Source organism: Peromyscus leucopus, chromosome 5, assembly GCF_004664715.2.
Source record: "Peromyscus leucopus breed LL Stock chromosome 5, UCI_PerLeu_2.1, whole genome shotgun sequence".
Taxonomy (NCBI): Eukaryota; Metazoa; Chordata; class Mammalia; order Rodentia; family Cricetidae; genus Peromyscus; species Peromyscus leucopus.
The window spans coordinates 921,955-986,723 of NC_051067.1; the positions used below are offsets into that span (position 1 = coordinate 921,955).

Genomic DNA, 64,769 nt, shown 5'->3' on the forward strand with positions numbered 1-64,769 from the left:
CCCAGCATACCACATTTTCTTGATTCATTCTTCGGTTGAGGGGTATCTAGGTTGTTTCTAGGTTCAGACTATTATGAATAATGCTGCTATGAACTGTGGGAGCTGCTGGAGTCCAGCTCTGACCTGTCGAAGGGTTCTGTGGGGAGGAGAGAGGAATGCGGAAATGATAGAAAGAGACGATAAGAAAGAGTTACAGGATAGCTTCGGGAGGGCCCTGGGTCAATACCCAGTCACCCCGAGGTTTATTCCAAAGTACTTTTTATATAATGCCAAGGGGCAAAGCAAAAGACCTCCCCTTTTCAAGATCAAAGCACAACATACAGCCAAGTGTAGACTTCCAAACATCTGATAACCACACCCGTGGCCAAATCATCCCCTTATGCAGCCCTGCTGGGTAAAGCAAGCTCAGATTCTCTGACCCTGAGTAATTTGGGTTCCCACAATGAACATAGTTGAGCAAGTGTCGATAAGGCAGATATTAACAGAACATCAAAGCTTCACAAAGGCACACCATGGTCAGCCTGTGCCCTTGTACATCTTTAGCACATTTCAGAGTCTTCCCAGAGCTGAAGAAGCTGGGATTATTTGAAATTCTTTGAACTGCAGAAAATAATGCACTTAGGCTTCGAGTAGAAAAACCAATTCAAACCCAGCTTTTCCTACTGTAGTCTCACTACATAGGTCAGTCACTTCTGCAGCTGAGGAAGCCCTAGGGATTTCCCCCCACAAGCATGTAAGTTGTTTTGCCAAGGATATTCAGCTGGTGTCTTTCAGTTCAGTTCTGACACATCCACCTGGAGGTAGTGCCAGATCCTGGCCCACCTTAGGACCACTTGGAGTCCAGAACATCTCTCTCTCCCTCTCTCCCTCTCCTCCTCCCTACCTCTCTTTCTCCTCTCTCTCCCTCTCTCATCCCACTCTCTCTTCTGTCTCTCTCTCCCCCTCCTTGTCTCTCTGGTCCCTTCCACTCCCCCTGCCCCCTGCCAGTACCAAAACACAGAGGTCAAAACAATTCTGGGGTGTAAATTCTTCAAAGTTCTCTGCCTTGTTTTTTAGAGACAGGGTCTCTTACTGGCCTGAAGTCGCTGACTCGGCTGGATTGGTTGGCCATCAAGCCCTAGGGATCCACCTATCACAGTGCTGGGGTTATAAGTATGCCCAGCTCCCCCACCCCCATGAGTCTTAGAGATAGAACTCAGGTCCTTATGTACTATACCAGCTGAGTTATCTCCCCAGCCCACAAGTCCAGAACTTCCAGAGCATTAACTAAAACTGGGGTTCTCATAACACCTTCCTCAAGTCCAAACCATTTTCTAGAGCAGCTTGCAAAACTCATAAAAAAACAAAAAAAAAACACCAGATACCCTGAATCTTGTTATAAAGGGTAGATAGTTTAAAGGATACAGATGAGCAGCTAGAGGGAAAAAATGCAGAGAGTCTTGGGAGGGTCAACCTTGGAGGTGGGGTACACTGCTCTCCTGGTGAATGCAAGGTTCATCTTGGTTTCCCTTTTTTAAAAAAATCTCCAAGTGCTCAGTTGTCATGGCATAGACAGGATTGAAATGTGAACTGTGGTGTGGAGATGCAATTGGACAGACAGTGTGTGTTCTCACCTTGATGGACAGTGTGGGGCAAGCCTGGAAAAGAAAGGAAAGCCTCTGTTTAGATGTTTCCCATTCTCTCTCTGTAGTTTCCTTTCTTCTAGATGTGGGATACCACCCTTCAGAAATGGGGTTCTTATGATCATTTGCCAGATGAGATAAGTCAGAGAGTTTCTTTTGGCCAACTCCAAGACAGAAGGAGGAGAAAGACAGAAATATAAACCTCTTCCAAGGAGAGGAGGAGAGATTCTTGCTTCTATGACCTACCTGTGACTGTGGGTATGAGCCTGGAGTCAAAGATGAAAGCAACCTTTTCTCTTGCTGTGACTCACTGTTGGGGAGTACAGTCCATCTTGGCAGAGCAGGACGGTGGCAGGAGAGTGAGACGCTGTCACAGTGCATCTGTGGTAAAGCAGAGAGAGATGAATCCTGATGTCAGCTCAAGTGCTCCTTTATATTCAGTTTGGGACTGAACCCCCGGAGTTGTGCTGCCCACATTTGGGGTGGGTTTTCCCTCCAGTTAAAGTTAAACCTTCCTGGAAATTCCCTCACAGAAGTGCCAGGTAGTGCTTTTCTGTGCCGATCCTAAGTCTACTCATATTGACAAGAGTGAGCACCATGGCACCGTTACAGTATGTAGCAGGCATGTAAATTGGCTTTTATTGTCTAAACATATGCACTACACTTGTGCATATGCTGGCTTGTGTTGTACGGAACTAAAAAATAAGTAAATAAATAAATAAATAAATACGAACAGAAACCAAGTGATGTGATTTCCTATGTGTGCTGGAGAGTTTTATCCAACTTGACACGAGCTACAGTTGGGAACCTCAATTGAGAAAATGCCTCCATAAGGTCTGGCTGTGATTAGTGATTGATGCGGGAGGGCCCACTTCACTGTGGGTGGTGTCATTCCTGGGCTGCTGGTCCTAGGTTTTAGAAGAAAGCAGGCTGGGCAAGCCAGTGAGCAGCACTCCTCCATGGCTTCTGTATCAGCTCCTGCCTCTGAGTTCCTGCCCTGTTTGAGTTCCTGTCCCGACTTCCTTCAGTGATGAACGGTGTTGTGGAAGTGTAAGTTGAATAAACCCTTCCTCTTCAAGTATCTTTGTCATGGTATTTCATCACAGCAATAGTAACCCTAAGTAAAACACCATGTAAGGAATTAATGAAGGCTTTTTTTTTTTTTTTTTTTTTTTTTTTTTTTATCAAGGTCTTGGTCTTATCCAGTGCCCTTGCATGTAGAAATGTTTCTTTAAAAATAATTTATTTCCTTAAAAATAATTTATAGTGTGTGTGTGTGTGTGTGTGTGTGTGTGTGTCTAGTTGTGTAGACATGCCCATGTGTGTACATGTGTCTGAAGGCCAGTGGTTGACATCAGGTATCTCCTCTATCGCTCTCCACCTTGGTTTTTGATAAAGGGTCTCCCACTGAACATAGAGCTCCCTGATTTGGCTATACTGGGTGACCAGCTAGCCCAAAGACCTTCTCTCCTCTTTCTGTCTCCTAGTCCTGGGATTGCATGTGTTCACCATCCCACCTGGCTTTTTCTAAAAACAAAACAAAAACAAACAAACAACAAACAAACAAAAACACCTGTGAACTCAGGATCTAAACACAAGTCCCCATCCTTGCCTACTGAACATATTACAAGCTGAGCCTCATTTAAAAATAATTTCTAAAACAAACAAAAAACCAAAACTGGGTGATGGTAGTACACACCTTCTATCCCAGCACCTGGGAGGCAGAGGCAGGTGGATCTCTGTGAGTTCAAGGCCACCCTGGTCTACAGATCGAGTTCCAGGACAGCTAGTGCTATACACAGAAACCTGTCTTGAAAAACAAAAAAACAACAACAAAAATTTCCTTTATTTACCTTCTCTGAGGACATCTAGTGGGCATATGGAGGAGTGCAGCCTCTCTATCTTTAAACCCTCTGTTAGGAAGGACTGGGGTTCATTCCCAGCAACTCCAGTTTGTTAGCCCGTGATCCCTGCCTCTAGCCCAGTGCAGTGGGAAGTAAATGTCCTGGCTGCCCACACTCTGGCACATGGGTAATGGGATCTGGCCCCCAGCTACTGAGTCTGCAGGCAGGCCAAGGTGTTTTCCAGAGTGGCCTGACACAACTAATAACATTTCTATCAAAACAAGGACATTTTGACAGGCATGGTGTTGTATGCCCTTAATCCAAGCACTTGGAAAACAGGCAGGTGGATCTCTCTGAATTCAAGGCCAGCCTTGTCTACACAGTGAGTTCCAGGCCAGCCAGGGCTACATAGAGAGACCCACTCTGTCTCAAACAAAAACAAACAAAAAAAATGTGCTGGGTCACAAAAAACAAAGACAAAAGACTTCCCCCAACAAAAACAAAAGTCTCTTGAAAATAGAAAGGGGAATAATTGACAAGGGGGTAGTAGGAGTTGGATGTGATCAAAATATACTCTATACTGTATGAAGATGTCATAATGAAACTTGTGGAATTCATACATGTTGATAAGAAATCCTTTTCTTTCCCTCACTTTGTGGACACACTGATGAGAAAGGCAGGACACCTAATCAGGTTTGGCTTATGCACAGCTGAACCTATGTCTTGTAGAAAGCCAAATGATAAATGTCTAGATCCAGGTTCTAGAACTTTCATGACACCCAGAGTAGGGCGGTGCTCATGCTCTCTTTGTCTCCCACCCGCAGGTTTCTGCTGATGTACTCCACAGTTCTTTGCAGCTATTACAACTCGGCTCTGACCACAGCAGTGGTTGGAGCTATCAAGGTAAGCTTTGGAAACTTGCACTAAACATCTAGGTGGGAGCCAGATGGAAATTGTGTGCCAAAAGCTGCTTTTGCTGTGGACAGAGATGCAGTGTGTGTGGAGGCTTGTGACTCCCTCAGGGTCTGTGTGATCCCTCTGCTTATCTAGTGTATGAGTGAGGTTGCTAACTCAAAAAGGAAAAAGATTATTACTTTAAAATTGGAGGCAGGTGAGGGCATAATTTGGGAAAACAAGTATCATCTGGAAAGAAAAATAATCCAACTATCTGTGATCACTTTGTAGTCTGGAATTTGGCTTGCTGGGAGAACCTGTCCTCCAAGAGGACAAACTCTTCTGAAGGAAGTTTTCAGTGACATTTATGCTCTGATAAAGCAATGAACTTTGATTGGTAGATTGGCACAGAGGTGTTTGTGTATGCTTGTGGGCATTTGAAAACACATACATTTGAATAGAGAGTGGTCTGAATGCCAGTCTACACTTTTCTATTCACATAGGCTCCTAGAGTGAGTGAGCAAATCTTACCTACTCCACCCAGTGGCTTCCTCAAGTAGCTTGTATAGAGTTCTGCTTAGAACTTAGCTGGCTGCTCTGTTCAGGCTGGGGGTGACAGGGACAAAATGTGCAGTGATGGTATAAAGATAGGAGCTGGCAAGCACATTACAAGACAGCTCTCCCACCGTTTGCCTGGAATGCAGGAGGAGTAAACAGTGCAGTTTTCTGTTCCTCCGTTTGAGTTGACGTCATTTATTTATAAAGCCACATGCCATTAGGTATTCCATGCAAGCCTCTATGCATAGTAACCCTATGTCTGGCTTCAGGTTTCACATGTCTGCATTTTCCTTCAAGTTCCTTTCAGTGATGTGCCCCCTCTCTTTGCAGAATGTATCGGTTGCCTACATTGGGATGTTGGTTGGTGGCGACTACATTTTCTCTCTCTTAAACTTTATAGGGTTAAATATTTGGTAAGTGAACTCATAGTAAAGTAAGGGATGTAACATGATTACTAGATATATAATAAGTAAAAAGGCGAAGAGAAATGTTCTGTTTGTCATACTGGGGATGGAACCAGGGCCATGTGCATGCCAAGCAAGTAAGTGCTCTACCCACAAGCCACATCCCCTGCTCCAGGCCCTTTGTGTTTGTAGACGTCATTTTCACATGCTCTCTGGGGACATGTGTCATAAAGAATCTCAGGGCTGAGGTCTAAATTCAATTCACACGTCTTTCTCCTGCCAGGAGGCTCTCATTACCTTGCAGCCTTTTGAAGTGCTGTGTCCTGAGGATGCTGTTGGGACTGTGATGCTTTTGAACACATTTTTGGGTTCCAGGCCTGGGTATCATTTGTTAGAATCATTGCATATACTTTATTCAATAAAAACTGAGCACTCATTTTCTTTTCCTGTCCCAAACATTTGTAGAGAATAAATTCTCAATCCACAACCCTGTGAGGAAAAAACCCCAGAGATCTTAATAGTTGTATCCAAATTAAGCTGACTGCAATTATAAAACATTAACAGTGCCTGTGGGATGTTCATTTTTCCCCCTTTCTTTTCAGCATGGCAGGTGGTTTAAGATACTCCTTTTTAACATTGAACAGCCAGTTAAAACCTAAACAACCCATGGATGAAGAAAGCATCCCTCTGGATATGAAGAGCTAGACTGGAAGATGGAGTTACAGGCCTAGGCTGGAGAGGACAGTCCCAAGATCCCACACCTGCGACAGTCACCTGCTTGGTCAGAGCAGGAACAGGAATGTCTGTGAAATACGAAGAAAGCTACCTCACATATCACTGCACGTGAGCCACAAAGGGACCCAAGACACACAGCACAGAACCTTCCCTGACTAAGTGAATTTGCTCAAAGTCAGCCTTGGGGCCTTACACTGTGTGCTGAGGGGATGTTTCAAGGGTGATTACTTATCAGCACCTTGGCCTTAATTTCAAAGGTCCCAGCCAAAGCAAGTGCCAGGGAGAACTTTTTGTTGTTGAAACATCTCTTTATTTTCATAAAAATCAGTCTGTTTTGATTTAAACTGTGTTGGTATGTTGTTTTCCAACTCATCAAAGTGAAATAAAAAGCCATTTCTGTATATGCCTCACAGCATGGTATTGCAGTATGGTAGAAAATAGAGTCAGGTATTCAGTGTTGAAGAATACTCCTGGGGCAGAGTGCTCACTATGGACATGAGGCCCCAAGTTTGATCTCTTACACCCATATAAAAAGCCAGGCATGGTGCATGTCTATGTCTGCCTTAGCTCTGGGCAGAGATATGCGTATCCTGAGACTCTCTGGCCAGCCAGTCTAGCTGAAACGGTAAGTACCAGGTTCAGTGGGAGACACCGTCTCAAAATATAAGGTGGAGAATGAATGAGGAAGACACCCATCATCAGCCTCTGGCCTCTACACACACATGTACACACACATTTATTTCTCCCCACATATGCATTACTCCATCTTGAAGGAACAAGTACATTTCACAAACGTTGGAAAAACTTGGCAACCCCCCAAATCCTCAGTACACCCCCATATTCTTGGGCATTTGAATGTATGGTCCCCGGTGGGGTGGCCTTGCTGGAGGAAGCGGGTTGCTAGGGTGGACTTTGAGGTCTCAAGGCCTCCGGCCATTTCAGGTTTGCTCTCTGAGCTTTCTGTCTGTGGTGTGGTGAACTCTCAGCTGTTCCTGCCACTGCGTCTGCTGCCTGCTGCCATGATGCTCTGCCATGATGACCTCTCTGGAACGGTAGGCCCAAATAAACGTTTTCTTCTATTAGTTGCTGTTACTCGAATCCTAAATGGTTTTATGATTAAAAAAACAAACAAACCAGAGCCAGGTATTGGGGTAAATGCTGAAAGATCAGAGAGACAAAGGAACACTACAGCTACTTCTCACCTCGCCAACTCCGTGAATCCTCTGACTGAATGTCTCCCAGTCCTCAGCCAAAAGCTCTCCAGCGAAAAGCCTTCAACCAAAAAGGGCTGTAGCTGAAAAGGCTTCAGCCACAAAGGGCTTCGGCCGAAAGTCCCTTTAGTTCCTGTCTCCTCACCCCTTATATACTTTTCTCAGCCATATGACTTCCTTCTTAGTACTGGAATTAAAGGTGTGTGTGTTCTTCCCAAATGCTGGTAGCAAAGGCATGAGATTTCATGTGCTGGGATTAAAGGTGTGCGCCACCACTGCCTGGCTCTGTTTCTGTCCTAGACTGAGTCAATCTCATGTAGTCCAGGGTGGCTTTGAACTCACAGAGATCCAGATGGATCTCTGCCTCCCGAGTGCTAGGCCACTGCCTGGCCTCTATGCTTAATCTAGTGGCTTGTTCTGTCCTCTGATCTTCAGGCAAATTTTATTAGGATACACAATATGTCACCACAAGTTGCCTTGGTCATGTTTCTGTTATTTGGGTTTTTTTTGTTTTGTTTTCTTAATCACAGAATAGAGAAGTAACTAATGCAAGTGGCTAATCTGTCTGGTTCTGCCCAGCTCCCCTTGGGTTTGTTCAAGGGAATTTGAAAGTTACAATTTGTATGACATGCACTTGACTGAGTTAACTCCCCAGCCCCACCAGCAACAACTAAGCTTTTTTTATATATACATTTTTAAAAAGATTTATTTATTATATATAGTGTTCTGCCTGCATGTATCCCTGCAGGCCAGAAGAGGGCACCATATCTCATTACAGGTGGTCGTGGGTCACCATGTGGGTGCTGGGAATTGAACTCAGGACCTCTGGAAGAGCAGTCAGTGCTCTTAACTACTGAGCTATCTCTCCAGCCCAACAACTAAGCTTATAGAAGCAGAGCCAGAGGTAGTAGCAACTGAAGGAATTTGCTTCCAACTACTTAATTATTGCATGTATGTGTGTATGTATATACATGTGCCATGGCTGTGGCAGTCAGAAGACAACTTGGTGGAATTAGCTTTAAAATCTCTTCACTTTTCTGTGGGTTCTAAAGATTGAACTTGGGTCAAGTGCCTCCTCCTACTGCCTTCTTGTCAGCCGAATGACAGGACCTCACTGTGTAGTTTGGCTTCATTGGAGCGATAAAACACCCTGACAAAAGCACCTTAGTGGAGAAAGGGTTTGTTTTGGCTCACAGGTGTAGGTACAGTCCACCGTGATGACAAGAGTTGAGCTGGTCACATACCCACAGTCAAGGATGGAGGTGCTCAGCTGGCTTTCTCTTTTTCACAAAGTCTGGCACTCCAGTCCATGGAATGGTGCCACCCACATTCAGAGAGGGTCTTCCCATCTTAATTAACCTAATTTAGATGACCCCTCACAGGCATGCTCAGAGGCTTGTCTCCCAGATGGTTCTAGATCTTGTCAAGTGGACAATGTTAACTGTCATGGTACCCAGTTTTGCCTATTCACTCACCCATTGATCCCCTTGGGGTGTTTCTATCTTCACACTTTTGTGAATGATGACACTATAAATACAGAAGTACAAATATGTCTTCAAAACTCTGATCTCAGGTGCATATCTATAACCATAGTGCTCAGGAGGTTGAGGCCAGCCTGGGCTGCACAGCAATACCCTGTCTCAGACAGCAGAAGACCTTGTTTTCAATTATTTTTGGATTTATACACTGTAGTAGAATTCTAATTAAAATTTGTTTTCAAGACAGGGTTTCTCTGTGTAGCCTTGGCTGTCCTGGAACTCATACTGTAGCCCAGGCTGGCCTCAAGCTCAGAGATCTGCCTGCCTCTACCTCCTGAGTCCTGGGATTAAAGGTGTGTGTCACCATACCCAGCTCTAGTTTTAAGTTTTTTGAGGACCTGATACACTACGTTTTTCATAGCTTCTGTCTCTTCATCTTTCACAACACAAATTTGGCTTTGTTTTTTGGTAGTAACCATCCTGACGGGTCTTTTGGCTTGAACTTTTATTGCCCTAATTCATGGAGAACATTTGTCTTCATGTGCTGGCTGGTCATTTGTGCATCTTTATGTGTATGTGTGTGTACATGTTCATGTGTGTGCCGTGTGTAGGCATGCACATGTGAGTATGTGGATGACAAAGGTTGATGTCTGATGTCTTCCTCAATTGTTTTCCATCATCTCTTTTGAGACTGGCTCTCTCACTGAGCCTGAAGCTCCCTCTCCAACCTTTTCCTCCTGTACTTCCCCTCTGCCCCACCCTTCCTAATCCACTCCTCTTCTGTTTCTGATCAGAAAGGGGCAAGCCTCCCATGGGTATCAATAAAGCATGACATATCAAGTTGAGGTAGCACTGAGCTCTTCCCCTTCTATCAAGGCTGGGCAAGGCAACCCAGTATGAGGAATAGGTTCCCAAAAGCCAGCCAAAGCTTAAGGACAGCCCCTGCTTCCACTGTTAGGAGTTCTACAAGTAGACCAAGCCACACAACAGTTACATACATGTAGAGAGCCTAGGTCAGTCCCATGCAGGCTCCCTGGTTATTGATTCAGACTCTGTGAGCTCCTATGAGTCCAGGTTAGTTGTTTCTGTGGGTTTTCTTGTGATGTCCTTGAAACCTCTGATTTGTACAGTCATTTCTCCCTCTCTTCATCAGGCTTCTCCCAGCTCAGCCTAATGTTTGGCTGTGGGTGTCTGCATGTGTTTCCATCAGTTACTGGATGAAGGCTCTCTGATGACAATTGGGGTAGTCACCAATCTATAAGTACAGCAGAATATTGTTAGGCATCATTATGTTGGTACTTTTTTCTCCAGTTGTCTTTGGTTCTGTCCTAGGTCTCTGGGCCATCCAGCCTCTGGGTCCTAGCACTGCAGGCAGTGTCAGGGCTGGGTTTACTCTCATGACCTGGGTCTCAGGCTGGACCAGTCATTGTTTGGCCACTCCCACAATCTCTGTACTGTCCTTACCCCAGCACATCCCATAGGCAGGACAAACTGTAGGCCAAAGATTGGGTGGCTGGTTGGTGTCTCAGTACTTCTACTGGAAGTCGTGCCTGGTTACAGGAGACAGTCAGTTCAGGCTCTGTGTCCACTGTTGTTAGGAGTCTTAGCTGGGGTCATCCTTGTAGATTCCTGGGAGTTTTCATTGCACTAAGTTTCCACATTACCCCAGAAATGCTGCCCCCCTTTTCTAGTTGTCTCTTTCAGTACTCTCTCTCAACCTGATCCCTCATGTTCCCATTCCCATCCACCCCCAGTCCACCAATGGGTCTGTGGATTATAGCATGTCCACCCTTCACTTTACAACTAATATCCACTTATAAGTGAGTACATACCATGTTTGTCTTCCTGGGTCTGGGTTACCTCACTCAGGATGATTTTTTCTAGTTCCATCCATTTGCCTTCAAATTTCAGGATGTCATTGTATTTTAACAGCTGAGGAATGCTCCATTGTGTGAATGTACCACATTTTCTTTATCCATTCTTCAATTGAGGGACATCTAGGTTGTCTTCAGGTTCTGGCTATTATGAATAAACTGATATGAATATAGTTGAGCAAGTGTGCTTGTGGTATGATTGAACATTCTTTGGGTATATGCCCAAAAGTGGTGTAGCTGGGTCTTGAGGTAGATTGATTCCCAATTTTCTGAGAAACCACCATGTTGATTTCCAAAGTGGCTGTACAAGTTTCCACTCACACCAGTAATGGAGGAGTGTTCCCCTTGCTCTACATACTCCCCAGCATGAGCTGTCACTTGTGTTTTTGATCTTAGCCATTCTGACAGGTATAAGATGGAATCTCAGAATCATTTTGATTTGCATTTCCCTGATGGCTAAGAATTTTTCTTTAAGTGTTTCTTGGCCATTCTTCTGTTGAGAATTCTCTGTTTAGATCTGTACCTCATTTTTAAATTGGATTATTTGTTTTTTTTAATGTCTAGTTTCTTTAGTTCTTTATATATTTTGAAATTAGTCCTTTGTCAGATAAGGGGTTGGTGAAGATTTTTTCCCATTCTGTAGGCTGCTGTTTTGTCCTATTGATGGTATCCTTTGCCTTACAGAAGCTTTTCAGTTTCATGAGGTCCCATTTATTAATTGTAGATCTTAGTGTCTACGCTACTAATGTTCTATTCTGGAAGTTGTCTCCTGTGCCAATGCAGTCAAGGCTATTTCCCACTTTCTCGCCTATCAGGTTCAGTGTAACTAGATTTATGTTGAAGTCTTTGATCCATTTGGACTTCAGTTTTGTGCAGGGAAATAGATATGGATCTATTTGCATTCTTCTACAGGCTGACATCCAGTTATTCCAGCATCATTTGTTGAATATGCTTTGTTCTATTGTATAGTTTTGGCTTCCTTGTAAAAAATCAGGTGTCCATAGGTGTGTGGATTTATATGTGGGTCTTTGATTCAATTCCATTGATCAACTTGTCTGTTTTTATGCCAATACTATGCTGTTTTTATCACTATAGTTTATAGTAGAGCTTGAAATCAGGGATGATGATACCTCCCAAAGTTCTTTTATTGTACAGAATTGTTTTAGCTATCCTGGCCTTTTTGTTTTCCCATATGAAGTTGAGTATTGCTTTTTCAAGGTCTGTAAAGAGTTGTGTTGTAATTTTGATGGGGATTGCATTGAATCTATAGATTGCTTTTGATAAGACTGCCATTTTTTCTATGTTAATGAACATGGGAAATATTTCCATTTCTAGTATTTTCTTCAGTTTCTTTCTTGTCATACAGGTCTTTTGTTTGATTAGAGATACTCCAAGATATTTTATATTATTTGTAGCTATTGTGAAGGGTGTTGTTTCCTTGATTTATTTCTCAGCCTATTAATCATTTGTATATAAGAGAGCTATCATTTTTTTAGTTAATCTTATACCCAGCTACATCACTGATGGTGTTTATCAGCTATATGAGTTCCCTGGTAGAATTTTTGGGGTCACTTATGTATACTATAATATTATCTGCAAATAGTGATACTTTGACTTCTTTCTTTCCAATTTGTATTTCCTTGATCTCCTTTTGTTGTCTTACTGCTCTAGCTAGAACTTCAAATACTACAATGACTAGGTATGGAGAGAGTGGAGAGCCTTGTCTTATTTCTGATTATAATAGAATTGCTTTGAATTTCTCTCCATTTAATTTGATATTGGCTGTCAGCTTGCTGTTTTATTGCTTTTATTATGTTTAGGTATGTTCTATAGATGTAATTCTGAATGGTTTTATTAAATAAGAGACACAGAGCCAAATGCAGAGTTAAAAGCCCCTGAGGTCAGAGAGCAGTAGCTAAGAGCTGAGACCAAGACCGCTTTCTTACCACCCGCTGCCACTGCTGTCCTTCCCCTGAGAAAGAGACCTACTTCCTGTGTGTCTGTCTTTTTATTAACTTTCTGTTCTGCCTGCTCATTGGTTGTAAACCCAACCACATGACCTCCTTGTCACTGCCTGTCTATACAGACCTCCAGGTCTCTATGGTTGGTATTGAGATTAAAGGCGCGTGTCTCCAAGCTGGTTATGTCCTTGAACACACAGACTCTGCCTGCCATGTGATCGGATTAAGGGCATGTGCTAACACTGCCAGACTTCTGCTATGCCTTGCTATTAGCTCTGACCTCCCAACTTTATTTATTAACATACAAATAAAATCACATTTTAGCACCAATAAAATATCACCATAATGTTTCTTGTATCCCTAATCTTTCCAAGACTTACCATGAAGGGATATTGGGTTTTGTCAAGGCTTTTTCAGCATCTAATGAGATGATCTTGTGGTTTTTTTTTTCTTTCATTTTGTTTCTATGGTTGATTACATTGGCAGATTTTCATATGTTGAACCATCCCTACATCTCTGGGATGAAGCCTACTTGATCATGATGGATGATCTTTTTGATGTGTTCTTGGATTCAGTTTGCCAGTATTTTTTATTGAGTATTTTTGCATCAATATTAATGTGGGAAATTAGTCTATAATTCTCTTTCTTTGTTGAGTCTTTGTGTGGTTTGGTTGTCAGGGAGACTGTAGCCTCATAAAAAGAATTTGGAAATGTTCCTTCTGTTTCTATTGTACGGAACAATTTGAGGAGTATTGGTATTAGCTCTTCTTTGAAATTCTGGTGTAATTCTGCCCTGAAACCATCTGGCCCTGGGTTTCTTGTTTGTTTTTTGTTTTGTTTTGTTTCTTTGTTTTTTTTTCCCCTTTGGCTGGGAGATTTAATGACTGCTTTTCTTTCCTTAGTGGTTATAGGTCTATTTAAATTGTTTAGCTGATCTTGATTTAATTTTGTTATGTGGTATCTATCAAGAAAATTGTCCACTTCTTTTAGATTTTTTCAATTTTGTGAAGTACAGGTTTTTGAAGTGTGACCTAATGATTCTCTAGATTTCCTCAGTGTCTGTTGTTATGTACCCCTTTTCATTTCTGATTTTGTTAATTTGGATATTCTCTCTCTGCCTTTTGGATAAAGGTTTGTCTATCTTGTTGATTTTCTCAAAGAACTATATCTTTGCTTCACTGATACTTTGTATTGTTCTCTTTGTTTCTATTTTATTGATTTCAGCCCCCAGTTTGATTATTTCCTGCTATCTCTCTCTTGGGTGTGTCTGCTTCTTTTTGCTCTAGAGCTTTCAGGTGTGCTGTTAAGTCACTAATGTGAGATTTCTCCAACTTCTTTATGTGGGCACTTACTGCTATGAACTTTCCTCTTAGCACTGCTTTCATTGTGTCCCATAAGTTTGGGTATGTGGTGCATTCATTTTCATTGAATTCTAGGAAGTTTTTAATTTCCTTCTTTATTTCTTCCTTGACCCAGTGGTAATTCAGGTGAGAGTTATTCAGTTTCCATGAGTTTGTAGGCTTTCTGTAGTTTGTGTTGTTGTTGAACTCTAACTTTAATCCATCATGATCTAATAAGATATAGGGGGTTATTCCAAATTTTTTGTATCTGTTGAGACTTGCTTTGTGACCAAGTATATGGTCAGTTTTGGAGAAGGTTCCATGAGGTGCTGAGAAGGTAAATTCTTTTGTGCTTGGGTGAAATGTTCTGTAGATATCTGTTAGGTCCATTTGGCTCATAAAGTCTGTTAGTTCTGTTATTTTTCTGTTTAGTTTCTGTCTGAACAACCTGTCCATGTGTGGGGTTTGATGTGTGATTTAAACTCTAGTAATGTTTCTTTTACAAATGTGGGTGCCCTTCCATTTGGGGCATAGATGTTCAGAATTGAGATGTCATCTTGATGGATTTTTTCTTTGATGAGTATGAAGTGTCTTTCTCCATCTCTTTTGATATTTTGGTTTGAAGTTTATTTTGTTGGATATTAGGATAGCAATACTAGCTTACTTCTTAGGTCCATTTGATTGGAAAATGTTTTTCCAACCTTTTACTCTGAGGTAATGTCTATGTTTGATGTTGAGGTGTGTTTCTTGTATGCAGCAGAAGGATGGATCCTGTTTTTGTATCCATTCTGTTAGCCCGTCTTTTTCTATTGGTGAATTGAGTTCATTGAGATTGAGAGATTTTAATGACCAGTGATTGTTAATTCCTGTTAGTTTGTTGTTTGTTGTTGTTGTTGGTGGTGGTTGTGTGTGTTTTTTTTTTGTGTGTGTGTGTTTCCCTTTTTTTGTTTTTGCTGGTGTGAGATTATCTATTGTCTATGTTTTCATGGGTGTAGTTAACTTCCTTGATTTGGAGTTTTCCTTCTAGTACCTTCTGTAGGGCTGGATTTGTGATAGATATTGTTTAAATTTGACTTTGTCATGAAATATCTTGTTTTCACTATCTATAGTGATTGAAAGTTTTGCTGGGTATCAGAGTCTGGGCTGGCATCTGTGGTCTCTTAGAGTCTGCAAGACACCTGTCCAATATTTTCTGGCTTTTAGAGTCTCCATTGGAAGTCGGGTGTAATTCTGATAGGTCTGCCTTTATATGTTACTTGGTCTTTTTCCTTTGCAGCTTTTAATATTCTTTCTTTATTCTGTGTTTAATATTTTGATTATTATGCAACAGAGGACTTATTTATTTATCATTTTTGTTCAGTCTATTTGGTTCTGTAAGCTTCTTGTACCTTCATAGGCATATCCTTCTTTAGGTTGCAAAGTTTTCTTCTATGATTTTGTTGAATATATTTTCTGTGCCTTTGAACTGGGAATCTTCTCCTTCTTCTATCCCTATTATTCTTAGGTTTGGTCTTTTCATGGTGTCCCAGATTTCCTGAATGTTTTGTGTTATGACTTTGTTGACTTTAATGTTTTCTTTGACCGATGAATCTATTTCCTCAATCGTATCCTCAACACCTGATATTCTCTCTTCCATCCCTTGTATTCTGTTGGTTATGTGTAGCTAGAGTTTTTCTGCCTTGCCCACAGTCAGGACAAATCTTTGTCACCCGCCAGTCCCACAGCCGCTCAGACCCAACCAAGTAAACACAGAGACTTATATTGCTTACAAACTGTATGGCCGTGGCAGGCTTCTTGCTAACTGTTCTTATATCTTAAATTAACCCATTTCTATAAATCTATACCTTGCCACGTGGCTGGTGGCTTACCGGCGTCTTAACATGCTGCTTGTCCTGGTGGTGGCTGCAGTGTCTCTCCTCTTTCTTCCTGTTTCCCCAATTTTCCTTTCTCTTTGTCCTGCCTATACTTCCTGCCTGGTCACTGGTCATCAGTGTTTTATTTATATAGAGTAATATCCACAGCAGTTATGCTTGCATCTGTAGTTCCTGTTTGATTGCTCAGATTTTCTATTTCCAGAATTTCCTCAGTTTGTGTTTTCTTTATTGCTTCTATTTCAATTTTCCAGTCTTGAACTGTTCCCTTCACCTGTTTGTTTTTTCCTTGGCTTTCTTTAAGGGATTTATTGATCTCTTCCAATTTTTTGTTTGTCTTTTCCTTGATTTCTTTAAGAAAAATCTTCATTTCCTCTTTAAGGGCCTTTATCATCTTCATAAAGTTATTTTTAAGGTTGTTTCTTGTGCTTTAGCTATGTTGGAATATTCAGGTCTTGCTGTTGTCAGATCACTGGGTTCTGGTGGTGCCATATTGCCCATTTTGTTGTTGAATGTATTCTTACATTGGCATTTACCAGTCTGGGTTTGGAATGATTATAGGTATAGGTGTTGATTCTTGTGTTGTCTTTGTTGGATGGGTGCTTTGTTCCTTTATTATCTGTTTCCTTTATTGTCTTCTGGCCAGAATGGCCAAGGGTTCTGGTGATTTGCAGGTCTTCAGGTCCAGTAGGGTTGTCTCAGCTGAGGCTTGTACTGGATTGGGTGCCTTGCTACAGTGTATGCTCTTGTTTTTCTGACTGGTGGGGCCTGTACCTGTGCCTATGGAGTCTGCTGGAGTTGTTGCGGAAGGCTGGCCTTGGGAAGGATGATGAAGTGGGTGGGATTGCGCAGTGGAGTGAGTCTTGGGGGAACAGAATCCAGTGTGTGGTGGCAGTGGTGGTGCAGCCTTCAGGCAGGTCTCTCACCTACTGGCCAGCTGCTGCGGACTGCACCAGAGCAGTAGAGTTCCACCAGAGTTGGGGGCAGGGCCCAGCTGTCTTTCTGGGGCTGAGATGAGGGAGGGGCATGGGATGTGCCTTGGGGCTTAGGGTCTGGAGGTTGGCAGTTCATCTGGGAGGTCAGTCACTCACCTGTTCTTCCAGCTGGCGTGGGTTGTGCCTGTGCCTACAGTCTACTGAAGTTTTGGAGGAGAGCTGGCCACAGGGAGGATGAGATTGGTGGGATTGGGTGGCTGAATGGGTTTTGGGGCAACAGAATCCAGTGGGTGACAGTGGTGGTGTAGCCTGCAGGCAGGCCTCTCACCTGCTGGTAGGCTGCTGGGGATTGCCTTCCTATGTATGTGTGTATGTGTGTATGTATTTGTTTATTTATTGAGACAGGCTCTGCCTATCTAGTCCTGGCTGGCCTGAAACTCCCTATGTGGGCCAGGATGGTCTCAAACTCAAGAGATCTGTCTGTCTCTGACTCCCTAGTGCTGAGATTAAAGGCATGCACCACCAGGCATAATTTCCATTCCCTAATAATGTTGTTTGTTGTTGTTATTGTTTTTGTTTGTTTTTTTCGAGACAGGGTTTCTCTGTGTAGCTTTGCGCCTTTCCTGGAACTCACTTTGTAGCCCAGGCGGGCCTTGAACTCACAGAGATCCGCCTGGCTCTGCCTCCTGAGTGCTGGGATTAAAAGCGTACATCACCACTGCCCAGCTAATGTTTCTTTTATTACTATTGGGTTCAAGCTGTTTTGTTTTTTGTTTTTTGTTTTTGTTTTTGTTTTTGAGACAAGGTCTCCTATAATCAAGGATGGTTGAATTTATGATCCTCCTGTTTTCATCACTCAAGTGCTGGTATTATAGTTATGTGCCACTACGCCTGGCTTATGTGGTGCTGCCTATCAAAACCAGACCCCATGTGTGTTAGCCAGGCGCTCCTCCAACTGAACTGAACTCACAGCCCTGCTTCTGCTTACTTTTTAAGGCTTTGAGAACATGACATTGGGGCTTCCAAACTATTGTTAGAGCAACCTCTGGCATCTCTCCGAAAACCCAGAGACCAGAAGTCACTCACTCAGCCAAACAAGTGAAGACAGTTTTTGCTGTGTTTCAAAGCTGTTTTCCTTATCTCTAAGTTTTATTTTTGGATTTTTTTTCAGAAACGATTTTAAGACTTTTCTTCCTTTTCCATATATGGCCAGCAGAGGGCACCCTAAAACAGCATTTGTATCTGGATGGACCGTAGACCTTTTCACTCTAGGAAGGCCTGTAGCAGATGGGATCTGAATTAAGGTTAGGCTGGGTTGCTGTGTGCATGAGGTGCTACTAATTTGACGCACCTGTGAAGATGAACCTCAGTTTGAGGAATTGCCTCTATCGGACTGACCTGTGGCCACTTCTGGAGGCATTTCTTAACTTTGGGTAAAGGTGCTGAATTTGATCCCCAGAACCCATAGTAGAAGGAGCGAATGACTCCTGAAAGTGGTCTTCTGACCTCTGTGTGGGCATGTGGATATCTCACTAGCCTCAGAGACACTTGGGCCCTTTCATTTGGCTATCAGGCTACTAAAACAATGGTCTCCAAGGAATTGGAATTTCCCTAAGAATCACATGTTGGGGAAGGAAAAGGCTGAGGCCTAAGGCCAGCCACAGAGGAATTTGTTTCCCAGGAAGATTTCAAACATATACGATGCAGACTGCCTTGCCTGGGCAAGCTCTCTGAGAGATTATTCTGAGTGCTGGGTGGTGTGGTGGCCTCTGACACTTAGCCTATCTTGCAGGAAAGACTAGGGCCCAGACAAGATGGCTTGAGGATGAGCAGGACCACAGCTTGATCAGGGCTTCTTTCTTATATGTAACTCTCGCTCTCTAAAATTAAACCTGCGGGGACTGAAGTCAGCCCGAGGACAGTCAGTGAAACCTGGTGTTGGACTCCAAAGGTACTGAGCACTGAGGCTGGGGTCAGTTCCTGTCACTGGTGCCATGTGTTGTCCCCGACTCCACATTGGGAAGACAACGGGTGATTTACATCTGGTGTTTTTCTAGAGTTCATTTTTTGCCCTCCTCCCTGTAGCCGACTTTAATTTGTCTCCTTTTACCTGTGATGTAACCACATATCCTGTGATGGACCACATATCCTGTGATGGACCACATATCCTGTGATGGACCACATATCCTGTGATGGACCACATATCCTGTGATGGACCACATATCCTGTGATACGAGCACAAGTATAATAGCTCCCTGTGAAGTTTATAAGTTCTCCTAGCAAACTGTCAACTAAGATTGGTTTAGGGATACTCCTTAAGCTTACAGCTGATAGAAATGAGGGCAGCCTTGTGATTTGAATGAGAAATGTCTCCTGTAGTCTCGTGCATTTGAATACTTGTAGCAGAAATTATCCTATGTCCTGCAGCTGCTCGGTTCCAAGTAAACACACAGAGGCTTGCATTCATTACAAACTGTGTGGCCTATGGCTCAGGCTTCTTGCTAGCCAGCTCTTACAACTTTAACTCAACCCTTTCCTATTAATCTATGTCTTGCCACGTGGCTTCGTGGCATTACCTGTTCTCTCACATCCTGCTTCCCCTTGTGGTGGCTCCTCTGACTCCGCTTTTCTTCTCCCTCCATCTCTCTTGGATTTCCCGCCTGGCTCCATTCTGCCCTGCCATAGGTCAATGCAGTTTTATTTATTAACCAATGGGAGCAACACATATTCACAGCGTACAGAGAGACATCCCACAGCAGACACTTGGTTCCTAGTTGGTGGCACTGTTAAGGGAGGCTATGGGGCCTGGCTGGAGCAGGCACATCAAAGGGAGTAGAGGGCTTTGGGGTTTCCTAGCCTGGCTCCACTTCCTGTTCTCTCTGTATCTCCAATTCTTATCCAGTGTGTGGATAAATATGATTACCCCGCTACCTGACTGCCAGGCCAGCCTCACACACCTGATGTCATGCCATCCCTGCCATGATGGACTGTGTCACCTCTGGAACTGTAAGCCAGAACAAACTCTTTCTTCTCTAGGTTTCCTTTTGTCAGGGAATTTTATCACAGCACCAAAGAAGTAACTAACACAGGCCTCATGTGGGTTGTGTGTGGTGATGTATTTTGTACCCTAATAAAATTTGCCTAAAGATCAGAACAAGCCCCTAGATTAAACATAGAGGCCAGGCAGTGGTGGCACACACCTTTAATCCTAGCACTCGGGAGGCAGAGGCAGAGATCTGTCTGGATTTCTATGAGTTCAAGGCCATACTGGGCTACACGAGATTAATCCAGTCTAAGAGAGAAACAGAGCCAGGCAATGGTGGCACACACTTTTAATCCAGTATTTGGGAGTCACACACCTTTAATCCCAGCACTACGATGGAAGTGATATGGTGGGCAGAGAAAGGTATATAAGGCATGAGGAGACAGGAACTAAAGGCTTTTCTGCTGGAGGTGCTTTCAGCTGAGGAAGTCCCTTTCAGCCTAGAGGCCTTTCAGCCAGAGAGACTTTTTAGGCTGAGGAGTCCTAGAGATAAGACATAGCAGTGGCTTCTTCCTTTGTCTCTCTGATCTTCAGGCAAATTTTATTAGGGTACACAATATATCACCACAGTTGTGTGATTTCAAACATTTCAGATGTCCAAAGGGAACATATGTCCATAAAAATAAGACCCCTGTCTTAGTTGGGGTGTCTATTGCTGTGATGAAACACCATGATCAAAGGAACTTGGGGAAGAAAGGGTTTATTTGGCTTACACTTCCACATCACTGTTCATCATTGAAGGAAACAGGGACCAGAATATAAAAAGGGCAGGAACCCGGAGGTACAATATGACACTGAGGCCATGGAGGGGTACTGATTATTGGTTTGCTCCCCAAGGCTTGCTCAATCTGCTTTCTTGTAGCAACCAAGACCACTAGCTGGGGGCAGGGGGCACGGACCTCACCTACAACTGGGCTCCTCCCCATGAATCACTAATTAAGAAACAGCCTGGTCTTATGTAGACATTTTCTTAATTGAGGTTTCCTCCTCTCAGATGACTTTAGCTGTGTTAAGTTGACAAAAAACTATCCAGAACAAGTCCCAGAGAGATTGTCAAAGGAATTGACATTGCTTGAAACAATTTGGAACAAGCTTGCACGTAGGTGCACTCTTGAAAGCAATCCTTTTTCTTTAGAACAAGCTAAACCATAGGTCCTTAGCTTTGCAGGGAAAATACAGCCAAGAAGAGGCCTCTTACTGTCTGAACAAATTGGTCTCAGTGATTGCCTCTGTCAAAAATTAAGTGATTCAAACTGATAAGCATAGCACACTTAAAAAATAGGGCAGTCAGATCTGAGTGGTCTGTATTTCACCCAGGGCCATGTTGTCATCTGTGCTAGGGCTGCTGTGGAGGGCCATGTCTGGGTCTGTGGCTCTACAGTGGCCAGGGTCTGAGTTGATGTCTGGGGGTCCTGTTACCACCAAGGGCCATGCACATGACCGGGGTCTGGTCAGCTACCTCAGACAGTGTCAGAGGACCATGCCGCTACTGGGGCCATGCTGATCTGGGTGGCTAGTGTTGCCATCTGGAGCCTTGGAGACGTCCAGGAATGAGCCACTGCCAAGGGCCATGTCTGGGTCCATGATCCTGCTGCAGCTGGGGTCTGTGTTGATCTCCATGGTCCATGTTAGCCCAAGGGGTCATTGGACCTGGTCCGTGTTAGCACAAGGGGTCACTGGAATCATGCTGTGCTGAGCCAGCCCTGCCCTTCACTGGCTCTGGGATAGCTGGCCCTGTCCCTCACTGGATACTGCAGCAGGAGAGCTGGTCCTACCCCTCTCTATGGCATGCACCTTACCTGGGCAGCACATTAGAGCTGTCACTGTAGTTGGGATGCAAGTGAGCTGGCCCTGAGATGGTGAAAGCAGGAAAGCTGACCCCAAACCACTCTTGTATGCCTCCTACAGCAATTGGGAGAGAGGGCTCTGTAGCTACTGTGGGCAAAACAGTAGAGCTGGCCCTGGTGATGTGAGTGTGGGGGAGCTGGATCTGAGGACCTGAGAGCAGGAGAACTGGCCTCGCTTCTTGCTGCAGGCTACATTGGGTGAGCTAGCCAAAGCTGGAGAGCTCATCCAGGTAGTGATGGTGAAGGAAAGCTGGTGGGCTGACCAACCCAGCTATCACCCAGACCCAGAACCAGTGCTGTGAGTTGGCCTACCTCAACATCATCTGAATCCATGAACTGTTGGAGCATGTGAAAGGGAAAAACCTAAAGATACAAAACAGCAGGATCTCCATGACACAGGACAACAATGGGACATCCAAGAGGAGCCCCAGTAAGAGTCCCTTATAGGTGGTGTAGCAGAAACCAGAGGCCTCAAGCCTGACCAATGACTTGTAGTGATGAACACTTGCAAGTAAAGGTGAATAGATGAATGGACTAAAGGGTAAACTGTGACTCAACAGGCCACACTACAGCTTCTTTTTTTGTTTGTTTGTTTGGTTTGGTTTTTTTTTTTTCTTTTTTTTTTTCAATTTGGTTTTGATTTGCAGGGGGTGGGGGGCGGGGGTGGTGGTGGTGGAGGTGGGGTGGGGAGATGTTGCAAGGGCAGAGGGTGGATTTAAGGAGATGGGGAGATAAGTAGGACCAGAATGCATGATGTGAAATCCACAAAGAATAAAAAAAAAAGTTTAAAAAAAGATAAATATAAAAAGAATAGGGCAGTCACCTGGAAACTAGAGCTGGAGGGGCCATTTAATACCAGAAGACACAGCGAAAGCAGGGGCCATGTTGGTGTGCATGCCTGTAATTCCAGCTGTTCCAGAGGCTAAAGAACAATACAGAATATCAGCGGAAACAATTGAGAAAATAAAGTTGGCAAACTCTTAGACAAGTTAAGCAAAAGAAACTTTTTAAATTAGGCATAAAAGAGGAATATTAATAGATACCACTGAAATCTAGAGGATTATTGAAAATGTATATCCTGATAAATTATAAAACCTAGGGAAAAATGGATAAATTTTTAGACACATGTGAACCAAAAGAATATAGGCAACCCAAAAATGATAGTGAGCAATGAAACTGGAGGAGTAATGATCTCTAAACAAAGACAAGTACCGGGCAGATTAATTGCTGAATTGTACCAGACCTCCGAAGAAGAGCTAAGACCTTCTCATACTATCCCACAAAATTGGAAGGGAAGGAATGCTTCTAAACTCACGACAAGAAGCTACTGCCACTCTGATGGCAAAACTGGGTGATGACATCACACAAAGAGAAAGCTACAGACAATTTCCTTGATGAACACAGATGCAAAAATCCTCAGTAAAACACCAGCAAACTAAATTAAGCAACAGAATAAAAGTAATAAAACCTCAGAAGCAAGGTGGTTTCACTCTAGGGATGTTTGGATAGCAAATGAATTAATGTGATACAACATAAAAGTGGAATAAAGACAAATTACATAATTATCTCAATGGATATAAAAAAGGCTTTGACAAAATTCAGCATTCTTCATGACTAAAAACTCTAAAGCAATTAGGAACAGTAGGATCAGATTTCCCCATGATAAGACTGTGGTGGTATTGTGTTCCCCAAAATATTGTGTACCTTAATAAACTTATCTGGGGTCAGAGAACAGAAAAGCCACTAGTTAGGCAGTGATAGCATTCCAGAGGCAGAAATCCATCTGGGATCTCTGTGAGTTCAAGGCCACAATTGGAAACAGCCAGGCATGGTGACTCACGCCTTTAATCCCAGAAAGCCAGCCTTTAATCCTAGGGAGTGATGGTAGAAAGCAGAAAGGTATATAAGGCGTGAGGACCAGAAACTAGAAGCATTTGGCTGGTTAAGCATTTTGCTGGTTAAGCATTTTGCTGGTTAAGCATTTGGCTGGTTAAGCATTTTGCTGGTTAAGCATTTGGCTGGTTAAGCATTTGGCTGGGTAAGCATTCGGCTGGTTAAGCTTTCAGGCTTTGAAGCAACACAGTTCAGCTGAGATTCATTCTGGATGAGGACTCAGAGGCTTCCAGTCTGAGGAAACAGGACCAGCTGAGGAATTGGCAAGGAGAGATAGTTGTGGCTTGTTCTGTCTCTCTGACCTTCCAGTATTCACCCCAATAACTGGCCTCGGGTTTGATTTTATTAATAAGAACTTTTAAGATTTCTGCTACATAAGACCTTTCTATGAAAACTCAGCAGTGAATATTATACCAAATGGGGAAAAGTGGACAGGATTCTTCTAAACCAGGGACAATTCTACTCTGTTCATTAATGTGATGATCACAATAAAGTCCTGAGCTGTGTTTTCCTCCCTCCCTCCCTCCCTCCCTCCCTCTCTCCCTCCCTCCTTCTCTCCCTCTCTTCTCTTTTATCTTTTTCTTTTCAGATAGTCTCAAGTAGCCCAGGCTTGCCTTGAATTCACAATGTAGCCAGTGACAACCTCGAACTTCTGGTCTTCCTATCTCCACTTCCCGAATGCTGGATTACAGGTGTGAGCCACCGTGTCGAGTTCATGTGGGGGTCAAACTTAGGTTTTTGTACATATGAGGCAAATACTCTGCCAACTGAGCTACGTATCTAACCCTGAAAAGTGTGTTCCAAACACAAATGTTTATCTTTTTTGCTTTACTTTTGGTGGTGATGAGTTCTTGGTTCATCGTTTTGGCAACAGTAAGTTCCCTGAAGACCAAATGGCTTGGAAACTGTAGTGTCCAGCAGAACTTCCTTCATGGACATAAATGTAAACCAGGCGGCCACCTAGCCAGGAATGGCTGGTGTAGTTCAGGAGCTAAATTTGAAATTAAGTTAATTTAAATATGAACATAGAGAGTTGGTGCTGCTGTGTTGGTTTTTCAAAGGTCACACTAGTTCTTTTCTACTTCCTATCCTGGAGTATCACATGCAGTTCATTATTTAACAGCGGATAATTAATTTACTAAAGTGACTAACTCAGGTATTTGCAATGGTGACTTTAATCTTAAAATCTGGCTCAGCAACCATGGAGGACAGCTGCCCACACTTCCTCAAATACCCCTCCTTGCTCCTTTTCAAATTCATGGCCTCCTTTTTCATTAATTGTTATTTTATTCATATGTATATGTATGTATCTATATGCATACACATATATATTCCTAAATATAACCTGCTCAGTCTGTATAATGTTACTTGTATGCATATTTTCAAGGATGACCATTTGATATTAGATAGCCAATTGGTGTGCTCTCCCCTGGGAAAGGCTATTTCTTAGTTGCTTGTAGTTCTTTGTGTACCCTTGAGGCTGGTGGACATTTCCCTGTCTACTTTAGCATGTCTGTTGGTATTGTCCTTGTTTGGTTAGCCATGCCAGTGAGACTTTATGGGTGTAGCTTCTGACATTAGTAGGAAACAGTAATGAAAGATTCTCCTTCTGAGCATCACTTCCCCAAGTGATTGCAGAACTTCTTACTAGATCCTACTTTATTTTATTTATTTTACATCCCAGCTGCAGTTTCCCCTCCCTCCTCTTCTCCTACTCCTTCCCTCTGCCTCCCCTCTGCCTGTTCCTCCCACCCCCCAATCCACTTCTCCTCTGTTTCTGTTCAGAAAGGGGCAGGTTTCCTATGGATATCAACAAAGCATGACATGTCAAGGTGAGGTAGGACTGAGCTCCTCCCCTTCTGTTAAGGCTGGGCGAGGCAACCCAGCATGAGGAATGGGTTCTCAAAAGCCTGTCAAGGCATAAGGACAGCCCCTGCTTCCACTGTTAGGAGTCCCACAAGTAGACCAAGCTACACAACAAGCACATATATGTAGAAGGCCTACATTGATCCCATGCAGGCTCCCTGATTATTGTTGGTTCAGACTCTGTGAGCTCCTATGAGCCCAGGTTAGTTGTTTCTGTGGGTTTTCTTGTGATGTCCTTGAACCCTCTGGCTTGTACAGTCATTTCTCCCTCTCTTCAGCAGACTTCCCCCAGCTCAGCCTAATACTTGGCTGTGGGTGTCTGCATGTGTTTCCATCAGTTACTGGGTGAAGGCTCTCTGATGACAATTGGGCTAGTCACCAATCTATGTGTATAGCGGAATATCGTTAGGAATCATTACATTTTTTTTTCTCCAATTGTGTTTGGTTTTGTCCTAGGTCTCTGGGCCATCCAGCCTCTGGGTTCTAGCACTCAAGGCAGTGTTAGGGGTGGGCTCACTCTCATGGCCTGGGTCTCAGGCTGGACCAGCCCTTAGTTGGCCATTCCCACAATCTCTGAGCCATCCTTACCCTGCCTCCTACCTCCACCCCTGCACATCCCATAGGCAGGACAGACTGTAGGTCACAGGAGATGGCCAGTTCAGGCTACGTATCCACTAATTGCTAGAAGTCTTAGCTGAGGTCATCCTTGTAGATTCCTAGGAATTTTCCTTGTACCAGATTTCTGCCTCCCCTTTCCAGTCATCTCTTTCAATACTCTCCCCCTCCATGACCCCCAACCTGATCCCTCATGTTCCTATCTCCACCTACCCCCAGTACACCCACAAGCTCTATTTCCCTTTCCTAGGGAGATACATGTGTTCCCCCTTGGGCCCTCCTTGTTACCTAGCCTCTCTGGGTCTATGGATTGTAAATGGTTATCCTTCACTTTACAGCTAATATCTGCTTATAAGTGAGTACAAACCATGTTTGTCTTCCTGGGTCTGGGTTACCTCACTGGGATTATTTTTTTCTATTCCATTGACTTGCCTTCAAATTTCTTGATGTCATTGTTTTTAACAGCTGAGTTAATGTGTAAATTTACCACATTTCTTTATCCATTCTTCAGTTGAGGGACATCTAGGTTGTTTCCAAGTTCTGGCTATTACGAATAAAACTGCTATGAATATAGTTGAGCAAGTGTCCTTGTGGTATGATTGAGCATTCTTTGGGTGTATGACCAAGAGTGGTATATCTGGGTCTTGAGGTAGATTGATTCCCAATTTTCTGAGAAACTGCCATATTGATCTCCAAAATGTGGGCCCCACTTCTCAAGAATTTTGTCACCTCCCACATCACTACCACCCTGGGGATCAGGCTTTCAATGCAGAGATCTTTGGAGACCAAGTCACAAGACCAAATCTCTTTGGTCCAGACCCAAGTATCCCAGGGTGCCATGTTACCTCTCTCTGGGCTTTGCTTTTCTGCAAGTCTGCTGTCTCCTTCACTCAGCAACTCCATTGCCACAAAAGCCCAACTGTTCTGTAAAGATATTATGAAGAATACTTGATTCAAAAGCCCATAAATCACAGGGTTACATAAAGAAGCTACTCTAATCTAAATGCTCCCTGATACATAGAACACACCCAGTGCCTCCCGGAAGGAGATCTGGCAGGTCCCCAGGTCGCCTGCCCCTGGAGGCACATAGGGGGCAAGGGCCAGATCCCAGCCGCATCTCCAGCAGGACAGCCACGGGAAGGTCATGGAGCAACTCTTTGTTTCCGTGGGGCTGCTTGTGTGCCTGGTCTGCCTGCTGAAGTGCATGAGGCTTTCCCAGTACCTCCTGCTGCACTCCCGGAAGGTTTTACCAAGGTCTTTCCTGCAATCCATGGGACAATGGGCAGGTAAGAGGACTCCCTGGGTCTTGCTGATTTGATTGCTCCTGTTTCTTTTTCTTATGTCTCAGAATGCCTCTGTGACTTCACATAAAATGAATGTTGTGGCTAGATAGCATGAGTGGAATTAGAACTATCTGAAAATCAAGGTGTGGATCAGGAGACGGTGGAGGAGGGAGACTGCCCCTCTGTTCTTACCCATGCATTGGGATTTATTACTTTGCTTGATTTTCTTCTTTTTGGAGTTTTTCTGATAATACAAATAATAAATAAGGCAGAAATACCTCTCTCCTCATCTATAGATTTCTAAATTCTGGGATGGTATGCTTCTATTTTGCTAAAGGGTGTTTCAAAAAATTTGAAATCCAAATTTTAATTTATCTTTTTTAAATGCATTTTATGCCCTTACTAACTTGGCAACTTTGCAAACTTTGTCATAGATTTTTTTTTAAAATGACTATATGGGAAATTGTTCAGGATGAATTAATGAATTTCTAACTGATGCTTCTTACACTGTGCATGCACACATGTACATATATGTGCACACATATGTGATGTGTGCATACATGTGTTTGCTGCCTCTAGTAAACTTACTAAGCCACCTGAGTTTGCATGCTCTCGATCAAATATCCTACTGGGCACAATCAAATGCCCATGTGCCTGGTGCTACGAGACCTCTGCACAACTACTGCCCACTTAGACCCTTTAAGAACACTCCCCCAAAGCAATTAAAATGGAGCTAGAGACTCCGTGGCTTCAAAGTGAAAAATATAATCTTAGCTTGTTTGGGAGTCAAGAGTGAATAACATTATCATGAGCAAACGTGATTTCTTCAGGCACAGACAAACCATGGAAGGAAAATATTTTAAGTAGATGATGAAAAATCCCAGTAAGAAGGCTGGAAAATACCCGGAGAGAATATTGTGAGATCCATGCTCAAGAAACGTGATGGATTTTTTTTTTTTGATTAACATTTTAAAAAATGTGCCCTTTAATTATTGGTGTCAAGGTCAGTTGCAGGTACATGTGTAGTGAATTGTGGTAATCTCCAATTTTGTGAATGAAGGGCATAAGGGCCTTTGAGATTGTTGGGTACTAGCAGATAGTGGCATTGAGGATTAACTATCTAAAAACCTTGGGTTCCTGCACCCCCATTCCTGTGTTCTTTTTGCTAGGTTCCTTATCTTCCACAGTCACTGTGGGCTGCTGTCCTGTGGGGTGGAGGAGGGGAGGACCAGATCACTTCTCAGAAGGGACCCTGAGGTGTTCTTAGAGTAACCACTGGGCAGGGGTGAAGCAATAACAGGACACATGCTCGCCCTTGAGGTGCTAAGGCTTGCACTGCCCCAAACCTTAAGAACCTGGATAAAATACTTGTTGGCTTTTAGTGTTTTGCTGCATTTCACAGTGTGTTTTCTAGATTTATAGATCCCTCACAAAACTACATACACAACCCCTCGCCCCCAAAACAAATCAGAAAAAACCTTCAAGTGTTCTGTCAGGGGTTACCAAGAGCTGCAAGCTTTGGAGTGGGAAAATGCGGTTTTGTGGTATTGCGAGTTCTAGACTGAGAAGTACGAAAGAATATAGCTGTGAGAAAGAGATGTGTCCTGTTGCTTCAAGACTGTCACTGTTCCTTGCAGTAATCACCGGAGCAGGAGATGGCATCGGGAAAGCCTACTCATTCGAGGTGAGGTGGCCGCTTTCTTTTTTTTTTTTTTGGTTTTTTTCGAGACAGGGTTTCTCTTGTGTAGCTTTGCGCCTTTTCTGGAACTCACTTGGTAGCCCAGTCTGGCCTCGAACTCACAGAGATCCGCCTGGCTCTGCCTCCCGAGTGCTGGGATTAAAGGCGTGCGCCACCACCGCCCGGCGAGGTGGCCGCTTTCTTGCAGTTTAGATTTTGGAAATCAGGTCTTATCATGTCTCACTTGTTGACCTCACATGGATTCCTGCGCTAGCTTTCTGAATTGCTAGGACTATAGGTGAATCCCACCAGCCTAACTTTGAAGCTGTCTCCCTGTTGTCATGGGATATCGACCTCATCCATCACCTTCCCGAGTACAAAAGTCATAAGCATTCATTTAAGAAGTAAAATGTCTTTTTTTTAAAAAGATCTATTTATTTATTATGTATACAGCATGTTTGCCTGCAGGCCAGAAGAGGGCGCCAGATCTCATTACAGATGGTTGTGAGGCACCATGTGTTTGCTGGGAATTGAACTCAGGACCTCTGGAAGAGCAGTCAGTGCTCTTAACCGCTGAGCCATCTCTCCAGTCCAAGAAATAAAATATCTTTAATGTGAGAGTAGACTAAAAAAAAAAATCTCATCCTTCAGACACTTAAAAAGGTTTTGTGTGTATTTGTGTGCCACTTGTGTAGCCAGAAGAGAAAGTGGTGTTACAGGCGATTGTGAGCCACCCATGTGATGTAAGAACCAAACTCTGGTCTTTTGGGAGGGCAGCAAATGCTGAGCCATCTCTCCAGCCTCTTCTCTCAAACAAGCAGACCAGTGGCCCTGCCTCCATTTAGACTTTAGAGATTTATGGGGCATTTGGTGTTTTTAGGTTGTAATTGTGCCATACTGTTTAGGTATTTAAATGTACCTTTAAAAATGTAAACTCTGCCCAGTGTGGTGGTGCACATATTTAATCCTAACACTTGGGAGACAGAGGGATTTCTGTGAGTTCAGGGCTAGCCTGGTCTAAAGAGCAAGTTCCAGGACAGCCAGGGCCACATAGTGAGATCCTGTCTCAAAATGAATAAATAAATAAATCCCTTTTATTTATCCTGTACAAATAGGCAACATGCTGATTCAAAGATTATTTGTGTGGGCTAGATGTATCATATATAGCTTCTGTTTCAAAGCACTGGGGAGGCAGAGACAGAGAATTCCCCTGGACAAGCTGACTGACCAGACAATCAGTGGAGTCTGTTCGGCAAGAGATGCTGTCTCAATAAAGTGGAGGATGATTGAGAAAGACACCTGATGTAAACTAAGGCCTTCATATGCATGCCATCCTGCACACACATGTGAGTCCATGCATATTTAAACACACACACAACACATGTACAAAAAACAGTATGCAAGTCTTTATAAAGAATATTATAAAACTCCAATGAGAGGAACGAGTCCTCCTGAACAAGGGAGACAGAGAGATATTCAGAACTTGTCAGTTTCCCTAAACTTCTTTCAAATCTCATGTTATACATATCATTATTTTTAAAATGTTATGTTTAGTTGTTAGCATTTTCTTATATAAAAAATATTGTCTTAAATTTTATTTATTTATTTTTCACATTTATTTGTGTGTGTCTGTGTGTGTGTGTTTGCTTTTGTTTATTTGTTTTGGTTTTTCGAGACAGGGTTTCTCTGTGTAGCTTTGGAGCCTTTCCTGGACACTTTGTAGACCAGGCTGGCCTCGAACACCACCTGGCTTTATTATTATTTTTTTTAAAGACAGGGTTTCTCTATGTAGCCATGGCTGTCCTAGAACTCACTAGATAGACTAGGCTGGCCTTGAACTCACGGAGATTTGACTGCTTCTGCTTCCCAAGTGTTGGGATTAAAGGTGTGTGTCACCACATCCAATGGGTTAGGATTTCAATATGTAAATTTTGAGGGGACACAAATGTTTAGTGGCTATGAAGACTACATTTAACCTCAGAGTGCTACCCCTATCTCTCCATTCCAGAGGCTAATGTCATAATAAGCCACACTGTGTGAAATGACAGCTCAAGGTGTCGTGGAGCCACTCTATAAACACTTTGGATGTGACATGTCTTATGCACACCTTTAAAAAGTTCCAGGTGCTGGCAAAGAATAGCCATGCCTAGTTTCCACCCTGGAGAAAAATGTGCAGCTCCTGGTTGCCTGCTCCAGGTCTGTTTCATCTACGGTAAAGAGTTCTTTGATCTTACTTTAATTCATACATAAGGATGTCCTCACAAGCAGTATTGGCTGGTCCTTGACAGATGGTGTGGTCACATTTGAATGTAGAGAATAGAAAGAGGGCTCAGCAACTGTGTTCCAAAGTGGTATGTCTCCTGTTACCAAAGTCTGGGAAAGGAAGGGCTGGCTAGATGGCTCAGCAGCCCAGCCTGGAGACCTGAGTTCAATCCCACTACAACTGAAGGAAAGAACCAACTCCAGCAGGTTGTTCTCTGACCTCCACACGCGCACTGTCACACACACACACACACACACACACACACACACACACACACACCATAGCACACCACACACACACACATCCTGCACCCCCTCTACACCCCACTACACACACACACACACACACACCACACCACGCCATAGCATACCATACACACATACATCCTGCACCCCCTCTACACCCCACTACACACACACACACACACACACACACACACACACACACACACACACCCATACAATATAATAAAAAATGTTTAATCATAAGGATGTCTCTCTCATTGCTACAGCCTGGAGCTTGACTTTTCCCTTAAAGGCACATTTACAGCTTGTGCTGCTGGGAGGCTGTGGAACCTCTAGAAAGGAACTAGGCTTCTGAGATGTGTTCATAATTTCCAGCTGCCCTGAAGTGAGTAGCTTTCCCCTGCTGAGTTAGATCATCATGAGTCCATAGCAAAGGGGTCAACTGGCCACAGATAGGGACTTCTTTAACCTTGGGCCCAAATAAACTCTGTTACCTTTTAAATGTTTATCTCAGGTATTTTGTCACAGTGATCCAAAACTGACTAAGATCTGTGACTGTCTTAGGGTTTCATTGCTGTGAAGAGACACCATGACCATGGCAACTCTTATAAAGGAAAACATTTAATTGGGGCTGGCTTACAGTTTAGAGATTCAAGCCATTATCATCATGGCAGGACATGGTAGCATGCAGGCAGACATGGTGCTGGAGAAGGAGCTGAGAGTTTTATATCTGGATGTGCAGGCAGTAGGAAGACAGAGACACTGGGCCTGGCTTGAGCATCTGAGACCTCAAAGCCCGCCCTCAGTGACCACTTCCTCCAATGAGGCCACATCTCCTAATAGTGCCACTCATATGGGCCTGTGGGGTCCATTTTCATTCAAACCACCACAGTGGCCTGTACTCTGCGCTACTTGGATTCTTTCAGATTTCTCATTCTTATCCATTTGGACCTGACTTTTTTCTTGTTACTTAGAGGTTGTCCCAAGTCAAATGCTGCCTGAGTTGCTTGTTTCTTTACCATCTTATAAAGCAAGGGTTAGGAGTCAGGAGCTGGGGGCTGGGTAGAGTTGTCAATCCTCACTCTGACAGGATCTTCTGACTCTGGCCAAGTGACACATCATCCTGGGGCTTCTAGGTCCCTGCCAGCACTGGAGAGTTCACCTGTGAGCCTTGTGTCCTGACATTCTGTCACGTCCTTGACTAATTTTGCTTGTTCTTCTGTACAAACTCTTTAATATTTCCTTGTGTTCTTTTTTTTTTTTTTTTGGTTTTTCGAGACAGGGTTTCTCTGTGTAGCTTTGCGCCTTTCCTGGAGCTCACTTGGTAGCCCAGTCTGGCCTCGAACTCACAGAGATCCGCCTGGCTCTGCCTCCCGAGTGCTGGGATTAAAGGCGTGCGCCACCAACGCCCGGCCCTTGTGTTCTTTTTAAAAGTTAATTAAATATTTTTTTTCTGGGCTCCTAATTTTCCTCATGCAGGCTTTTCTCCATTTCAGAGTCCATTCTTCTCTCCTGCTAACTGCTGCTCCAGAGAAAGGGGTTCAGTCTGGGGTGGTCAGGACTCTATGGCTGAGAACTGCAAATGTGTGGGCATCCAGAACCTTCCTTTGACCATCACTGGCTGGATCTATGTCAGGGAGGTGGCAGTTTCCCACCTGAGCATCTGCAAAGGTTAAACATGATGAGAAGGGCAGAATGCTGCATAGAAAAGACTTTTCAAGTTTAGCTTCTGTTTATATTGAAAGTTTAAATTGTGTCTCCTGGAGTTGAGAAGATTGTTCATTCACTGGTTCCCAGCACCCATATGGTATCTCATAAACATCTGTAACTCTAGTTCCAGGGGATTAGGCACCTCCTTCTGGCTTCCAAGGGCATTGCATGCACGTGGTGTTCCTTAGAGGAACAAAACCAATTATGGAGAAGGAAGGAGGGAAGAGAGGAAGAGAGAGGGTGAGAGAGCAAGAGCAGAATATGTATATTTGGGGAGAGATGGATCTTTTTTAAAAGATTAGTTCACATTATTCTGGAAGCTGATGTATTCAAGATCTGCAGGGTTGCCAGGAGGTGGTGGTGCATACCTTTAATCCCAGCACTCAGGAAGCAGAGGCTGCAGATCCAGGGATGAGGTTCTCCCATACTAGGGAGGGCAAATACTCAAGTTAAACTCTTCTGACTATGTTATTTCTTACTAAAATACACATTTACATGCCAACTGTGGTGGCACACACCTGTAATTCTAGCACTTGGGAAGTAGAGGTAGAAGTTGCATTCAGCTCCATAGCAATTTTGAGGTCATCCCGGGCTGCATAAGACCCTGTTTCAAAAGACCAACAAATAAAAATCAAAAGACCATAGCGAAAGAAACAGAAGCATACACACCCCTTCACAGAAACAGCGTCATTTATGTTTGACCACATGTCTGGGTATCATGATCTACTTGGGCTGACACATGGAACAGGCCATACTGGAGAAGGAATGTCTGAGACTTATTGTTACTTCTTTCTCTCCATGTCCCTTATTCCTTTAGTTACTTCCTCTCTGCTTGGAGAACTTCTGGTTGTTTTTTTGGGGGACAGATCTGTAGACAAAGCCTTCCCCTGGCTTTTCTTTACTCTAACTTCTGGGTTTTCCTGTCATTCTTGAAGGATAGTTTTGCTGGGTGTAGAATTTGTAGCTGACATTCCCTTCCTTTCAGTATTTGCTTCTGGCCTTGATTTCTGAGGAGAAGATTTTGAATTGCTTTTCCACTGTGGGTAAGGTGTTGTTTCTCTCTGGATTCCTTCAATATGTTTTCTTTGTCTTTAGTTGCCAGAATTTTAGTTCTGACATGTCTTGGTACAACTTTCTTTGATGTTATCTTGCCTGAGGTCGTCCCATGGTACTGGCATCTCTAAAACACTGGGGTCTTCTGCTGCCACTGGACTGCACTTTCATCAGTAGCATCTCATCCCATAAGCTCTCTTCATGGTGTCAAGTTTAACTTTGCATGACTCTTTTAGTCCTGGGCCTTCAGCTGCTGCTGAGGCAGCATCTCACCAATGGCCTCTCCCAGCTTTCAAGTGCCCAGCCTCAGCTACTCTCCATGACCCCTTCATGCCTTCAGAACCAGTACCACCTGGGTGGCTCTTACACATTTTCACATCTGGCTGCCAGCATAAGATACAGCCTTGGCCTCCTCTGAAACAGCTTTTCTGTGCTCTCAGGAAATACTTCCCAGAAGATTTCACCTTTGTGATGCTGGTCTCTTCTTAATCACTGCTAATTTCTTAGCTCTAGCACCAAGTATCCCGGCAAAGCAAAGTTTTGATTTAGCAGTTCTGGTATCTTGTTAATCACTGCTGATTCTTCAGTTCCAGCAAACCAAAACCACATAATCTTAATTCTAAGTAACAAATGGCCTTGATAGAGTCTTTAAAGTTCCCTCTGAAACTTCACAAGCCAGGCCTCTGCACTGCTCTAAACATTCTTTTCTTCCAAGTTCCCACAGAGCTCTTAACATTCAATGGTTCTTCTAGCCCAAAGTTCCAAAGTCCTTCCACAATCCTCCCCCAAACATGGTCAGGTCTGTCACAGCAATACTCCACTCCTGGTTACCAACTTGTCTTAGTTAGGGTTTCTATTGCTTCACTGAAACACCATGACCAAAAAGTAAGTTGGGGAAGAAAGGGTTTATTTGGCTTATACTTCCACATTGCTGTTCATCTCCAAAGGAAGTCAGGACAGGAACTCAAACAGGTCAGGATCCTGGAGGTGGGAGCTGATGCAGAGACCATGGAGGGGTGCTGCTTACTGGCTTGCTCAGCATGATTTTTTTTTTTTTTTTTTTTTTTTTTTTTTTTTTTTTTTTATAGAACCCAGGATCACTTGCCTAGGGACAGCACCACCCACCATGGACTGGGCCCTCTCACATGGATCACTAATTAAGAAAATGCCTTACAGCTAGATCTCATGGAGGAATTTCTTCAACTGAGGCTCCTTCCTCTCTGATGATTCTAGATCTGTCTGTCTTAGAAATGTTATCGTGTCTATTTATTTATTTATTTAGAGACAAGGCCTCTCTTTGAACCTGGAGCTACCTAGCTAGTCCTGCAGATTGACCTGTCTCTGCCTCCCGAGCTCTTAGATTACAGATGTCCATTGTTATGTGGGCATTTCCCCCGGCGGATGCTGGGCTGGGCAGCTCCCTGTGCTTGCACAGACGGCAGGCGCCTTCGCGTGAGTCTTCTGGTCCCGCTAGCTTTCCCTCTTCTGATCCTTTAATCAGAGAGAGCGAGCTTCCTTGGGGTTTATCCTCTGCTCCAGCTTAATTAAATAACTCTGGGAATTTCAAGGTAGTGCTTAATGGGAGGAATAGGGGAACATGATTCTCTGGCTTTCCGGAAGCCTATTCTGTGCACATTCAGTTTAATCCACATTCATCTTTAAAGAGGCAGGAGAGGCTTTGCCTCCTGTTAAAGGAATTTCAAGTATCAACCAAAGCAGGTGGGAAAAAACAAAGCAAAACAAAACAAAACAAAAAACTTTTGGAAGGGCTGGGCTGGGAGGCAGAGGGTGGGCTTCCACCTCTGTGGCTCTCTGTCTGCACCTGAATTCCAGCCCTGTCTTCTATTCTTGGCCACACAGAAGAAGCTCTGTCTGGTTCCCACTCCCGGGTGTAGATTAGCAGCCACAAGCACCTTCCTTGACCCAGGCTCCCATTCAGCCAGCAGAGATCCAGGCCTGGTGGGCAGTGCATTATGGGAAAGGCCTTGCTGGGGCTTAACTCTCTGAAAGGGGGTTGAAGACCCGCATATGGGGCCTGTCAGCCCCGAGTTTCTCAAAATAAGATTGAGTCCTGCTTGAGCAGACAAAGGGGACAATACTACCCAGACAGCACGGTGCTGTCTGGGCCCCTTTTGGCCCAGACCACTTCACATGCTGCACGGAAACTCTCTCCAGAAAACGGCGCCACCAAGGAGAGGCTGGAGCCCACAGGCAAAGAGTACCCTTTGTGCTGAAAATGCAAATTGTTTTCCATTTAATGGACAACTTCCCGTTCAGGAAGCTGATGAAGTGAACTGGGAGACAAAAATCCTTCATTCTTAAGTCACCTTTGTGACAGATTCCAGCTCTCAGAAGTGGTGGGGGGTGGGGGCTCTGTACGCACCATCAGCCCAGAATTGCCCCAGCTCTGGGTTTATGGTTTTTCCTCCTAATTAATGTTTTATTTTTGTCAATGTATTTTATTTTTAAAACTGCTTGGCGAAATCTTACTTTAATTGGCATTTTTCCAGAGGGGTGGTGGATGATTCTGTGTGTGTTTTTGTTTAAAGAGATATAAAGAAAACAACAGGAAAACTCATATACATAAAATAAACATAAATCTTCTTTAAAAAAGAAAACTCTTAATTGTATGTAGATACATATGTTGAGAATATGGCTGGCAGCAGCGAAGGGCCTTGATAACATAGAGGGTTCTTAGTGATGGGTGCCTTCCCCACAGAGCTCTCTCTGGTTAGCATCCTCTGGTCCCCGCTACAGCTCTGCACAGCAGCTCTTCACCAGCCGGAGAGAAACCGCTGCACATGCCCAACTTTTCTTGGGCAGAGAAAAGGTCCTTTAGAGGCTGTGACTTCTTGCCTGATGGATCCTATGCCCAGAAAGGGATCCAGCTTCATCAGGACCTCCAGTGTTTGACTTTACTGTGTAGTTTAGCTTCTTCCCAATAGTGAGAGCCCTCTGTCTCCAAACGCTGCTCTCAACTCCCCTTTTTTGGTGGTGGTGTTGAGACAGGGTTTCTCTGTGTAGTCCTGGCTGTCCTGAAAGTCACTCTGTACACCAGGCTGGCCTCGAACTCAGAAATCTGCCTGCCTCTGCCTCCTTAGTGCTGGGATTAAAGGCATGTGTCACCACTGCCTGGCTCAAGTCACTTTTTTAGGAATATCCTAAAGGGGCTCTTCCTTCAGAAGGCTGGATACTTCAGTCAATGAGTAAACTGACAGTAGATAGATAACATGTAAAAGGATGCAGATGTCAAGCCATCCTAAGTCATGCATGTATGAGACTGGTGAGGGGTCAAAATGGCTGGACTTTATGTAGAGCAAAAGGAGATAGGGACTGGGCCTTTGGGGAGAACAGAGGTGGTACAGGAAAGTGGTGATACAGATGAGAGTCTCCCCGGTAGCAGCCATCATGGTCCCCCTGGGCAAGTGTCACACTACAATCTGCTTATGTGTGTGTGACAAGAAAAGTCTCTGCCTGCATCTTATGATTCCTTTATGAAAATTTATGTGTGTGTTATGTTTGTGTGCATTAATGTACACATGAATGTCCCTGGATAGGAGCTGAAGTTACTGGTAGTTGGAACCATCCCATATAGATGTGGGAACTGAACTCTGGCCCTCTGCAAGAGTAGAACACACTCTTAACCACTGAGCCATCTCTCTAGCCCCTTGTTTTATCAAATGATTAATTACTTAAATACTTTATTTCTGCAAAAGGACAGCTTTTAGAAATATTTGTTTCCAATGGCAATTTCTTCAAGTAACCAACTCAAAATATGCCACAGAGTATATTTAATGTGGGATAGTTGACCCTTTGCTCTTTGGGGAGCTGTGATTCCAGCACAGACATTTGGACAGCTCTGCTCTCCATAATGGTTCTCAGGGTGTGTTATCTCAAGGAAGCCTCATGACTGTTGCCAGCCTTCAGGGATGGCCATTAAAGTTGGCTTTGGTTGTTCTTGTGGTGTGGTGCATGCATGTGTGCATGTGTGCGTGTAGTGGGTAGCCATTCCAGCTTGGATCTGGAAGTTCCAACCCCCATTGGGTCTCCAGGCGCCACCCCTGGCCCCGCCTCGTAGGCGTGACAGTTACCAGAGTCTCAATCTAGTCTGTATGACTTCAGCTGCCCCAACCCCCAGTTTACCTTTACCATCTGGCCTTGTTTTAAAAATTCATCCTCACCAATGTATCTGGAATGTGGTCCACTGATTCTTCAGTGTTGTAGAGCATCACATTATCACTCTACTATAGCATTCTGGTGTGTCCCAATTTAGTTATGCTTTCTTCAGTCAGCAGACACCCATGTTTTATGTCAGTCCCTGTCTCTTAGAGGACAGGTATAAGTTAACAGCATCTGTAAGAACAGAACTGCCAAGTCATGGGCTATGTTTCCCAGTGGTCAGCATGACTAGATGACAGTATTTGTTCTCTAGAGAGTCTGAGGTGTCAAGGTTATAGGCACTCCATAAAAAGAGAGAACTTGACCTCCTTTTATTCTTTTAGAGGATTACACAATTTTGGAATGCTTTTTTTTTTTTTTTGAATGTTTGGTAGAATTTACCCAGAATTTATCTGTGCCTGGAATTCTCTTTGTGGGACAACTTAAAATACTTGTTTGTGTCCTTATTGCCTTCTTATTAACATGGGTTTTTGTTTTGGTTTGGTTTTGGTTTTTTGAGACAGGGTCTCTCTACATAATTCTGGCACTATGTAGACAAGGCTGGCCTCAAACTTACAGAGATCCATTTGTTCCCCAAGTGCTGGGACTAAAGATGTATGTCCCCATGTGTGGAAACATTTGTTATTTTTTAAACGTGATTATAGAATTCTTCAAGTTATTTCTCTTGGTTTGGTTTTAGAAATTTATATTTTTCTTTCCTTCTCATTTATTTTATGAGTATGAGTGCTTTGCCTACATGTATTTAAATGCATTGCATGCATACCTGGTGCTGGCAGAGGTTAGAAGAGGGTGCCAGATCCCTGGGAACCAAAGTGGTTGCTGGGCTCCCGGCAGCAGGTGGTGTTTCCTCCCATCCACTCACGGTTGCTTTTCCCGGGGACTCTTGTGGTGGAGATGTTTGATGTCTCTGGGGCTATTGTTCAGGCTCTGAAGCCTCCATTTCTCTTTCCTTTGTTCTGTTTCTACCAAAGCAGTGTGTGTGTATGTGTGTGTGTGTGTGTGTGTGTGTGTGTGTGTGTGTGTGTGTGTACAGGTAAATGTTTGCCACAGTATTTGCGTGTGTGTGTATACATGCTTGTCTGTGTGTGTGTACATGCGTGTGTACATGCTTGTGTACGTGTGTATGCATGTATGTATGAGTGCAGGTAAATGTCTGCCATAGTGAAAGGTCAGAGGTCAACTTTGAGAGTTGGCCTCCTCCACCTTCTACCTTGTTTGAGACAGGGTCTCTTGCTATTAGATGCTTCATATGCCAAGCTAGTTGGCCTGTGAGCTTCTGGGGATTTGCCTTTCTTCACCTCCCATCTTAACTCTGCTGTAGGAGCAATATTACAGATGTGGGCTACCTGGTCTGGCTTTGCATGTTTCTGCTGATCCAAACTCAGGTTTCCATGTTTGCAGAGCAATGGCTTTACTCACACCACCTTCTTTTCAGCCCTTTTATTTATTTTATTTCTTTCTTTTTTTTTTTTTTTTTTTTTCTTTTTTTTTTTTTCGAGACAGGGTTTCTCTGTGTAGTTTTGTGCCTTTCCTGGGACTCACTTGGTAGTCCAGGCTGGCCTCGAACTCACAGAGATCCACCTGGCTCTGCCTCCCGAGTGCTGGGATTAAAGGCATGCGCCACCACCGCCCGGCTTATTTATTTTTTTTTAAAGATTTATTTATTTATTATGTATACAGAAGAGGGCGCCAGATCTCATTACAGATGGTTGTGAACCATGTGGTTGCTGGGAATTGAACTCAGGACCTCTGGAAGAGCAGTCGGTGCTCTTAACCTCTGAGCCATCTCTCCAGCCCCAGCCCTTTTATTTTTTTACTATGTTCTTTTTTGATGTAAAAATTAAAAATAACTTTAAAGACAGGTGTATCATGAATCTTAGAAGGTCTTATTAATAAAATCAAACCTGGAGCTGGGTATGGGGCTGAATGCTGGAAGATCAGAGAAGCAGAACAAGCCACAGCTTCCTCACCTTGCCAGTTCCTCAGTTTATCCTGTTTCCTCAGACTGGAAACTTCTGAGTCCTCATCCAAATGGATCACAGCTGAATGGCTACTCAAAAGCCTAAAATCTTAACCAGCCAAAAAATTCTAGTTCCTGGTCCTCACACTTTATATATCTTTCTGCTTTCTGCCATCACTTCCTGGGATTAAAGGCGCGAGTCACCATGCCTGGCTGTTTCCAGTGTGGCCTTGAACTCACAGAGATCCAGGCGGATCTCTGCCTCTAGAATGCTAGGATTAAAGGTGTGAGTGCCACCATTTTCTAGCCTCTGTATCTAGTGTCTGTTCTTTTCTCTGATCCCAGATAAGTTTATTAGGGTGCACAATATTTGGGGAACAGAATACCACCACAGACAGGTTCTTATTGTGTAGCCCAGGGTATACTTTAATTAAAATAGTGTTTTTTTGTTTTTCGAGATAGGGTTTCTCTGTGTAGCTTTGTGCCTTTCCTGGGACTCACTTGGTAGCCCAGGCTGGCCTCAAACTCACGAAGATCCGCCTGGCTCTGCCTCACAAGTGCTGGGATTAAAGGCATGTGCCACCACCACCCTGCCTGTGTTTGTTTTTGAGGCAGGATTTTGCTACACAGCTCAGGCTAGCCTCAAACTTGTAGCAACCCTGTTGCCTCTGCCTCCCATGTGCTGGGATTTATAGGTGTATGCACCACACCTGGCTAGATTTGTCTAACTGCCTGCCCCTTTCCAAGGAAATGAAGTGTTTTGCATTTCTGAGAATTCTTTTGTGTCCACTCAACACAGCTTTAAGAAAATCTTTCTGGTTTTCTCTTACTCCTCTGAGGATGGCAGCCTCTCTTCTTTTAAATGTAGTCTCTGAAGTGGATGAGATCTACATGAGCGGACTGTGTGTGTGTGTGTGGGGGGGTGGCAGAAGGTAAGGAGTGGGGGATGAGAGCATAGGGAAATGGGAGGGGCAAGCTGGAACAAGGACAGAGTGGGAGGATAGGGAGGAAGATACCATGATAGATGAGGACATCATGGGAGTAGGAAGAGGCAGGGTGCTGGGGAGGCTCTCAGGAATCCACAAGGTTGACCCCACCTTGGTCTGCTGTCAGTGGTCCAGAGGGTGCCTGGACTGGTCTACTCTGGTGACCAGCCTAGCAAATAACCTAGCTGTCATCATAGAGCCTTTGTCCAGTGACAGATGGAGGCAGATGCAGAGATCCACGGCCAGGCACCAGGCTGCATTCCGGGAATCCAATTGATGAGAGAGAGGAGAGATACTGTAGGCGAGGGGGCGATGAGGTCATGATGGGAGGACGTGCAGAGATGAGCTGTCACACTAGTGGAAGCCCATGAACTGTGGACTGGTGGCTGTGGAGCCCCCATGGGACTGGACTAGGCCCTCTGGACACGGAAGATGGTTGTTTGGCTCCAACTCTTTGGGGGGTACCCAGACAGGGGCATTGGGATCTGTCCCTGGTGCATGGGCAGGCTTCTGGGAATCCGGTGCCTGTGGTGTGGCACCTTGCACAGCCTTGGTGCAGTGGGAAGGGGCTTGGACCTGCCTAGGCTCAGTGAGCCAGGCTCTGCTCACTCCCCATGGGAGACCTTGATTTGGGGGATGTGGGGATGTGTGGTGGCTTGGGAAAAAGGGCTGGGGGGTGGGAGGAGGGAGGAGGGGGGTCTGTGGATAGCATGAGGAGTGAGTAGAAAATTTCTTAATAAAGAAAAATAAAATAAAATAAAAAAATAATAAATGTGGTCTCCGGAGGCTCTTCCCCAATGGCCTCTCCCCCTTTGCCTGATCCCTTGCCTGGTGCCTCCCACAGATGTGCCTGGGCCAGCCGTTCAGGGATGAAGAACAGCCTGACATACTAGACCGTTGTGTAGGTCCTTGCCATGCCTGTAGGAGAGGGTTTGGAGTCTCACTTCCTGCCTGGTTGGTGGCTGTTAAGGCTCATCTCCTCTTTGTACCAATCCCCCTCCTGCACTCAGCTCTGGGGCGGAGAAGGGCACCTGGCCTCGTGGCTTTGTGAAGAGCTAGGACCCAGAACTCTTATCTGGCTTCTTTGCCCCAGCTGTGGTGCTTCAAATGTTCAGGAATTTTGATAAAAATTTCATTGATTATTTCAAAATAGGAGAGAGGATTTTGAATATTCAATCACAAATAAATGATCTATATCTGAGATGTCAGATATGCCAGGCCCCCAAAGTGATCATTGCATTCTGTGCACATACACTGAAATGTCACATTAAAATCACTATGTGTCAATTAAAAAGAGCATATGTTATCTACATATACGTCTATGTATATAAATATGTATGTATGTATATACATTTTTAAAGTTAGTTTTAAATTATGTCTATGCATTGGGGAAGGGGTATGTGCACTTTGAGTGTAGGTGCCCTTAGATGCCGAATTCAGGCCCTTTGGAAGAGCAGTAAGTGCTTCTAACATTTGAGCCTTTTCTCCAGCCCTTCTCAGGCATTTCACAGACACAACTTTCAGAAGATGAACTCTTGCTTCATGTTTGTATGGGTTTGTCAGAGCCATCTTATTATTTGTGTTGTTTCTATAGTCTGTTTCCTTACCAAATGTCTACTTGCTTCGTCCAGCAATTAAAATCTCCAGCTGAGCCCATGCATTTTTACCTCCCATTATGCTAACTCTTTCCATGGAAAGCTTTTCATCTAGGTAACCAGGAGTAGAACTGGCATGTCTCCGGGAGTTAGCTTTTTACAATGTCTATTTCCAACAATACTTACTTGCTTTAATGCTGATTTTGATTGACTTAATAGAGCTGTCTTTTTCTTTTGGTTGGTCTTTATTGTTTTCATTTGCTCTTGTTGCTATAACTAAAACACTCCAAAGTTACACAATTTTCTATCCTGGATCCTGAAGCTATCTAGGGTCTTCAGACAGCAGCTGACTCATTGGTGTGCTGAGAGACACCTAGTACTTAGAATATCCCAAGGATCTCAGGGAGTCAAGAATGAGGAACCAAGATCAAAGAAGGAGCAGGAGATGTTCCTGCAATTTCAGTCTCATGTGGAATGATGCTCCTATCCTCTCACACACAGGAAAGACATGCTTATCATTCCCAACATGCAGAAAGTGACAAGGGCCTAGAAGCTCTGTACCAGCTAGGTACAAGAAGTGCATGTATGATTCCTATCATATCACAAATAATGACCTTTTTGTTCTCTCTCTGAAATCATGTTATGATCTGCTATCTATTATATTTTTGTGTATGTGCAAATCAATGTTCATGTGCATACTCGTGTGTGTGTAAGCTAGAGATTTATGTTGAGTGTATTTTTCATTCTCTTTCTATGCCCCCCCTCCCGCTTTTGAGACAGGGTCTCTCCCTGAACTTGAAGTTCACTAACTGGCTAGACATGTTATCTCCTGGAATAATTCTTTTTCCATCTCTCCTGTGCTGAGATTGTTGGTAGTGCTGTGACTGGTTTTTCACAAGGGCATTGAGGCTTGCACTCAGCTCCTCATGCTTGTGTGGCAAGCACCTTCCTGACAGAGCATCCTGCTAGCCCCCATGAGATCTAGTCTACCTTAGCGCCTCTCTTGAAATGCCCACCCTCACAACTACATGAGAAAGACACGATCAAGACTAAAAGGTTTTTGAAAACTACCTCACATGTGTTTTACCAGTACCAGGTAAACACCTTTGAGACAAATATGGATGAAAAACTATAAAAGTGAAAGGACTTTATCAGAGTTTTATGAATTGCAGTTTTCGAAAATGGATTTGGACAGTTTCACATCAGTGTTCCAAAGAAAGAAGGAGGATGGGAATGCATGTTGAGTGACTAAGGAATTGTTTTATTGCCAGAGAGTAAAATTCAATCCTGTGGAATTGCAAAAGGTACGGGGGCCATGGAGCCCAAGGAAGATAAAGAAATGAGTGCATATATTATTTTCTATCCAGAAAGAGGAGTTCTGTTAGTCTCTGGTGTACATCTTGAGTCTCTGGGTGCCTTGTAGCTCTTTGAGATGCTTTGTCAGAAGGGAGCCAGATCTCACAACACCAGGCAGCCTGGCATCACATATAAGTCCTTCTTACCCTGACGGTCTCCTAGTAACACTTAAAAAGTGGTGGAGGGATAGCTCAGTCATAAAAGTGCTTGCCATGAAAGCACAAGGACCTGAGTTTGATTCCCAGAACACACATGAAAATGTTTGGTGATGTGATGCATGCTTTTGATTCCAGCACTAGAGAGGCAGGGGCAGGTAGAACCTCAGGGCTTTCTGGCCAGCAAGTTAAGCCTAGTTGATGAGTCCCAGTCCAGTTAGAGTCTCTATCAAAAAGTAAGGTTTACAGCCCTCATACTTTGTAGATGGCTACAGTGAGCCCCACCAGTCTCCGATAGGGACTCTCAGATGATAGGCCCGTGCAAGAAGACTTTCCACAGTGGCTCTTGCCATATAATGAGCACACAGCAACACTTATGACAGCTACAGCATTGGCTTCAGCCTTATCCACGATGGCTGTTTTACTCATAGCTCAGGAACCACCATCATATATAAGTCCAGAGGAAGCAGGCAACTCATGTTGTAACTAGGTATGTCACTCTAAGGCCTCCCATCCGCTTAGCCTCTTTCTGGACTTTCTATTCCTGCTTGCAGCTGGCCAAACATGGACTCAACGTCGTACTTATCAGCCGGACACTGGAAAAGCTACAGGCCATTGCAGAAGAGATTGGTGAGTGACCCCACACAGCAAAGGAGGTGTGTGTATGGAACTGGTCAAGCATGGCACTGTCCTGCCTGTTCATGCCACATCTGCTGCCTGGAGCCTGGGCTGCCATCTGTCTTCTGTACACAGAAGGGCCCTGGATACCAAGGGAAGGTTGAGGTACAAGGCATAGGCTGCCACCCTGAATTCTGTGACCTTCACAGAATTGAGTTCTCTCTGGGCCTTCACCCTCAGAATCAGCCCTGCTCAGCCAGAGCCCCAGCTGCCTCTTAGCTTCTGTTGCTCCCTTCAAAGCCAGAAATGGTGTCAGTTCTTTGTGTCTATGCTCTCCTCCTTGCAGGAGGGTGAGAAAATGCTAACTGATAGTCATCAGGTTAAGAAAAGGAAAAAAAGATACGACTCAGGGCTGCATGTCATGTTATATATACATAACAACCCTAAAAGACATCTTTTACAAATATTTTATTGTTTTGAATTGTTTAGGTTATTTTTAGTGAAAATGACCATAATGCTTTTTTTAGGTATTCAATTTTAATAATTATTAAGTTAGTAATTATCTGAAGTATCAAGGCAAATGTGTGAGTCTTTAGTTATGAAGACTTTTTAAACCACAGCAGGCTGTTCTGGGTCAGCCTTGTTTCTTTGGGGGAGGGTCAGAATAGAAGAAAGTTGTGGGGATTAGGGCTATGCATTCGCACTGTGGAGGCTCAGTGCCCTTGAACTGATGAATTTGGCTTTTGTTCTGCACCTGGATATTAGGAGTCACTCCGATTAGCACCAAAGCATTTTGAGCATTTTCCTCATGGTGTTAAATGTGCTTTTTGTCATGTTATTGGAAAACAAGTCATGTCTTTTACATTAAAGGATCCCTGACTCTCACACTATGTCTCATGATTGCTTGAACCAGAGGAGCTGTGTCTAGACACAAAGCTAAGGTACTTCTGAGAGAGACTGAGACAGTCTACCTGCAGCTATTACTGCTGCCTGCAAATGCCTTCACTGGGTAAGCCAGCACAAAACAGCTGACAAGGCACTAAACTTGGAGGGAGTGAAGAATAGGTTCCTTGGACAAGTCAGTCAGCTACACTTATCCTTAATTTGCTGCTCTGGAAAATGGAAGAAGAGTGTGGTAGGGAAACAAGCTACCATGTACACAGATTCTGGAGCACAGGACACATGCAAAGGATACTTGTATCTATGCTGAGGAGACCTGAGTCTGCTGAGCTGTGAAAGCATCAGATGGTGTTTATAGCCCTCTTCCAGGGGCCCAAGCTTGAGTTTATGTCAATCTCTTAGTGGCTTGTGCCAGAGTTACAGGGGTTGTGAGCCACTTAATGTGGGTGCTGGAAACCAGCCTTGGGTCTCCCATAAGAGCAGAAAGTACTCTTAACTGCCAAACCATCTCCTCAGTCCCACAAAATCTATTTTAATGCTGAGGACTTAATGGTCAAAAGGGATGATTTTACTCATGCTTACTAGAAATACCTGTGGTCTCTCATACAGAATGGACCACTAGAAGCCGTGTGAAGATTATACAAGCAGATTTTACCAAAGAAGACATCTATGATGATATTAAAGAAAAACTTAAAGGATTAGAAATTGGAATTTTAGGTAAGTAAATTTAAAAAAGCAAATCTTGGTATTACATATAAGTATGATAATCACCTTAGTGACACTTGATTTTACAATAGCTTAGACAAAACCCACAACTATGTTGTAGTATTAAACTGAATATTGAAGCCCCTTTTGGAAGGGGCCTGGTGAGATGGCCTGATGCAATCAGACACTTGCTACCAAGTCTGATGATTTGAGTTCAATCATAGGGATCCATATGGTGGAAGGCAAGAACTGAGTTCTTCAAGTTGTTCTCTGACTGCCACACGTTTCGTGGTAAACATGTACGCACGCACGCACGCATGAGTGCACACTTGTACACAAACACGGACTAAAAAAAAAGGACTTACTTTTTACTCAGAAATCAAGATGTTCTCCTGTATTTATGGACATCTTGCGATCACACACAGGGTGCACTGTCAGCATTACATAGGGGAAAGCAAGACTAGAATTTAAAGTTCCCTTAAAATTTTAGCCACAATTACATTTTCACAAATAAAAATATAAAACACATTATTGTAGAAAAAAACTGGAAAGGATGAACAGACACAAGAATGATAAATTCCTTAAAGCCCTCCAAACTTGCAACAGTGTTTTGGTGCATATCCTTCCAGGTACAAATGGGGTTTTGAAAACGGGGGTTGCACCTACTAATTGTTTTATAGCATTAAACCAGAAACACAGAGCTGGAGGTGCAGGTTGGCTGGTAGAGGGCTTGTTCCATCTCCAGCACCTTACATGGCTTATACATGTCAGTACACATCTCTAGTATTCAAGCATGCAGGAAGTGAAGGAAAGAGGATTGAAAGTTCTTATCCTCAGGTGCATAGCTAAAAACCTTGTATCACAAGTGTTGTTTCCTAATGTGTTTAAATTCTAAATAGCCATAGTGTGTGTGTGTGTGTGTGTGTGTGTGTGTGTGTGTGTGTGTGCCTGTACTTATGGAGGCCAGTGGTCAATGTCAAAAATCTTCTTCTATTACTCTTCATCTCTCTCTCTCTCTCTCTCTCTCTCTCTCTCTCTCTCTCTCTCTCTCTCTCTCTCCCCCTCCCTCCCTTCTTCTCTCCCTCCCTCCCCCTTCTTTCTTTTCTATCTTAATTTAGGTGCTGGGGATCGAACTCTGGTCCCCATGTTTGTGCAATGGTCACTTTGTTTAATGAGTCATCTCCCTAGCTTGCACCCACCTCCCTTATTATTAAATCATATTGCAATGAGTACCCATATACAGAAATCATTTTGTACATGTTTCTGTAGGAAGATTTCCCACCTGTTCTGACACCCTTTGCTTTGCCTCTTTCTGCCAGTCAACAATGTTGGAATGCTCCCCAGCCTGTTCCCAAGCCATTTCCTGAACACTCCTGGGGAGATCCAGGTGAGCTTCTCCCCTTTGTGTCTGCTTGTCACGAAGGGTATGGACCCCTGTCTTGATCACCAGGACTCATAGAAGAGAAATGGGAGTCAGGTCAGGCCAGACTGCATGGTGACTGTTTTGATATTTTTCTTTGAACCTTAGAACTCAACACAGAGTGTGTGCCTTTTCATCTCTATCCATCAAAAAACTTTCTAATCACTACCCCATTCTTCTGGGACTCTGTGCTCTGCTTCATAAAAGGGGAATTCTGCCCAACAAATTCATAGCTCTAGTATCATGGGAGCAGCCAGCTCTTGGTTGTTTCTGTCTTCCTAGGTGATGAGATGTAGCCAACTTTCAGCAATAGGGAAGTCTAGACATCTCTCAGTATCTGAGCATGTCGTCTCCCTTAGATACCAAAGTCCCTGAGCCTTCAAGTTCCTGATAAAATGGCATCATACTTCACTGCCAGGCTGCATGTGTCTTCCTCTGGGTAACTTATCTCTAATGTGATATAAATGTGTGAGAACAGTTAGGCATAGTGTTTACAGAATAAAGACAAAGCCATTCAAGTCTGTACATGTTCAGTACAGATGTTACTGTTTTTTAAAAACATTTAAATTCATTAAATTTATTTTATAAAACTTTTTTTCTTTGACAATTTAAAATTTTGCTCTAATTTTAAAGTTTGCCCTTTGACAATTTCTTACATGTATTGATGTATCTCTGCTCCCTTCTGTTTCCCTCTTAGTTCTGGAATCCTTCCTCCCCACTAAGTCCCCACCCTCCTCCCCACTAAGTCCCCACCCTCCTCCCCACTAAGTCCTCACCCTCCTCCCCACTAAGTCCCCACCTTCCTTCCCAGTAAGTCCCTCCTACTTTCATTAAAAAATTTAAATACAATATTTTTATTAATTCTTGGGAACTTTTCTCCCTCCACTCTTAACTTCTCCCGGATTCTTCTCAACCTTCCCACCCCTTCCTACTTTATATCTTCTTTAAATGACACCGAATCCTTCTGTGCTGCCCATGTACTCAAGGGTGTGGAACCATCCATTGGAGCATGGTTGACCTAACGAGGCTACACCCTTAAAGAAAACCACTCTCCCTCTCCCAGAAGCCATCATGTCAATAACTCCTCAGCTTGGGCTGGGGACTCATTAGCTCCTCAGCACCACACGCTGGAATGCGGACTGGCTTGATCATGTGCAGGCAACCACAGCTGCTGTGAGTTCAGGAGTTTGACAGCCATGTTATAAGCAGAAGACATTGCCATATCTTCTTCTTCTTTTTTAACAAGCCAATGAGTTTTATTAGGATTGCTTGCGTGAGCGTGAGTGGGTCATGTTTTCCTGAGGCATGGGCAATTTATCAGTGGCTATACTACTGAGAAAAAAATGATACCCCCACCCCACCAGCAGCCAGTCACACCCTGGGAAGGTGTGCTTTTGAAGGGTTTTGATCTTTAGTTAGTTAAACCCAAGGGTGTGGAGTCTGTGAATGTTGAGGGCTCACCACACATGGCCCAGACTCTGAGGCTGGAGGCACTAGAACTCCAGAGAGGTCAGACTTACAGCTGCTGTTGTAGGGCTGGAGAAGAATTTTTTAAAGGTATTGACAGCCCTTGAAGGCACTTGTTTACTGACCCTCTCCACAGCCCTGACCTTTGAGTGATGGGGTTGCCTAGTCTGGGCAGGCTTTCATGCTTCTATGCCTCCGTTCTGTAGGTGTCCCTGCAGTCCTTTTAAGTCCTGTGTCGGCCACTTGGCCTATAATGCCAGGCATCCTGGTTTCCTTTCTGTTGCTGTGGTAAACACTCTGACCAAAAGCAACCTGTGCAGGGGGAAGTGTTTGTTTGGCTTATACTTCCAGGTCACAGTCCAATTATCAAGGGAAGCCAGGGCAGGAACTTGGAATCTTGGAGGAATGCTGCCTGCTGGCTGGCTCCCTCACAGGCTCTTGCTTGGCTAGCTTTCCTATATAGCCCAGACCACCTGCCTAGAGATAATTCTGCCCATAGTGTGCTGAGACCTCTCCCATCCATCATCACTCAAGACAATACCTGCAGACATGCCCACAGGCCCATCCGACATGTTCAATCCTCAGCTGAGACTTCTTTCTCAGGCGACTCTCTAGGACACCAGGTCACTGGGACATTGCTGCTTAGCCTCTCCACACCCTCTCCAAGTGTGCTGTCTGTCTCACACTGCCTGTTTCAAGTCTGTCTTTCTCCTTAGCAGCTCCTGTTACCATGCTTCTCTTGAGGTCTGCATTTGTGCTGGTGTCTGCACCTTCCTCTTTTCCTCTCTCTTCCTTGGGTAAGATGATTCTAGCGTTCCTGAGGGAATTACTATCTGGATAGTTACTGGTGTTTCCAGGTTATTGTTCAAACAAACAAACAGAAAACAATTGAGGAAGTGCACACAGATTGTAAAGTGGCAAGAACTTCTTGAGAAGAAAATCAATAGGGAAGATCAAGTACGCTGCAAGAGCACAGCCAGCATCTTGAGTTGGAGTACTCAAGACTGGCCATGTTTGGAGCTTCATCTATGGGGCTAAGGAGAGGAGGAGGTGATCCTAAGGGGCATCATTCGAGAAGTTCTCTGTTTTGATTGACAGGCTTGGATAATGTAAAACTTTTCACACTGTATGTACGTTCCCATATTGCATCTGATTTTAATCATATGCATGTTCGATTATACATAGACATAAAATGGCAAATAGTGGCTTTCCCCTAAAAACTCACTCAGAGGTCAGATTCCCTTACTGTGCATGCATCCATAACCAACTTCTCTATCCCAGATGTATCTCGGAACATACCTGAATGGAAACTGAGTCACCACAGGCTTGTTAAGGAGTAACATATTTCATTATGTGGAGCAGGGTATGCTTGCAGCCCATTCAAGTGGGAGTCCCAGGCTAATCAGTGCATTACTAGGAAAGGGTTGTGTACAAAACCCAAGCCATAGTCCCAGGTTGCTAAGTCATCCTTATGCTGGCCTGCCTCCCTACCATTTTCTTTTCTTCTTCTCTAGTCCAGAACCTCCATCTCGTATTATCTGACTGTTCCCCTTTTTATATTCCATATTGTTGTCTTCTAAACCCCACTGTGCTGACCCTTTTTGTCTAGCTGGAAATTCAATACTGTCTTCCATGGTGATGAGGTTCCTCCCAATAAGTCTATCTGTAGTTGAAAATATCCTAAGTAAAAAAATGGCTCAAGACATCTAACCTCTTGGCCAACCCAGCTCCAGACATGGCATACTATAGAAGGATGGGTTTGCTTCTCAGGGCAGAGAGGCTGACTGCAATGTAGTCAAGGTCCAGCATGGCAGAAACATATCATACCACATGCCACTTAGCCCTGGACAAACTATACATTCAAAATTTTAAGTGCGATTTCTATTGTATGTACACTGCTTTTTGCTTAATCAGAAGCTGGCTCAACCACTAGAGATAAGGGACCATATAATATCTTCCTTTAACACCTATGATTCTATTCTGCTCTAAAATTTCAAGGAAACTCTCCTTCTGCCGAGGCTCACATATGGGTAGCACCACAGAACGATGTCACTGAACCTCAGCTAGGAGCCAGAATGCAGGTTGAGCATGTAATGGAGCTAGTGGGACTCAACTTTTGCCCATTCAGTACTTCATTAGTACCAACTTATTCCCAGGACAATTCTCGGAGGACTGGGCTGACTTGTGTCTGATTTTTTATTGCAGAGTCTCATCCACTGCAACATCACCTCTGTAGTCAAGGTATGTGATAAACTCGTGTGCTAAACACATTAAAACAGAGGCTAAAGCATTCCTTGAACTGAAATCAAACTGCTCTTAACCACAGGATGTCTTACTCTGTTCTCATCAGGAAAACAGAGAGAGAGGTTCATTCTCTCTAGTATCTGAACACTGTTTTTGCATTCAGAATGCACCAGGCCTGAAGATGCCAACACTTCCTTAGGATTTCAAAGAAGTTCCCTAAAAATTAATATTTTAAGAAACATTTAGTTGTCTCTAAGAGAAGGACATTCACTATGTCAGGAAAGATGACGGAGGGCCTGGGTTTTCTGGGTGTTTCTTGTTCAGTATTTGTTGAATTGAGCTCAAAGTCATCTGTGGACTAGGCTTTCTAGTCCCACGTGTACACCTGCGTGTGGGTGGGTGCACTTGAATGGCATCTGTGCCAGATCCATTGGAGCTGGAGTTACAGGCAGTTGTGAGCTGCCTGACATGGGTTATGAAAGAGCAATGATTGCTCTTGACCTCTGAGCCAGGTCTCCAGCCCATTAATCTCTTATTATTTGTGGCTTAATTACTTGTGGTTAACCATGGTTCCAGGATGCTAAAAGGAACATTCTCTACTTTAAGAAAGAGACTAGAGACCACAATCACATAAATCTTACTAGGATATACTATTATAATTGTTATATTTTATTATTAGTCATTAATCTCTTATGTCTAATTTGTGAGTTAAATTTATAGATTATGTTGGCTTCAGACATCATATCTACTCAGGATTTTAGAATGCACCCTCCACAGATTGGTGTGTGTGGTGTGTGTTCTACTGTGTTCTAAGCTCAGCTCAGAGCTAATTAGTTGGACATCACAGGACAAGTTATCCAACCATCTTGAATTTCCAATTCTACACCTGTTACAAGAGTGTTAGATGGAGCAGCTGGGGAGATAGCTCTGTTAGTGACCTTGCAGGCATGAGGTCTTGAATTCAAACCCCAGGTATGATGTTATGTGCCTATAATCCCAGTGATGGTGAGACAGGAGGCAGAGACAGGTAGATCCCTGGGAACTTGTGGGTCAGCTAGCATGACATACACAGTGAGGTCTCAGCCAATGAGAACTTCTCAACCTATCTCAAACAAAAGATGGAAGGTGCCTGGGGACTCTGAAGTTCTGATTTCCGCATGCATGCCATGCACAACCACACGTGCACCTCCTTTTACACAGAGACACACAAACAGTATTGGGTGAAGCAATATCTTAAGTAGAGCTCTTGGGTCCTTTGGTTTGGTTCAAGTGCAGAGTCATTTATGCCATGATTCCCTCAAAGCTAGTCCATTTATGCCTTTGTGTGAAGAAGGAAAGGGCGTCTCCTCTGGAAAGACTGCTTAGGAACAGGTACTACTTAAGAATGGACACAGCTGGATTCCACGTGACATAGTGAGTAGTTGATGCTTTAGTGTGAACAAAGTGTTTCCCCTTCTTCTGAGCACTAGAGCCCTCTACCTCTACCATACTACACAGCTAGTGAATGAGCTCTGAGCTTTCTGCCTATACCCACCCCACAGCTGGGCATCCAGCTCACCTATGAAGTTCACAACTGTATGTGGTAGCCCTGTTGTTCTCTCTTGGCAGGCAATTGTACTGTGTGGGGAAGTGTGAGGTAAGAATTCTGATTTCAGGTTGTTGGGGTGTGTGTGTGTGTGTGTTCAGTTTCAGGGGCTGAAACATGAAATGTCTGTGGAGGACTGGTTTTCTAATATCAGGAGGGGAAGCTGGTCAGTGCCTTTCTCTCCAGGCAGTTATGTTCAGGTCAATAGTTACTTCATCATTGGTTGTTTTTCTTTTAGCACACTGGCATGTTACAGCTTCCTGCTTGGTTATTATTGAGTGCTCTCAGACTTCGTGTGCTGAGCAGTCGGTGACTTTTTAAAGCTCCCAGCTAATGTGCCTTTAAGGTTTATGTTTTCAACTTACCATTAAAATATTTTTACATTATTTTAAACACTAATCTTCCACTATTAGACTGTTTGATCATCTAGGTTTCCCCAAAGGGATTTGACAGCCTTTTGAATCCTTTAGTGAAGAAATGCTTTGATTTGTATTTTTAAAAAGTTTTGTGTATTATGGACACTAAATTCCCTAAGCAACAAAGAAAAATTAAAGCTTAGCTTCTAAATACACCATGCCCTCTTTAGCCTGGCTGGCTGGAAGCATGATCAGCATCTCTTAAATATTTCAAAGATGCTGTCTAGGAGCAGTGTGTACAAGCAAGTATATACTTTTGCTGGTCAAGGGCGGAGAAGGACTGGGAAGATGGGAGAGTTGACTTTATAGTTAATTTTCTTGTTACTGTGCAAAAGAGGCTGGGGAAGTGGCTCAGCAGGTGAGACCTGTGTTTGGATCCCTAGCACCCACCTAAAAATGTTGATTGTGGCTGTACATGTCTGTAACCCCAGTGCTGGGGAGCAGGGGCAGGATTTCTGGAGCCTGCTGGCTTCCGGCCTAGTAAACAAGCAGCCCCTAGGTTCAGTGAGAGGCCCAGTAAGAGGGACAGAGGAATACTTCCAGTGTCCTCCTCTGGGGCTGGTCACATTGTGTCCAAGGTCAGGGGCAGAAAGATGAGAGCTGGTGCTTAGCTTCCTCTCTCCTTTTTATCAGTTCAGGATTCCAACCCAAGGGATAGTGCCACCCACACTAAGGGTGGTCCGCCTTCCTCATTTAAACATTTCTGGAAACTCTCTCATAGACACACCCAGATGTGTGTGTCTTTAAGTGACTCCAGCTCACGTCAAACTGATGATGAAGATTAACCATCACAGAGGCTAGACATGGGAACTCTGAGGTGGGACAGGTGGTGTCCAGTGCTGTCTGTGTAACTGAGATCATTCGCCCATCAAGACTAGTGAGCTCACATGAGAGACACTGAGGATGTTCAAGGGTGTCCGAAAAGATGCAAGTGGTGCCTCCGGAGTGTGTGTGTGTGTGTGTCTGTGTGTCTGTGTGTCTGTGTGTCTGTGTTTATGTGTATGTAGTTTAGGGATGGTGTGGACTCAGTTTGGTCTCTCATCCTTCTCTCACTTCCCTGGGAAGCAGAGGCACTTGTTAGAGTTCTGAGTCTTCTTTGGAAGAACACGTGGAGGCTCTCTGGGACTGAGGCCTGGTGTATGTGATGGGTACAGTGACAGGAGAGTCTCTCTAGAAGCTGCTGCAGTGCCCCTGGGCAATGCGGGCACATGGGCACGTTGCATCTGTGGCCATTGGTCTCCTTGGTTTCTCTTGCCCACTTCTGAAAACCTGCACTGAGTAGGCTCAATTGAGATGTCTAGGAGATGCTAGATTCTCATTCAGTGTTCTGATAGTTTCCAATTCCAACTCATGGGTGAAGTGTATGATGGCTGGCATACTCTTCCTTCATCCCTGGTATGGGAATGACCTTGAGAACTCACATACAGCTCCCACCACCTGAGGCCAATCCCTATTGTTCCAGTGAGACTTTACGGGAAAGAAACCAAAGGCTGTTGGATTAGTTTGCCATCTGTCTAGGTTGCTTGCTGTGGCTTCTAGCCAGATTCTCAGGTTGCCAGAATGACCTCTAGAGTTGCCAGCAACTTTCAAGGTCTTTTGGGAAGATTAAGCTTCCCTAACATCCTCCAAGGACCCTGTTCATTGCTACTTAGTTGCTTTTTCAAGGCTTAACCCTGTCCTTCTCTTATAGATGACACAGCTTGTTCTCAAACACATGGAATCAAGGTAAGGCCTTTCACAGAAGAAGCATGAAGCAAGGTGGCCTTCCTGCCTTGGCAGCCACCTTGCTTGGGGACTTGATGGTGGTGGAGGGGGCGGAGTTCATCAAGTTGCTGCTTCAGTTGATGGTTAAAACCTATGAAGACAGAACACAGTGATTATGGGGGAAGGCCAGGTCAGCTTTTCACATACATGTGCATATGTGAAGGTCAAGTGTAACATATCTTAGAGGGAGATTGAGAACAGCTGTTTCAAAATACATTGGCTTTCAAAGAAAATTAACTTATATTGAACATAAAAGAAGCAAGTTGGCCTCAGATCAAGACTATGTCCTTTTTTATTGTGAAATCCATCTTCCGTCAGAATGAGTACTCCATTTCCCTGGAAACTGCCCCTTCTCAGTCTCTAATAATCCGTATTTGGGTCACCCTATTACAATACTCGTTAGGGCTGGTTTTCATCACCTTTTATTTATTAAGAGCAAATAGTTGATAGTTTAATTTTTCTAGCGTAAAAAGGGGGTGGCTTTGTATTCCAATTTTTGGTTTCTTGCCACCCCACTCCAGGCATCCAGCTAGGGATATTAAGGATAATTGAATATCTCCCAGTAATAGGGGGGCTGAGACAGGAGGATCATCACAACTTCAATACCAATATAGGATCCATGGTAACATTGAGGCTAGCTTGGACGATATAGCAACATAAATATTTTTCAAAAATGAAACAAACAAAAAACATTGAATTCCAAAAGATAGAAGTAAGAGCCCCGAAGAGCGTAGGGATGTCAGAGTGAAGCACATCCCATCTAAGATGGATTCCACCACATGACACATGTCCAACTATGACCCACGGGACCCAGGGCATGTGGTCCCATCGAGACTGGACAGTCCCTTCCTCCTTTTCTCTTGTCTGAGCCAATTTGGCTTTTCATAGCTTGGCAGGGAACCGACTGACCTAGCAGAGCTCCTGTTTGGAGCACCAAGCATGACTGCAGAGTGACATCACCACACCGTGTCCTCCTTGAGATCTTGGGGAGTGTTTCCCTCACAGTTCTTGTAAAACCGCCTCTCATGAACTGTGGAAACCCAGAGGTGGGTTCCAACAGTCCAGCCCTCAGGTGTCTTTACTGGAGTGTGGTGGAGCAGCCAACAATGCAGCCTTTGTTCTCTGCCTTTCAGGAGGAAAGGCCTCATCTTGAACATTTCTTCTGGGATAGCCCTTTGTCCCTGGCCTCTGTATGCCCTGTACTCGGCTTCCAAGGTGAGTGACAAGTCACCCAAGTCTCTTCCTTCTTCCTCTGAAAAGGAAGAGTCTATGGTACTCTTGGGAACCTGAGGGGCCTGTCTGCAAGGGCAGGAGGAAGCAAACTCCAGGACCTGAAGTGTTTCCTCTCTTAATGCAGGCTTTTGTGTGCACATTTTCCAAGGCCTTGCATGTGGAATACAGAGCTAAAGGAATCATTATCCAGGTGAAGTGGACAATTGTGGGCCCTCCCAAGTGGGAACCTTGCCTGGGTGGTTGGTAGTCTGTCATCCCTGGTTGTACATGTAAAATGGGCTAGAGATGCTATTGAGTTCCCCTGACCAAGACCAGGCCAACTGCTTCCTCTACAACCCTCCTGCTGCTGAGATTTCAGGGCCTCCCTTCATCCTGAGTGTTGGTTGGAGAGGGGGATTGAGTATGGATGCAGTTGCTCAAAAATGCTGCAGAAGGCTGGGGATGTAGCTCAATTGGTAGAGTGCTTGCCTAACACACACAAAGCCCCGAGGTTCATCTACAGCACTGCATAAACATGGATGTGGTGGTGCATGCCTGTAATCTCAGCCCTCAGTGGGTGGAGGCAGGAGGATCAGGAGTGCAGGGTGATCCTTACTACACAGCAAGTTAAGGTTAGCCTGAGCTACATGAGATGTCTGGGGAGAAATACCGTGGACCCTTTGCTGCAAGTGCTGAGTTGGAGCAGACAGCAAGGTCTGGTCTGACTATTGGTTCCTCTTTGATATGTGGAGAAGGAACAACAGGAAGCTGGGCACTTAACCCATGCTGGGACTAGGGGAGGACGGATCTTCCCCGGGGTGGGGTTTACCTGAGATGAGTTATGGATACCCCACACTTTGGTCCTTGGGCAATGGGAGGAGGAACAGAGTCATTGTGGAGACTACTTAACTAAAATAGGTTGTCATTGCCATCCGTGGTCTGAACAGTGGGGTAGCCTGGGTGTCAATGATTTACATGTGCCATGTTTAGTAATACAGTCTGGGAAGGAGTTTTAGGACATACTATTAGAGATTAAATAGGCACACTTAAATTTTTTTACACATGTGTTATATGCATGTGTGGATATGTGTTACATGTTCATATGTGAGCAAGTATATATGTGTGTGCATGTTCATGTGTGAGTGGGCATTTATGTGTATGAGCAGGTATGAATATGTATACATGTTTGTGTGTGAATGGGTATGTATGTATGTGCATGTTGTGTGTGAGTGAGTATGTATGTGTGTGCATGTGTGTAGGGGTTCTGAGGACAACTTTGGTTGTCTCACATTAGCATATCCTGAGTTGTCTTTTGCTCCCTTATCTCTGAATTTCATACCAGATCTGTCACATCACTCAAGCAATACTGGGTAACTTGTTTAAAATGTAAGCCTCAGTGTTGTATGATATCTTGTTTATGTTCTGACAAATAAAGCTTGTTTGGAGATCAGAGGGCAGAGCCAGCCACTAGTTAACCATAGAGGCCAGGCAGTGGTGACACATGCCTTTATTTTTTTTTATTTTTTATTTTTTGGTTTTTCGAGACAGGGTTTCTCTGCGTAGCTTTGCGCCTTTCCTGGAGCTCACTTGGTAGCCCAGGTTGGCCTCGAACTCACAGAGATCCGCCTGGCTCTGCCTCCCAAGTGCTGGGATTAAAGGCGTGCGCCGCCGCCGCCGCCGCCGCCGCCGCCGCCGCCGCCGCCGCCGCCGCCACCCAGCCGGCGCATGCCTTTAATCCCAGCACTGGGAGGCAGAGCCAGGCAGATCTCTGTGAGTTCGAGGCCAGCCTGGTCTGCAGAGTGAGATCCAGGACAGGCACCAAAACTACACAGAGAAACCCTGTCTTGAAAAACCAAAAACCAAAAACCAACCAAACAAACAAAAACAACACAGAACTTCAGTCATTTAGTGTTGCCAGACTTAATATGGGGTGTGTAATTAAATTTGATCTTCAAAGGAATGTGAATAAATTTGTCTGTTGAGACAGTTTTACTAGTAACCCAGTTGGCCTTGGACTTTTGATTCCCCTGCCTCAGCCATAGGATAAAGGTATGTGCCACCACTCCTGGCTGGTTGACTTTCTAGTGTAAGTCATTCAGTGTAATACTTGAGACATAATTATGCTGAATGATTTATGCTTGTCTGAACTTCAGTTTTGAGTTCCTTTTATTTGTGGCGCAGTGCTTTGAATTGAACTCTGGGCCTCACGCAGAGACTCTCCTCCTGAGCCCTCCCTGAACTTCAGCTCTACCTGTTACCTGCACTTTCGTTTGCCGAGTCTCCCAGTTGCCCCGTGTGCTCTGAAGGGCATTTGAGCACCTTGAGATGAGCACTTTAGGCCTCATCTTGAGCAATCAAACCTCCTGCTCTCTAGTTTTGTGCCAGCTTTGTGTCTTTTATCAAGGAGCTTAGAACATTTCACAGGCAGAAAGGAGCTGGGTGAGACGTGTATCCGTGCCTCAGTTTCTGCTGGGCTATACAGTTCTGTGCCATGTTCTTTATTTTTCTCTGCAGGTGCTGACCCCTTATGCTGTCTCAACTCCAATGACAAAGTATCTAAATACCAACATGGTGACCAAGACTGCCGATGAGTTTGTTAAAGAGTCCTTGAAATATGTCACGATTGGAGCTGAAACCTGTGGCTGCCTTGCTCATGAAATCTTGGTAATCGATGACTTCTTTTGAAGCAAGGGAGGAAGGCTGTGCCAACGTCGTGGGCATGTTGGGGCTTGCTCTTTCTTGCTAGTGGGACAGTCAGCCATTTTCTCTCGAAGCAAGCTCACAGGGTCAGCACGCTGCAGTACAGCCAGGGAAAGTAGTTAAGAATTGAGGCCCGTGTGCTCAGCCTATAGATAACCTTAAGGCCCCACTTAGAATGGTTCCACTTAGTGGCTCTTTGGAGTTCTTGGGTAGGAAAAACAGGAACACCTGGATCTGCCATGCAGTGACTCCCATCTCCCTTGGCTATGTGTTTCAGTAAAGTTGGGCCTCTCAAGAAACATTTTTCCTTAGCTGTGAGTAAACAGGGAAAGAAGCATGGTAGAAAGAGTACAAAGCCATCTGGGAAATGGGGCTTCAGGAAGGAATAGCAAATGCGTCATAGGGCAAAAAAGAGGTATAGTGGCATGGTCAGCACAGAGTGAGTTCTCTTAATTTAGCATGTCCTTCAGAATGATCCTATCAGGATGGTCAAAAGGCATTTAAAGGGACAGCTTGGGCAGCTAAGAAGTTCACTGTTGCAAAGTATCACAAGACCTTAAACATTAGAACCACTTGACCTGACCATAGTAGTCAGAAAAAGCAATCCTTAAATGACTGACTCTGGGCTAAGTTGTAATTTCTTTGCTCTGCTCTTGTCTTAGACACTCATATTTTTCTGTTCCAGGCAATATTTCTGAACCTGATCCCTTCCAGAGTCTTCTATAGCAGCACCTTCCAGAGATTTCTCCTAACACACTACTCAGATTACCTGAAGCACAACATCAGCAACAGATAGCAGGGTGGGGGGGTGGCAGGAGGTCATGGGAGATGGGGGGCAGGGCTAGGGTGGGGGTAGTGCGAGGTAGGGCTGGAGGGGGTGTTAAGAGAGTGATTAGATCTCTTCATTGGTGGTAGTGGCCAGAGGAGCACATCACCACCCTGCACTTGCTGAGGGGAGCCTGCCACACACACAGTGCACAGCGGTTGGAGTCTGGAGATCTCAAGAAAAGCTGGGGTATAAAAGGGTGTATTTTCTATAAAAGGGGAGCTGGCATTAAGGGTAATGCTAAAAGAAGCCCTGCAAAGGTAATAAATGTGCTGAAAAGAAAACCCCAAGTCTCAGAATATTGAGAAAGCTCTTACCTGGAGGGTCACTTTATAGCCGGGTGTGGAACTCAAAACTCAGACAATACCTGAGGCTGCTAAACTTTACCAGGACCACTGTGGGCCCAGAATACGGTTTTGTTATTGTTGTTTTTTTTTCTTCGAGACAGGGTTTCTCTGTGTAGCTTTGTGCCTTTCCTTGGTAGCCCAGGCTGGCCTCGAACTCACAGAGATCCGCCTGCCTCTGCCTCCCGAGTGCTGGGATTAAAGGCGTGCGCCACCACCGCCCGGCCAGAACACAGTCTTTTAAATGTGGCTTCTCACAGACCCAGGAGACTGGATGGGGGAAAGTGTTAGGGCAATAGCTGGCTCAAGCCAGTGTCTTCTCTTCCCCAGCTCCCTTCATTTCAACAACGAGAGCACCAGGTGCATCTGCTTTATTCATGTTTGAGTCTATGTAAGGTTGTACTGGTAAAGATAAAAATGCAAAAGGAAGTTTTAAGACTCTGAGGCTAGAGAGATGGATCTGTGGATAAAGTACTTGCTGAACAAGCACAAAAACTGGGGTGTGAATGCACACAACCCACACAAAAGCCAGGTAGCTTTGGTAACTTGCCTTTATCTCCAACACCTAGGAGGCTGAGACGGGGGATCCCCAGGGAAGCTGAACAGTTACACTAGTCAGAATTGGTGAGCTCTGAGTTCAGCAAGAGACCCTACTTCAATAAATAAAGTGGAAAGTAATTGAGGAAGATGCCCAAAATCAACTATGGGTTGATATGTTCACAGAATTGCTTGCATATCCACATGCACATGCAAACACTCATACACACATACACTCACCATACACATACACATGGAAAAATGTCCTAAAACAAACACACATCTGGGCATGGTGGTGCACACCTGTCATCCCAGCACCTGGGAGACAGATGGAAACACCTCCATAAGTTTGAGGTTAGACTGGTCTACATAGCAAGTTCCAGACCAGCCAGAGACACATAGTTGGAGGATGAATCTGTGAAAGCAGACTGTTGTTGAGTTACCTCCAGTCCTGCCCAGGCTGGCAGCCACTCAGAATTTTGTCAACAGCAGACTTAAAAATGAGGTAGACTAAAGTCTTGCTGCAAGCCGAAAAAAATGTATGAAGTAGGAATTCAGCTGATTATGACAAAGCTTTGCCTTGAGGAGTTGAGAACTCTTCCAGAGGATGAGGCCAAGGCCCAAGGAGTCTTGGTGATATTGGCTTTTGATTATTAGCCATTTCCTGCTATGAATTTCTCCTGTGCTGTTGTAGCTTTTCCATCATTTATTGGGCACCATTTCTTCTCTACTAAGGGAATATTTAGATATTAGATAACCTTCTGTGCTGACAGCTATACATAGTCAGAACTCCAGTTCAAACCTCCCTGTACTCATTGTCATTTGCAGCATCCAGCCAGGACCATTCCTGGATGGATGAAAGTATCTTATCAGAGATACCTCTGTACTATCTAAGAACAGACTTAAACATCCAAACTATCTGTTTGAGAAGGCCTGGCAGATGTGCTAATTAAGGTTAACTTTTTCCCTTTCCAAAGTCTTTTCTCTAGTTTTAGATCTACCTTTAACTGTTAACTCAGAACATCAGGCTGACTCAGGCTGCCCAGCCACTGAGTGCACTCCCCTACCCTGCCAGAAAACAACAGTAGCCAAGATAGCTTGGACAGATAAGGAGCCAAAGGAAAATAAGGCAGTTTTATTGTCACTCATCACTGATAGACTTCTAACACTTTAACTAACCACTTCTAAGAATATAGTTGAGCACATAAAATCCCCTCTGCTCAGATATTGACTGAATTTAGCCCTTAGTTGTTTCTGTTCCCCATTAGTCACTTCCCTTTTGGGTTGCAGATGATGTCTGGCATCTTTACTGCTCCTTTGTGTGGATCTTATTGCCCCTCCTTTTGACCCTGAGGAAATTCAAGACCGTGCCTTACCCAGAGCATTGCTATTGCATGGGTATCTAACTGTAAACCTCAGAGACTTGAGGGGAATGAGATTACAGGAAGAAGAGGGAACGAGATGGGAGGAGAACTAGATTGGAGGACTAGAAGAAAGAACTAGAAGAACGAGAGGAAGATGAGGAAGAGCCAGGTGGAGAAGAACAAGATGAGGGTGAGAGAGAAGGTGGTGGGAGGGGAGCTAAGATGGGAAAGAACTAGATGGATGAGAACGTAGATGGGGCAGAACTAAGATGAAGGAATTAAGATAGTATTTAGAGGGGACAGCAGATAAATGTAGAGAGAAATCCAGCAAGAAAGGAGCTAGGCATGAGAGCAGAATAGAAGCTGTGTAGAGAGAGAACTAACTCATATGAATAAAGTGAATGGACTAAAAACTTTTATATACAGGGGGCTGGAGAGATGGTTCAATGGTTAAGAGCACTAGATGTTCTTCCAGAGGTCCTGAGTTCAATTCCCAGCAACCACATGGTGGCTCACAACCACCTGTAATGAGATCTGACGCCCTCTTCTGGTATGCAGGCAGAAAACTTTATGCATAATAAATAAAATCCTTTTTAAAAAAAGAATTTCATATACATAGATTCATTTAATATTGTCTAAGATTATATTTTCATCTGCTTGTAGATTTTTCCACAGACCCTGGGAGAGGGCTATCAAGGAGCTGGACCTCAGTAGTCCCTATTAAAGTCTTATGCAATAGTCAGCTTTATTCAGAGCATCGGACAATTTACACTCTAAGGGTTAAGCAAGGTCATATGAGCAAAGTTCATATGAGTTCAAACTGTACACAGTCACAAGAACAACCCATGCTTGGAAACGTTGCTTTTTTGTTGTTGTTGTTGTTTGTTTATTTGTTTGTTTTTCAAGACAGGCTTTCTCTGTGTAGCCCTGGCTGTCCTGGAACTCACTTTGTAGACCAGGCTGGCCTCTGAACTCACAGAGATATGTCTACCTTTGCCTCCCAAGTGCTGGGATTAAAGGTGTATGCTACCACGCCCAGCTGGAAACATTTTTGAACAAAAGTGAGCAGGATCGTGTAATCTGAATGAAAGCCACTCCTGTTTACTACACCTGGGAGGGGCATGAAATCATGTTTCCAGAGCAAAACTCTGTTTAAAAGAAAACTCTTGTCTTGTTTTCTTACAAGCTCTCAGAATTCTCCTCACACAGCTTCATTCTTAGACTGTGTTCTGACACATAATAAGACCAAACAATAATAACAAACAAAGAACTCAACCCACAAAATAAACAAAAACAAGTTCTCTAATGCAGATATTGGTAACTATAGAAATGAGATCTTCTGGGTCTCTAACTCCTGAGATGCTGGGAACATGGAGATAGTGTGTTCTGCCCTAGGACTAGAGTCATCTGAAGGATAATGTTCATATATGTCCTGTGATTAAGGAGGTTATTTGCTGGGACCCTAGTTAAGGCTGCCAGCTGGAGCCTCCTTGTGGCATCTGATGGCTGCTTGTTCTTCCTCATACCATAATATCTGGCCTCTAAGCATACCCATGCCAAAGAAAACCAGGAGGTTACTATCTTGTGTAGGTTAGGTTAGCCTTATCCATCACGACATACCTTGTCTAAACACTCCCACATCTTATACCCGGGGACACAAAACCCAGTTCTCCAGCTGGGAATGTAGCCAGCTGTTGAATGCTTGCCTGGGATGCATGAGGCCATGGGTTGCATCCCCAGCACCGCAAACGAGCATGGATGATATCTCTCAATTTAGAGGGGGGATAAAATATAATAGGAGATATTATCTTGGATCATCTTTGGAAAATACAGTGTGTCACATTAATTAATCTTAGACTCAAATGTTTGTCCTAACACACACCAATTCTCTACATTAGCCTGTAGGCATTTTTTTTCTTTAATTGAGATTGATCCACTGTGGGTGGTGCCACCCTTGGGCAGGTGGTCCTGGGTTGGCACCCCTTCATGGTCTCTGCTTCAGTTCCTGCTCTGAGTTTCTTTAGTGATAGGTTATGATCTGTGAGATGTAAGATGAAATAAACCCTTTACTCTGTTTTTGGTTTTAGCACAGATATTGAAAAGCAAACTAGTACAGAAATTGGTACCAGGAACATGAGATATTGCGGTGACAGACCTGACCATGTCTTTTTTGTTTTGTTTTGCTTTTTGAGACAGGGTTTCTCTGTGTAGTT

The 64,769-nt window shown here is 44.1% G+C and overlaps 2 protein-coding genes across 7 annotated transcripts in view; both read left to right on the forward strand.

Moving 5' to 3' along the window:
• Slc35d2 (solute carrier family 35 member D2) overlaps positions 1-6,458 on the forward strand; it is a 36,597-nt gene extending 30,139 nt beyond the window's left edge. For 4 of the 5 annotated variants that reach the window (XM_028891688.2, XM_028891690.2, XM_037205641.1 and 1 more), the window contains 3 exons: positions 4,291-4,369; positions 5,249-5,331; positions 5,925-6,458. In XM_028891688.2, the coding sequence (XP_028747521.1) occupies positions 4,291-4,369; positions 5,249-5,331; positions 5,925-6,027 (265 nt within the window). In that variant the 3' untranslated portion in view covers positions 6,028-6,458. The remainder of the gene's footprint in view (positions 1-4,290; positions 4,370-5,248; positions 5,332-5,924) is intronic. The other variant, XM_028891691.2, reaches the window with a different exon arrangement.
• A 20,599-nt stretch (positions 6,459-27,057) lies between these two features.
• Positions 27,058-60,595, forward strand: Hsd17b3 (hydroxysteroid 17-beta dehydrogenase 3). 2 transcript variants are annotated; one of them, XM_028891716.2, is made up of 11 exons: positions 27,064-27,277; positions 28,912-28,958; positions 45,009-45,084; positions 46,582-46,689; positions 47,997-48,064; positions 51,770-51,805; positions 55,500-55,534; positions 56,707-56,788; positions 56,931-56,996; positions 59,300-59,449; positions 60,171-60,595. In XM_028891716.2, exons 1-11 carry the CDS (start codon positions 27,136-27,138, stop codon positions 60,279-60,281), a joined length of 921 nt encoding a protein of 306 aa, XP_028747549.1. In that variant the 5' UTR covers positions 27,064-27,135; the 3' UTR covers positions 60,282-60,595. The 2 variants fall into 2 exon arrangements, with proteins under 2 accessions (XP_037061537.1, XP_028747549.1); XM_037205642.1 differs by lacking the exon at positions 56,931-56,996 and having other exon boundaries at positions 27,058-27,277.
• Positions 60,596-64,769: the final 4,174 nt, after the last annotated feature.

Coding starts and splice junctions, on each gene's coding strand:
- Hsd17b3 (XM_028891716.2), top strand. CDS start 27,136: ATGGAGCAACTCTTTGTTTCCGTGGGGCTGCTTGTGTGCCTGGTCTGC. Junction 48,065..51,769: donor ACACTCCTGGGGAGATCCAG/GTGAGCTTCTCC, acceptor TTTTTATTGCAG/AGTCTCATCCACTGCAACAT. Junction 51,806..55,499: donor ACATCACCTCTGTAGTCAAG/GTATGTGATAAA, acceptor CTTCTCTTATAG/ATGACACAGCTTGTTCTCAA.